Source organism: Grampus griseus (assembly GCF_964374135.1).
Source record: "Grampus griseus genome assembly, chromosome: 9".
Classification (NCBI taxonomy): Eukaryota; Metazoa; Chordata; class Mammalia; order Artiodactyla; family Delphinidae; genus Grampus; species Grampus griseus.
The window spans coordinates 48562363-48631330 of NC_139003.1; the positions used below are offsets into that span (position 1 = coordinate 48562363).

The window sequence follows — 68968 nt, forward strand, 5'->3', positions numbered from 1 at the left end:
GGTGATATCATATCCATTTTTGAGTTGAGGAAACAAGTTTAGAATTGTGAGCAGACTTACCCAAGGTCACAAATCAAGTAGGTGGCAGAGTGGGGACTTAAATCTAAATCTGTCTCACACAGGAACTAAAGCCAGAGTCACCCTCAAAATTAACAAATCTTGAAATTTCATACCCTTCCAGCATCACAAAACAAAATCCAAGGAAACATTCACATTAACCCCACGAAAGAGATGGAGAAATGGCCAGGGCTTTGTCAATTGTAAATCCGCACTGATATGTAAGGAGTTTTCACTCCATCATATTCTCCATACCTGATGCTGCCCTGTTCTGAGAACATTCAGATCCATCTACCACCCAGTGGTACTTGAGAAAACTGTTTAGTAGGAAGATTCTGCTGGCACAGGCAGAAACACTCTTGTCTAAAGATTTCTAAAGAAAACTCCAGTTGTTTAAAGTACAATAGTAAAACCTCTTTGAGGTTTCATGATGAGCCTCAGGCTGGCAACATTCACCTTCAAACGTGTCAGTATTATGAATGCATTAATAATATTTGTTTTATGAATAATAAACACAACAACAAGCCATGCTCCAAATCTGTCCTATTATTTCTGAGATACACCCCAGCCACCCTCATTCGTTGCAGAAGGAAGGGTCCTCAGAATGGAAGCCGAGCCCCTCATTCCACAGAAGAAGCCCTGAGATCACAGGAGGTGCCTAGGTCTTCTGGGGATGAGAAACCAAATCTTCCAGTCCCTTGGAAAGATCCAGGAGAAGCAGGTGCTCAGATAAATGCCACCCTGGCTCAACAGCACTTAACTTTGATAATGATAGCATTTTCTTGCCTGTGTGCAGTGCCCTTTCACATCATTTATTCGTCGAATGAAAATAACTATTTGTTGGTGTTAGAGGTCAGGATAGTGGCTCCCGTTGGGGAGTAGTAAGGTGCTATGTTCTGTTTCTTGATCTCTTGCTGGTTACACAGGTACTTTGGGATATTTTGTTGATCTTACGCACTTTTGGGTACATAGTATTTCAATAAAATTTATCCGAAAAGGCACAAATGAAAAATAGTTTGGAATGAAAAGAGCCGAGCGTAATGCCTGTCATATAGTAGGTGGACATCTCATATGTGTTCATGGAGTAAAGGACCGCATTTGATCCTATCACGTAGGATAAGCAGACGCGTAGAGTGCTGTTGATACTGTTGTCATTACTAACCTTTCTTCACAGGTTAGAAGACGTTCCAGGACTTTGCCCCACCACGCAGTTGGTTAAGCCGCAGAGCCGGGAGCCTCGGTTCCTGTCCCCCAGCCGGAAGAGGGTGGATCACTGCCCCATTTCGATTTCGCCGCCGCGCCGGCCCGTCCTGCTGCAGCCCCGGGCGAGGCGGCCGGAAGAAGCCGGGCGGCCGGAGGCGACTCTCCAGCCCGAAGCCCCGAGCGAGCTCCGAGGACGCGGCGGAGGCGGGCGTGAGGCGGCATCAGCGCGCTCGGTCAGGCCGGCGCGGTCTCCGCCCGCGGCCCGCGCTCCCCCGGGCTTCGCGTTCTCGCGGTCGCTCGCCGGGCCTGCCGTCCTCCCGGCCGCTCCGGTCCGTCCGTCCAACCCTTCGCGGCCTCCGTTCCCTGGTCCCCTTACCCGAGCGACGGGGCCGTTTGACCCGCCCCAGAAAAAAAAAAGACCCAATTTCTCAGCACTATTGGATATCAAACGTAGGATGTGACGGCGGCAGGAGGGAAATACAGAACTGTAAGAACAACACAGCTTTTTCCTATGCGAACCGCAAACGAAAACTTCCCACGTGGGCTCCCCTTGACCTGGACTTAGCTACACAAGGCCACCTATGGACCTGGCTCAGAGTGGCTGAGAGAGGGGGCTCCCCAGTCACACAGATCCTGGCCTTGGCCACCCAGCCCTGGGACCAGGCACGAGTCCCTGACCCTCTGCCTCAGTTTCCTCATCTGTAAAAGTGGAATAATAACCCTGCCCAACTCATAGGGGTGTGTTGAGAGCTAAATGAGATAATCCTGCAAAGCACATCATTTAGAACACAGTGGGCACCGGACAGTACTTCCTTTACCCTCCCTGACCCTTAGCCAAACTGCCGTCTGTGCTTGTTCCCAACAACCCCCCTCTCTGCCTGCCCCAGGTCAGAGACACCCTCTAGGCCCAGAACAAGCACCCTGGCCACCTGGCTGCCTGCCCCAACCGGACCCCAATCCCTCGCCCTTCTCAGGGCACTATTCATACTGCTCTGTCCCTGGGTCCTTATCTCAGCCTTCAGTGCAATCATTTATGTAGCTGGGTCACCCCATCTTTCTCTCAGAAACCCACACGTGCACACACTTATGGACTATTAAGGCTGCTTGAGGATGTCCCACCTTGCTAGTGCTAAATGCAAAGTGGTGCCCAGCACAGAGCCTTGCTGACTCAATAAATATCTGTTTGGGGGCTGTAGGTAGAGAAGGCCTGCTCCACCTCCAGCCTCCCCCTCCCAAACCTCACCCCACAGCCCCCTGCCCCCTTCCCTGCAGCTGGTGGTGCTAAAGACTAAGTCTCCACCCCCTCCCCCCAACTCAGAAGCCATATTCACCCTAGCCATGGTGACAGGTTGATGACTCCTATAACAGGCCCCTTTCCGCCTCTGGGGGGCTCCTGCCGGGCATGGAGCCTGGTGGAGGGGCCACCAGCAGGGCCAGAAACCTGGGGAGAATGTCTCTGGCTGCCACTGATTTCTGTTACTAGAATTGATGTTTTTCTACAATTACAACCTTCCCTCCTTCATTACATCTCCTGTGTTCCTGAGGTAGTAAATACCAGGGATATGCATTACATTTCCCATAACTTACTTTCAATGATCAGAAAAGCTTCAGTTACTAGACCTGCTGTTGACCAGGAATCTGGCTTTGAAGCTCAGAGTAAGGGTCCTAGAGCAGTGGCTACCTGCTTAGCACAGAGATGCCCACCTCCCCAACTTCTGTCCTCTGGGCCACTGTCTGTACACAGCACATTAACAAGAGGCAGCACATGAGTGCTTGAAAACATGGCCCCTGGACCCAGGGCCTGGGTTCAATCCTATTGCTTCTTACTAGCTGGATGACCTTGGGCAAGTTACTGAACCTGGCTGTGTCTCTGTCTCTCCATCTGTGAGATGAGGATGATGACAGTAATAGTTCCTAAAGTTCAACAGATTAAATGAGTTCATCTTTGTACATCGATTAGCACTCTGTAAGCACTCGGTCAGTGATTTTTGTCAAATACCTAAAGCTTAATGCACCTAGAGACCCTGACTACTAAAGGTGTCTAGCTAGCCCGAAATGGTTATAACCTGCTCTGGAGGAGAGACTGAGGATGCCTGTAGTAAAAATATACATAAGGACTACCCAGTCTAACCCTGGTCTTATTATTGATATTTAACCCTGAAAGAACTGTCCTTGGGAATAAATTAATTTCTCTCAATCTTTACATTCCTTCATTTGTGTTATACATGGACATATTCTGGAAGGAAAACGGGGGGAAGGAAGGAAGGAAGGGAAGAAGGAAATGAAGGAAGGAAGGAAGGGGAGGGAGAGGGGAAGAAGGGAGGAAGGATCAGATTGAGATGGCTGGATTGTGGTAAAATTCTTTTTTCTTTTTTTTTGCGGTACGCGGGCCTCTCACTGTTGTGGCCTCTCCTGTTGCGGAGCACAGGCTCCGGACGCGCAGCCTCAGCGGCCATGGCTCATGGGCCCAGCCGCTCCGCAGCATGTGGTATCTTCCCGGACCGGGGCACGAAACTGTATCCCTTGCATCGGCAGGCGGACTCTCAACCACTGCGCCACCAGGGAAGCCCAATTCTTATTTTTTAAATTACTTTCCATCAGCATTAGAATAATAATGCCCAATGTTCAATAAATTATGCCCAACATAATTTCCTGGACTTTACAGTTTCTAGAAAACCTAGGTCAGAAGACGTTGCTCAGAGTCAGGTCAGCTGGGTCTCAGAGCTGGAGGGAAGCAATGGCTGCAAAGCTATAGGGCCCCTTACTGCATAAGTATCTCCCCACCAGCATCACAGAGACCGACTCTCACCTCCACACTTGCAATAAGCCCTCCACTCCCTGATAGCATCAACAGCACAGGTTGCACAAAAGCTCAGCCATTTCCCACTTCAAGGCCAGGTGTGCCAAGGAAAGGAGCTTTCATTCACTCAAATCTGCCCGAAAAGGTGAGGCCTGGATCCCCTTCCTGCAGCATCTAAACACACACACACATTTATCCTAGATTCAGTATGTCTAAAGGTTTGGATCATATGCTCTAGAAGCTACATGGTTATTGAAAGGCTTCATGAAGGTGTTGCAATGGAGGTTCAAGGCAGCCTTGAGAAGGTGTTCATGACCCGGCTGGCCAAAAGGCCAAAAAAGAAGAGAGAGTCCCCCATCCTGCTCCCCCGGCTCTCTAGAACCTACAAAGATCATTTCAAGCAAAGTACTCCACTCTTTTTCCCAGAAATGCCTGCTTCACCGAGGCCTAAACTGGTAGTTCTCCACAGGGGGTGATTATGGCCCCAGGGGACATTTGGCAAAGTCTGGAGACATTTTTCTTTTTAACATCTTTACTGGAGTATAATTGCTCTACAATGGTGTGTTAGTTTCTGCTTTATAACAAAGTGAATCAGCTTTGTTATATTTTTTGATGGTCATAACTGGGGTAGGGGCTACTGGCATCTAGTGGATAGAGGCCAGAGATGCTGCCAAACATTCTACATTGCACAGGACACCTTCCACAGCAAAGAATATTCCAGCCCAAAATGTCAATAGTGCCTAGACTGAGAGATCCAGACCTAAACCAAACTCTCCCTGCCTTGGAGGAAGTAATCCCTCAGAACTCTTCCAGCAAGTTAAGCAGAGAGCAAACTGGAGCATGGGGCTGGGGGTGGGGGAGGGAGCCCAAGAGAACCCTTTCTCAGGCCCAACACTAAGAATGGGGAGGTCCCAGCAGACTCCATCCTCCTCCTGCTTCTGCGTCCAGAACACAGAATCCTGGCATCTGAAAAGATTAAATGAAACCCATGATTCCCAGCCCCTCAGGCTGCATAACCCTGCCCCTCATCTCCTATTTCCCTCTTGCACCCCTCACTCTTGGAGCACAGTTGGAAATTCAAATTGCAATTTTTACTGTCCAGCCCTCAAAGGCTCGGCCTGCTTCCTCTCCTAGAGACAAAGTCTCCTCAACGTCCTGCCTCCCTTTGAGACGATACCCCAAACCCTGCCTCTTTCACCAACTGTAAGTTTTTCTTCCCCACCTCCCTCTACCCCGCCTTCTCGCTCTAATTAAACCACATCCAGGGTGTTGGGAGGGAAGGGAAAAGGATTCTGAAGACTTCCGTGCTGCAGGTTCTGGGGGCCTACAGCCTCATGTTTTTTGTGAGGTGCCAGCCACGCTGTGATCATTAAACCCCACCGTGATGGGGGATTTTCTTATTGCGGTTACCCTGGGAGCTACATCTTGTTTATCAGACTCGTTTTAATTCAGCTTGGTCAGGTTCCAAGTGTTGAGGTGGAGATTAAAGGCACCTGAAGAATCCAATTAGCTGCCTAGTCTTCTTTAAGCCAGAAAATCAGGTCACAAACTAGATCAAAGTGAAATTATTTCTCGACAGCTCCGTTCATTAAGGGGAGGGCGGGAGCTCACACTGCTAAGCTGGGCTCATTACGGGGATTGGCATTTTAAATACAGTATCTCCCCCAAATTACATGTTTCAGAGGTCGCAGGGAGAAACCGAGATTATCTTATGTGTAGTCTCTCTTTGGCTAATAGGAAACAGAAAGCCGAAGAACGAGCATACAACTTCTAGGAAAAGACTTAAACAATGCCCCAATTTTCCTGGGCCGGAAAACCAAATCTGGAAAGTGGAATTTGCAACAATCAGTCCCAGCCAGAGAATTCCTCCTCCGGGCAATCTAGAGAGCTGAGAAATCTAAGTTTTCCAGGTGGCCTATATTCACCCATTTTCTTGAGAGCCCACCCTTTTCCCTGGCTGGGTGCAGCTGCAAGGGAGGCCCCCTGGCAGCCCAGCCCAGCCTTCCCCCAGCCCCAGGACCCAGGCAGCCTTTGAAGAGAAACCACTCACCATTTCTGGATTCTGGGTCCCAGGCAGAGTCACTTCCAAGAGCAAGAAACTCCCCCTTGGGACTTTCTGTGGGCTCTTTTGAGGGGCTGGAAAACAGAGGAGGAGGAGAGCAAGGAAGGCCCTGATCAGATTCACTTCCCAGAGGGAGGATCAAATATTGAATTGCTGTGAGGGCATTTAGAAACCCTCAACTCTATGAGAGAGACAGAAAAATTACATTTAAGAGAGCAGTAACGGGACACATGCCCTTCTTCTGTGAGCACTGATTTTGAACTAAGTTAGGAAATCAACAGAAACAGTGGCTTCCCACCCCCACCCCCGTTCCCATCTGCTTGCAAAATTCTGTTTAGCTGCTCAGGCAACCAGGAACTTCTGGGTTAGAAGACGGCATCTTTTAGGCCCTCCAGGCACAAGCCTGTGGGACACTGAAAGTGGTTAAGTTTGTGAGGTTTTTTTTGGGGGGTGGGGGAGTAGGAGGTAGCCACTTCTGGAGTCTCCGAAATCTGAACCACTAGTGAGACCCCTCCTCAAACTTCCCAGTCTCTCCATCCAATCCAAGTAGAGCCTGGGAACTAAGCCACTTGCACCTGGAGGCCTGACCCCCTGGAGTGGGGTAAAGATAGGAGAGAGAAAGGGAGACACAAGGGGAAGGAGGAAGAACAACGCGAGGGAGTCTGAAAGCTTCAGTCTGCACCTCCTGCCAGGTCTGGCTGTCCCCAGATTTCTAGCTGCTGCATCACTAACCTACTGCCTCCTCCAAGTCTGGGAACCTCCTCCAAGTCTGGCAAATTCATTTCATGGAGGCATCCAAGGCATGGTGTTTGCTTTGGGGTTGTAGCCACCCAGGACCCCATTAGGCTTTCCTTCTCCCTTTCATCCCCCTTAGCTGGAGCCTGCACCCGCAGGGGAGAGGCTGGGAGCTCACATCTCCGGGAGCCTCCGCAACACTGGTAGATCTAAGGACCCTGACCCCGGAGCCCAAGTCACTGTAGCCCAAAGGGATTCTCCATGGATCATGCATTTGAAGCAGAAACAAATCATCTCTGGTGGGTTTTGTTTTTCTGCTCTGTGCGAGTATTTCCCTTCCTGGGATTATGGGATTATGTCATCCTCCCGGATGACATCCTTCCACACCCGCCTATTCTCCATGCCCTGGGGCCAGGGGGTTGGCAGGGGCAACAGCGCTGCCAGGCCTCAGAAAATGCACCCTGGATCCTACACCGATTTTCTTACGTGTCCCACAACATGGAATGAACGCCCAATGTTTACGTTTTGTTTTGTTTGAAATCAGCGGCCAAAAATGAGTTTCAAAATCCAGTCGTTTCCTAAGGAGAAATGAGAGGACACAGGTCCGCGGCGGAAGGTTGCACTAATGGGACCCCGGACCCAGTGATTCCCGTAGGGAGTCTGCCGGCCTCCAGCAAAGAGGAGCCTCCCGCAGCTGCCCCAGACCCGCCTCCCAAGGCCCGCGCTCCAGGGGTTTCGCGTCCGGGGATCGCGGAGCCAGAGATGCGCCCCGCCTGGCACTCGGGCCAGAGCCGCCTCTGCTCCACACCGCGGCCTTGTTTTTGTCCTAAAAGCCTGAGCTGAAACAGAAATCTGGGGAGTCGGGAGCTGTTGTTGTCTTGCAAACGCACGCCTTGGTCCCTCAGGGGACTGGTCCCCGTCCTGGACTGCTGTTTTCCCTGCGCTGGTCACTCTCGCTCGGCTGGCGGAGCCGCTGCCTGAATATGGGGACCGAGATGTACGTGTCGCGCGGTGGGAGGTGCCAGCACAGGACCTTACAAATTTCCCGGAGAGCGCCTGGCGCCGCACGCCAAGCCTCCGCCGGGTGGAGTGGGTGCGCCGACAGGCCGGCCCGGTGGTGTGGAGGCGGGGTTCCCCCAACCCAGCTGTTCTCTCGGCCCCTCAGCACCCGGGACCCAAAAGAGCCAGTTCACCCCGGGTCAGCCCAATGCTAGCCGACCCCGCACCCCTCCCCAGTAAGGGCTCGCGGGCCCAGGGCCTCGGCCCAGCGTTCGCATTTGCAGCCGGAGCCGCCTCGCAGTGGGCTTGCGGGCGTGCCGATCGCGGCCTGATGAGGAGCTGAGGAGGGAAGAGACCCGAACGGCCGGGAAGAGCGGGAGTGCTCGCTCCTGCCCAAGCCGGGGGCTGCCTGGGGCCGTCAGGGCTCCGGGCCACCAGCCCAGCCGCCTCCCGCTGCCAGGCCCGCGCGCCAGGCCCGGCCTCCGAGGGCCGCGGGCTCCGCACGCCCGTGCCGGCCGCTCCGGGCTCTCCTCGGCCGGCGCCTTCTCTCTGGCGAGCCCCTGAACCTGGCACAGACGATGCCCAATAGACACTTCGAACAATACGGGAGAAAACGAAAGGAAGAAACCAGTTTGCCCGCGTAAACGCGACGAGTCACTCTCCAAGTTTTCCTGGCTTCTCGTAAAGGTGGCCGGGGCCGTTTACAGTAAGAGCAGAATACTGTTTGCGACTGTACGACATAATTATCTCCAGACTTGCCTCTCCCCCGCCCCCAGCTAGGGTTTTCACCAGCGAAAGCGGCTAATGCATTTGCACACATTAAACATCTTGAACGCATAATTACAGGCTGCAGACAGGCTGAACAATAAAATATCTCGGCTCGATCTTTTTGGAAGCCTTTTGCGACTGTGCCTGGAATAAACAACAACCGCTTTCTCTATCCTCGGCCATCTCGCTGCAGCCACCGTAATTTCAGAACACCCCACGCCACCCCCTCTAGTGCTTTTGAGAAAAGGTGCGGGGGGGGGGTGGGTACAGGCGGGAGGGTGCAGCCTTCTGGAGGCGTCTCCCGGGACGAGGGTTCTCCCAGGACGCAGGCTCTGCTGCAGGGTGCAGGGTGCCTGGGCAGGGGTGACTGGAATAAGGAGAAGAAAATAGGTTCCAAGCCCCAGAGGCCGCTTTTCCTCATTAGAGGGGCGCGAGTGGGGCCCTCTAGGCCTTACAGCCTCTGGGCACTGTCCTCCGCATCCTCTCCCTACTCAAAGCCTAAAAATTTTGAAGAGGGAGCTGGCTATCACATTCCTGCCTCACAACCACCCTGAGAAGGGCGTCTTTAGACTGGGCTGGTTCCTGTTACCTGAGAAATCTGCTGGGAAAGAAAGAGTTCCCTGTTGAAGCAGCCAGATTGGGAGGAGGAAGCTGGGAGTGGTTATTTTCTCCCACGGAGGCCAGGGACGCTCTAGCTTCCCTTGAGTCTTAGTTGCAGTGTCTGTAAAATGGAGATGATTATAATAACCTCAGGACCTACTTCGCAGGTTGTTATGAGGAAGCACTTAAAAATTTTTTTATTGCCATATAACTTACATATATAGCAAAGCATAAAAATCTTAAGCACCCAGCTCACTGAATTTTTATATGTGTATACACTTGTGTAACTACTACCCAGATCAAGATATAGAGCATTACCAACCCCCAAAAGGCTCCACAAAGAAGCACTTTTAAAACTAACTTTAGTCAGTGATAATATTATTGTCTCTAACTCAAGAAGTCAACACCCCAGTCAAGTATGTGGAGCTTCTTGACCCTTAGAGACAAAAATTGACAAATCAAATATACACAGAAAGGATATTTACTATCCACACCATGGTTAGGGGCTGTAAGCACTCTAGACTGAAGGAGCATACACGGGCTTTGTCTACAAACCCTCAGGCACTCGTGAGTTGGGGGAAAATTGAAGATAAGGCTTTAATTCGTTTTGCGACAGTGGGGTTCTCCTGTTGCTGTGAATAGCTGGGGTTCTATATCCTGGGGTGGCATGTTCACTTCCAGGTCAGGGCAAGCCCAGCAGAGAAAAGCCTGAGAACTTCTCCCAGGGGATGGGAATCTGAGTGGATGCCTGTAGGGCTGAGATCTAAGTTTGGAGGTGCCTTATTTCAATGTCTCCTCTGAATCCAAATCTGGTTTGACATGTGGAGGGAATTTCCTAGGATGTTTGGCCATGAGATAAACAGGGCACCCTATTTCCCGACAAGTGCTACCCCACTGGCTAGCACATGAAATCTGTGCAAATTACAAACAATACAAAAATAGTGAATTCTCCATCTGACCCTCTGACCCCCAGTTCACCCCAGAGGAAGCCACTGTTATTGGTGGCTTGACTATCCTTCCAGCCCTTATTACTCACCCCCTTTTTGTAAACCACACTGGTAGCCTTCAATGTACATTCTGCTCTAGCCTTGGATTTTTTTTTCCTAAATAACTGTCCAAGACAATTCTCCATGACACGAATATTGGTTCAGAAAGTTATATTCAGCCCCGGTGACTCAATCCAGCTGACCATTCAAGCTAACTTTGTGTAGCCTGGCATGGGGGAAGGGCCTGGGTTCTAGATCCAGAAGTACCTCTCAAGGGCTTGGCAACCTTAAAAACAATCAGTAACTTGGCTGCACGATCCATCGTTACCAGCAACACCCCTCTCTCCTTGAGCGACCAGAACCATGCTGGGGGAGACAATCAAGGCGCTGACCATGACTTTGGACCTACAGCTATTCTCTGGAGTCAGGGGAAACTGGAAGTGCCTCTTGGAATTTTTAACTCTTCTGTCTAGTAGCTATAAAAACTGTGCTCGGGTCATTAGGCCACCCTGGGTGTCTGCCTCCGATCCCATTTCTTCAGTACTCCTTGGGGCACAGTGGGATGGCTCTGGCCCTGGCCCCCCCACCCAGGCCTGGGTAGAGGCAGGAGGGCACAGTGAGGGCCTCAGCCCCAGACCTTGGACCCCACAGTGTCTGCCAGGAGACGTCGGAGGAAACGCGTTTACCACCTGGGCGACCTTGACTGCAGCCGATTAAAGTTTAATCCGAGGTGTGTACTCAGCCTTGCCATGTTATTTAAACACATCAAAGGTCATAAAAAGATTCCAATGCCTTGAGCGGGTCCGAAGCGGGCCCATAGGGAGCCGGAGCTTAATTCTGATAGATTTCCAGAGCCGGAATTTGGAGCACGGGGCGGGGCACGGGCCATAAGAAAGAAAGAAAAAGGTTTGCTTTCCCAGCGGAACTCCAGACTTCAAAAAGCAACGGGGGAAATCGAGTCTCGGGCACCGGGAACAGACAACGTCCTTCAATTCCGATTAACTGGGAAGACATCTAGTGGGAAGAGGTCGCAACTGCAGCGGCGCCTTGAGATCATCCTCGGCCTCTGCCGGCCGCGACCGTGACTGCCGCTAAACTGTGCGGGGGTGGGAGGGCCTAGAAGAGAAGACCCTTTCTCTCCGGCCGCCCCTTCGAAGCATGCGGCTGCCTCGATGTTCCCGGGCCAGGGCAGGGATCCCACTCAGGACCGAGGCACTATTTCCACCTCAGAGAGGAAAGGTCTAGCTCTCATTGGCTTTCCTCTCTCCAGGTTGGGGTCCTGGTCAGCCAACGGAGAGCATTTGGGCCCAGGATGCTCGGATATCCGTTCAACTCTTCCTGGAAATCCTGAACCCAGAGCCAGTAGAGTGCTGGAGCGACATATGTGGTTTCTCCTCCAGGGTACCGAGTGACTCTGGGAACCAAAAGATCGCTGCAGAATTCAGGTGAGGCAAATGCCCTGAAGGCCATCCCACCCAGTGGTCTGCTTTGAGCCCTCGCCACCTGCGGGCTGGTGTTGGCCAGGCACACTGCAGAGCTGTAGGAGCCCAGCTTCCCAGGGTGCACAGGTGTGTTTTCACTGCATCTCTGTTGCAGAGCCATTGGACCTCGCCCTGTCTTCTTTCTCTTGCCCAGACTGTCTCATTTCTATGGAGGACTGGGCGCCTTTCACAACCCTGGGAGAACGGGCCCCACCATGAAATGCCGTCTCTTACATTAGCTCTCCTAGCTGCGCCAGCACCTCTTCCTAACCTGGAGGTGGGCAGAAAGATAGGTGGATTCTGTTGCAGGCCTCCCCATCTGCCTCAGAGATGCCAGTTGCAACTTTTCTCTTGGCTGGCTTCACCTGTTTAAAGCAGGGTCTTCTCCTCGGGCCCTCATGGCTGACCACTTTGGCTGGATCTAACTTTTCCCTCTTGTTCCATTGATTGTTCCACTACATCATCTAAGAATTACCAGGGACGAGGAGCAGCCCCGGGATGCCTTCTTATGATACAGGAGGCCAAGGGATACGTATGTGCCACATTGCAATGTGTGAATCCCAGGACTTCATGGATCCATGACTGGGGCCCCCAAGAGTGGGCCTGCGGCCCCGCTGATAGACCCTCCAGGCCCTCTGGGGTGGGGCCTGCAGGGGACAGTGATAATTGCTGAGAGTTGCCCTCGATAGGAGGACTCCCACCTCATGCTCGGTCCAGGGCTGTCAGAAGTGGCCTCCTCCCTCCTCCTTTTGTCCATCAAGTTGCCTTCTCCACACCTACCCATACTCCAGGGCTTAAACATTCCCTGATTCTCAAAGGAGGGCTCAGGGAATCCTGTTCTTTTGTTTTGTGTTATCCTACTCCCCCCAAAATGAAAGGAACTGGAAACAGTGGATAAGACAATTGTAGGCAAACGATTTGAAGCCCTTCACCATGATGTTAGCCAGCCCTGTCAACACTGAAGTCATCCCCAAAGGAGTATAAGGTGTATGGTGCCTTGTGCCCTCTCCTCTTCATACCTCTTAGCTGGGTGAATCTCATTCCTCAGGTAGAGAGACTCCCTTCGGTTTTATTGAGTCCGATACAGACCATGAGAGCAGCAGTGAGTGGAGTGGGGTGAGGGGGAAAGGACTGCTCCTGGTTTAACCAGCTTTAACTTCAGGGAATGAAAAACTGAGACTTGGGTCCTATTGAAAATGAACTTGGGATGCAAGGGCCTGAAACAATCTGGGTCCCACACAAGCTCAACGGGCTGATATGTGTGCTTGGAACAGAGCTGACTCCTCACTCCCCTGCACCTACATGAACAACCCAGAAAGCCCCCTCCCAGCCCACCTGGCTAAGCCAGCACTGGACCCATGGCTGGATCCCCCAGCCCCAGCCAGCCCCGCTCTGCTCTGCTCCCAGCTCAGGCCCGTGGGGATGTCTATTCCTCTGGGTGACAAACGAGTCTGTTTGCTCTCAGTGACATCAAATTACTTTGCACCAGCCAAGGGTCCCATGACCCGACATAACCCCACATTAGGTCCTAGAAATGTAAAGAAATATGGCCTTTTTAAAAGTGGCTGAGAGCACATAATTGCTAGCAGGCTCGAGGGGTTGTCCCAAGTATGGCTCAAGACCTATGCCGGGGCAGCGGATACCAGCCAGAATTCCTTGCTCCCACTCTCTATGGGCAGAAGTTCATGCTCACATTTAACTCTGGACTCCAATCGGTTTTTCAAGCTTCAGATTATTTTTGTGCCGTTAAAGAAATCGCAGGGAGACCTACAGCCTAAGCGTCCCCTCCACCCCAGCGGGGTGGGGGTGGGGGGCCCAGCCAGGCTTCCTCGGAGAACAGGCTTCCACAGAGAATGGATTTCTGTGCAGCTTTAAAAACATGGGCCTGACTTGGGCTGCATGGCTTGACTTTTTGATGGGAGTTATGTTTTCCTTTTTATGTTGCACCCTCCCGTCTCCCCTTTCCTCTTTGTCTCCCAGCTTTGCTGCGGTATCTCTCCTCCCTTCTCCCTCTTCCTCCGAATCTTCCCACTTCTGCAGTCTCCACCGGTGACCCTGACCCAAACCGTAATACCCGTGGTGGTGAACTCCATCCTAGAATCAGGAGACCAGGGACCCTTGAAGGAGCTGCCCAGATCCCTGGTAGGGACTGATCTCGCTGATGTTCCATAGCCTGCAGGGGAGGGACTCGAGGCCAACGTCTCCAGGGGCTTCTGCTGGGTGTAGTTGGAGTTGTCAGAAAGTTATATAAAATCTGTGCACGTAATTTCTCCTTTTGCTTAATTTACACATCTCTTATGAGTTTAGCCAAATAGCTCTTTTCTACTGTGATGAGCAGTGATTTTAGCATACATCTTAGTATATATTATTAGCATAAAAGCATCCCAGGGTCAAAGTGTCCCAGATATTTCACAACTCCTCAAAAAAATTAATTAAGGAGACATAAACAATCCAAACGCAAAATAACCCAATACTCTGCCCCAGAAAGGATGGCCAATATCCACGCAGACAAGTGGGATTTGAATTTATTAAGTAGCTGGGTGGTGTAGAATTTGTCAGATTCAACGGTTTGCTATTTTCCATTTTTGCCTTTTTGCTTTCTAAAATTGCCAAGGCTTTAGTGAAATCACGCCTCAGAGGAGGGTCATACTCATTGTCAATTAGATCACTGAATTAAAACAAAGCAAGCCACAACACCTTTAGTAATTCTTTTTTAAAAATATTTTACTGCTGAGGAGTTTTTTTAATATATAGAATTGCATTTGTTCTTGAAAACTGTCATTACTGCAATGATATATCAACGCAGAACAAACTTTCCCTTCCTAGATTAATCATTAGAAGTCTCTCTGTGCTTTCTACAAGGGGAGGAGGTGTGTTGAAATGGGAAATGATTATTTGTCCAATAAGAGGGAAATAGATGTCAATTTAGGACATAGAAAGGACTGAGGCATGGTTTTCATCTCTCCTCCCAAATCCTGATGCAGCAGTAGAAATCTTCAATTAAAGGACGACATGTTCATGGTAAAGGGTAACATGTGTCTCACTCATACATATGTATTCTTGATGAAGAGACACATAAAATTTCAGGAGAGATGCCCAACACGCCACTCTCCTTTTTTGTCCAGATTTCTCTTGGGTGGACCCTCAAGTCCTTTCTAGATTGTAATCAGAAAAATTCAAGTTCAAACACACTGACCTCTTACCCTCAGACATAGGAAGGATTCATTTTATTGAGCAATTTTGCTTAACCTTGAATTTATCTTCAAAATCCTATGTTGGAAGTGGAATGATGTGATGCCTGGGATTTACTTTAAAATACTCCAGGGGAAAAAAGAGTGGAAGTGGACGATGAAACATGAAAGACTAAATGATAATAATGGTTGAAACGAAGAGTTGGGTATATAGGGGTCCGTTGTACTTTTGTGTGTGTTTGGAAAGTTCCATAATAAAAAGATTTTTTAAAAAATGTTGCGCTAGGCAAAGGTGGAAAAATTATCCCTGCCAGGGGGTCAAATAAAAACGTAGTCCGTCGGGTAGCACCTGGAGTTACCCTTTTAATCTTCGTTTTCCAAAAACGGTAAACGACCTTGCTCCCTTTTTCATTTCTCTGGAATCAGCCAGCCATCCCCATGCTTTCTTTCCGGCAAGCTCACTTTCCCAACCCATAAACTGAGCATCCGAACCCGAGGTTGGGGGCTGATTAATGGAGCTTCCGTACTCAGCTCCTCTGACCAGAGTGTAAATACCCATAAAAACTAATATCAAAAGTTTTTATTGAGCTGCTTCGTTTCCCTGAGCGTTGGGGCGAACGGGGCCAGAGCAGCGGGACAAAGGAGCGGCAGCTGCGCCACGAGTAACGTCGGTGCTTCTGATCGGCTCAGCGCGGGTCCCCAGAGCCAGCCAAAGTTTCTGGGGAGAACACCCGAACCAGGTAAATGCCAATCGGGGGCTTGCCTTCCACTGGGGACAGGTGTATTTGCAAAACCGCGGGGGAGGGAACGGTGAGTGGTTGGAAAAATCAGCAAGGGTAGGGAGACGCCAGCCACCCCGAAATATGTCACCAGACTGGTCCGACAGGGTGAACTATTCTTCCTCAAGACTTGGTATGATGCCTGTATTTCACCCACAGGACTTTGGATGTCCACGTTCACTGGGTGTGTGCGCTCATTTGATGCGTGAATCTGTGTGTGCACACACATCGTTACGATTAGGGCATATAACCTGCACGTAAAAGTCTGATCACACCTCTCGGTGCTCTGTTCCGAGTTCCCCTTTCTCGTGGCTGCGCTGGTGAGTTTTCTTCCCTTAGCTGCTCTATGCATTAAGAATCTGCCACCCGGGTCAGGGACGTGGGAGTCTTTGGGGAGAGACGGACTCACGCGGGCCCAGGCCCAGGCCGCGTGGCCGCCTGCACCGGTTTCTCGGCATGAAAGCTGGGGGCTCCCGCGGAGCCAGGCTTACGTCCAAGCCCCCTATTTCCTTCAAATGTTCGAATGTCTTCGGTGTATTTGTTGACATAATGAATCCACAGCCCCCAGAGCTGGTTTCCTGTTTTGTTGCGGGCCCGAACATCAAGCTAGGATGGGGGTGGAGGCCGGCAGTTGGGACTCCTCTTGGGTTGTGGCAGGGACAAACAGACAGCGTCGGGACGGAGATCTCTCGCCCTTTTCACACCGCAGCCTCCCAGAATTCCTCGGCCTTCCTGCGCTCTCCCGGCGCCCCGGCGGAGTGACGGGGAGCTCACCCCCTGGGTGGCATGGGCCCCGCAGTCCTGTGGACCGGTACCCTGGCCGGCGCACTGAGGACTTCGAGAAGGCGCTTCCTGCCTCTGAGGAGCACTTCTCTGAGTTCCCTCTGCTTCTAACGCAGGCTCCCGTCCTTTAAGTGGAGGCTGAGTTTCCAGGTCCTGTTAACAGCAGAGCAGCGGCAGCACCGTCGGGGCAGGCAGCACTCCCCTCACCATCACTGCCTCCGCCGCCACTGGGGGAATCACCCAGGCCTCCCTGAGCCGGAGGGCCGCTGGTCTCAGAGGTGGGAACGCACCCTTCACTCCAAGTTTGCGCCAAGCTTGCGGAGTCTGGGCACCGCTGGCTGGCACTGTGCAGAAGGGCTTGCTCCTCAAGGGAGCCTGGGACCTGGGCCTGGTTGTTCTAAAAGGGGAGACGCCCCTATTCCTGCTCAAGGACTTTCTGTGAGAAATACCACAGGGCAGGGCTGGAAGTGGGGTGCTTTCTGGGGCTCTGTGCACTGGTGGCCTTGAAGGCCTGGTACAAGAAGGAACACACCAGGCAGAGGGACAGCTGCTCCTCCAAAAATTCACTGTCCTCAAAATCCACAGGATGAGGGCATCTTTCAAGGCAAAGTGGGGGTCTTCGTGGATCTTCCTGCATCTTGCTCATCCTCCCATTTTCACCATGTTAGCGTTCGGTCACCACAGTGCCAAGTGACTTCCCACAGTACAAAACTGTCCCTACAGCCTTGGGCCTTGTGTTGCCTTCAAATGGCAAAAAAAAAAAAAAAAAAAAGAAAAAAGAAAAGAAAAGAAAAAAAATGAAAGAAAGAAAGAAAAGAAAAAAATCTAGAACAAAAGCTTCAGCAAGTGGTTCAGGATGTGCCATTTCTCTGCCTACTGGCCAGGGCTGGCCCAGATTTCTTCAGAACCTACCCTTTCTCCTTAAGAAAGAGTACAGTTTCTACCCTGGTGGGGAAACTCATAAAGCCCACCATGGACAAAGCTGTCCCTCAACTGCATCTGTCCCAAACAGTCTGGTTGACTACAGTTTTGGAAGTGCTATCCTGTTCTGGTGTTGCCCCCTTTCTCTCTTTCTTTCTCTCTTAGCTAGCCTCAGCTCCTCAGCCATTTCCCCGTCTGGATCTTTCTTCCTTTGCCATTATCTCTGATCCCCTACCCCTCCTGCAATGGGAGAGAGAGGGTTAAGATGTTCTGCAAATGCAGCTCGTAAAGCTGCTTGGATACATTAGAAACACATGAATATCCTGAAATACAAAGTGTCTTTAAAACCAACCAAGGAATGTTTATCCTAATGCTGGATGGATGCAGAGAAATAGTGCCAGAGAGCAGTGCTGACAGCCTCCTCCAAGTTAAAGTGAGAGCAGGTAAATTTCATTTGCTAGTGAAAATCAAACTCGATTAAAACCCGGTTTCCCTTTGTCCTTTTCTCTTCCAACCCTGGGAACCCAGGGCCTCATAGCTCAGGCTGGCAGCGAGTCCCCACCCCCCCCTCCCAAAAAAACCCAGCCACAGTATCTTTCTTCAGCTCCAGAGCAACCAAAGTCCCTCAGGGCACCCCAGCCTGCCCTAGGAGGTCGGAAGCTATGCCTGCCAAGGCACTGGCAAGAGAGAGGATCTGGCAGCTCCTGGAACAAAAGCTGCTGCCCTCCAATCTTGCCGTGCTGCCCACTCGGGGCTCCTCTAAAGGAAATCAGGGAGCGCCGGGCAAAGTCCACCTCCACTCCTGCCACCCTCTTGTTCAAGGGGCCACTGCCACCCGCAGATCCCAATGAGTGCCATGGCTTCCCAGCAAAGCCTACAAAGGGTCTGAGGATAAACTTGTCATTGCCGGGATTCAAGTTGAGGCATCTCCCTGCAATCCCATAGGACTTCCTGAGCCTGGTAGACAAAAAAGCAGAGGGACAGCTCAGAGGATGAGACCCAACCAGCTGCGCAGGCACGTGAGTCTTGACCTTGCCTTGGGAAAAGAGGAAGAACGCTGGGAGAGTCTGTGCTTGCTTCCCAGAGCACTCTCCAGTTCTTCACTGCCTTCCAACCTTTCTTTTTCCACAGCAAGCAGGTTTGGTGGCTGCCTGGAGGGCTAAGAGGCTAAGAAACAATATTGGGAACCTACAGTGGATCTCTTGGGTCTCTCAGCAATGGACAAGAAGGGGAGAGAAAGAGGTTTACTTCAAAGTAAGGAGAAATTCTAGAAACCCAAAAATTATTCATGGAGTTCATTCAAATTCTATAAACCATCCCCACTGGTGGCTACAACTCAGTATCTAAAGGGACCGGCAGACTTTTAAAAACAGTGAAGGCACACCAGGACACCACTAACTTGCCTGGTAGAAAAATCACTTTGTGTATATTGAGATCCAAGACAATAAGGGAACAGGCAGGGCTGCCTCCCTCTAAGTAATCACATCTCGCGAGTTTTTAAAATTTGATAGAGAGATATTCAGAACTAAGAAAATATCCCAATAACTTGATCACGAAAGATCCACCACAAAGCTCAATAAATAATTCAGGCCTGACGCCCTTCCTTTGCGGGGTTACCGAGTTTAGGAAGCAAAGCTTAATTCGAGATGCAATCCGAAGCCTTCCCCCCGGTGCCGTCCCTCCCAGACAAACCTTCTTGGGGCTCCTCAGCAGAAATCTTGTCTCACCATTTTTGGTGGGGAGGGACCTAGCTGGCTCTGGCAGTCTGTGGAGCTGGGGCCCTTCCTCTGCATGCAGGGCTCGGTCTCCGGTGAAGTGGGGAGAGTGAGGGAGGAATGTGGAGCTGGCCTTGGCCGCGGTGTGCACCGGGAGGCAGCTGCACCATGGCCAGAGGTGAGCTGGCACAGGCGCTGGCTGGTGGGGGCTCCCCGAGCTGTGTTTTCGTTTTTCCGGGTCTGGCTGGAAAACAGAAGAGGAACGAAGCCTGGGCCAAGAGCAGGGCGGAGGCAGAGAAGAAGAGTCTGTAAACACCGCCCCAAAAACTCCACAAAGGCAGCAAAAATTGCTGGGTAACCAAACAGAGCCAGAAACAGGAGGAATTCTAAAGGAAAAGGGAATCAAGAGTGAGGGTAGGTGGGCAGTGGGCCTTTAGGAGCTGCCTGGGTCTCCAGGCTTGCATGGCAGTTCTCAAGATGGCTAGACTGCAACTTTCAACTTGACCTTGGCCTCCAGCCGTGTCTGACCTGTATGTAAAACAGCCCTTAAGTCCTCAGGAACTGGGGCCTCAAACCCTACCCTGTCTCTTTGTCATCATGAGTTTTACAATGCCACTTGGAGGAAGGAAGGGGGGCGAACGGGCCGGAAAGTAACACAAAAATCAGGTCCCTACAGAGGCTGGTTCTTTAGTCTGCAAATGGTCAGTCAGGGAGGAGGTAAACTGGGGGCAAATCAATATTTACCCGGAGCTACTAAAAAGGCAGGAGGGAAAGGGCACACTGGGTATGTGTATGGCGGTGCGGGGGGGGGGCGGGTTATGGAAGGTTTTATTGGGCAACACTTACATTGGTCCGGGCAAACCTGGGATTAGGGTGGATAAAAGCCGGAGCCCAGCCTCGTTGGTCCGGACACTTTGGGAAGAACAGGAAACTTAGAGAGCAGACCAGGGCGGGGGTAAGGGGATATTGGTAAGGGTATGGGGATATTCGCAGCGCCCTGATCTGAGGGCTGAGTCTGCAAGCTGAGACAGGAGACAGGTCCAAGCCTGGCTGCTCACCAGTCTGCCCGGGATGGGAGTCCAGCACTCTTCCAAACTCTGATGCTCTGGTGGAATGCACTCATGTTCACTTTGAATGCATGTTCCCTTTCTGGGCATCTGACCAGCTCACAGCATCCACAATCGGAGGTGAGAGTATGTGACCGAAAGCGACAGGACCCCCAGAATCCCTCTCCAAAATATGACAGCTGCTTGCCTCTTCCAGCACCAACACCCCACTGTGCTCTCAGGAAAGGGTCGCATTTCCCAGGCACAGAGGAAAAAAAGCTTCTCGAGCTGGTTCATGTCCAGAGGAGGACCGGGCACCCGCTGCAGGCTGGAGACAGTGCTCTCCCCAGTCCTACTTGGGGGGGGGGCGGGAAGGTATGAAGTGGCCCCAGAGAGTCCCTTTCTCCTGTCCCCAAACGGAGTGCAATAGAGTGCCCAGGTGCCTGGAGAGTCAGCTCCGGCCCAGGCTCTGTGAAGCCTCATTAAAGCCCCAGAAGGGGGGCTCGAGTCCCAGCTCAGCACCCAGCTGGGGCCTGTTCCTCTTAACCTTCCAAGACAGGCCAGCCAGGCTGGAGATGTGGGAGCACTGAATAACGGTGCACAAAGATCGCTCTCTCCATCTCAAAGTCTCTGGAGGAGGAAGAGTTGTTACTGGGACAAAGTGAGTAACAGTCTGTATATAAAAGTGTGAGTGTGTGATCAGAGCACACTTGGGTTTGTGTGTGTGCGCGTGTGTCCGTGTGGGTGTGATGGGTCGTTCTGAGCATATGGGCCTAAATACGAGTATAGGAGATTGCCCACCAACACTGTGGACAAAGAAGGGGAGGAAGCTTCTATATGTAGTCCAAGTTTTCCAGTGGGATGTCCTGGGACCCATAAGCCAGGCGCATCCACAAACGCCCCGCCACGGTTCCCCCGGAAAGAGAGCCAAATCGCGACGCTGTCGAAGCCGAAAGCGCAAGTGTCCGTGCTGGTGTCTCGCTGCAGAAAGAGGCGCGGATACCTGGAAAGAAAACAGCGCCGGAGGCCCCAAGAAACACCCAGCCTGGTCTACGCCTCGCTACTTTACCGTCCCCAGCCGTCCGCAGATTTACCTGACCTGTTCCCATCGCCTCAGGTCGCAACCCAACATCTCGCCCCATACCCTCCCCGCCTTACGCTGCTCCGAGCCTCACTGGGAGATGGGAAGGGAAGGGGAGCTGCAAGGAGGTCGCTCTTCCCTCCAGGTCCCGCCCGCCCTGTCCTCCGCCCCTACCCTTCCGCACCCCCCGCCTCTCCCTTGGGTGAATGGTGCGCGGCCGCGCGGCGGGCGCTGGCGCTGGGGACCTCGCGGGCGGCGGCAGGGACGGCGGGTGTACAGAGCAGAGCCCGGGTTGGAGCCGCCCGCTTTGCATACGCCATGGGCGGAGCGGGAAGGGGGGCGCCCGGGCCAATGGGCAGCCGCCTGGCGCGACCCCGCGGGGCGCGATCCGCCCCCCTCGCTCTGGCCCCGGCCCCGCGCCGCGCGCTCTTCACTTCTTGGGGGCTTTTTAAAACAGCGCCACTGGGGTCTTCTCCATGCGGCTCGTGCTATGACAGCCTCCGTGCTCCTCCACCCCCGCTGGATCGAGCCCACCGTCATGTTTCTCTACGACAACGGCGGCGGCCTGGTGGCCGACGAGCTCAACAAGAACATGGAAGGGGCGGCGGCGGCGGCGGCGGCGGCAGCGGCGGCTGCGGCTGGGGCCGGGGGCGGGGGCTTCCCCCACCCGGCGGCTGCGGCCGCGGGGGGCAACTTCTCGGTGGCGGCGGCGGCTGCGGCGGCCGCGGCGGCCGCAGCCAACCAGTGCCGCAACCTGATGGCGCACCCGGCGCCCCTGGCGCCCGGCGCCGCGGCCGCCTACAGCAGCGCGCCCGGGGAGGCGCCCCCGTCGGCCGCCGCCGCCGCTGCCGCCGCCGCCGCAGCTGCAGCAGCGGCGGCGGCGGCGTCGTCCTCGGGAGGACCGGGCCCCGCGGGCCCAGCGGGCGCCGAGGCCGCCAAGCAGTGCAGTCCCTGCTCAGCGGCGGCGCAGAGCTCGTCGGGGCCCGCAGCGCTGCCCTACGGCTATTTCGGCAGCGGCTACTACCCTTGCGCCCGCATGGGCCCGCACCCCAACGCCATCAAGTCGTGCGCGCAGCCAGCCTCGGCCGCCGCCGCTGCCTTCGCGGACAAGTACATGGACACCGCTGGCCCCGCGGCCGAGGAGTTCAGCTCACGCGCTAAGGAGTTCGCCTTCTACCACCAGGGCTATGCGCCCGGGCCTTACCACCACCATCAGCCCGTGCCTGGCTACCTGGATATGCCGGTGGTGCCCGGTCTCGGGGGCCCTGGAGAGTCGCGCCACGAGCCCCTGGGTCTTCCCATGGAAAGCTACCAGCCCTGGGCGCTGCCCAACGGCTGGAACGGCCAAATGTACTGCCCCAAAGAGCAGGCACAGCCTTCCCACCTCTGGAAGTCCACTCTGCCCGGTAAATGGCGCCCCTTTCTCAGTCCCGGTCCTCCGGTTCTGCTCCAGCTTCTCCGCTCGCTCCTGGGTCACCCTCGTGCCCCTCTGCTCTCTCCCTGGCCTGTCCTAGTGGTGCTGCACCCCTGGGAGCCCGACCCCGGCTGGCCTGCCCTGCCCGCACTGCTCTTGAGTTGGGCTGGTCCTGGCTCTCCCTGGGTGAGGGATAGCTGAGAAGAAGCTTGTGGGGACCCTAGCTGGCTTCCTTCTCCCTCTGCGCCCCGCCCTCGCCAGCCCTTGACATCGACTTAAGTAAGGATGGGAAATTGACCTGGAAATGGTTCACCAAATTGCCCGTATTCGTTCTCTCAAAAATCCTTCAGTGTAGAAACATCAAGTGTTGGGGCTTTGGGGATACAGCGAGGAATCTGGGCGTAGAAGTGTTGTCCCCTGAGCCTGGTGCTAACGTTTGGGCCAGGAGATCAAGCAAAGCCCGCTGCTGTGTGGGCAGAGTGGCCTGGGCTGGGGTGGTCATTGGATCCCTGGGCGATTTCATTTCAGTGCAGAACTAACCACCCTCCCCACTGGCCCTCCAGATTTTGGCAGAAAGGCTGGATTGTACAGCCTGGCAAAGGGCAGCCGGGCACTGCAAGGCGGTGTCTCAGATAGAGCTGTTGCCTGTGTCCTGGCCTGGATCTGACCCTTCTGTAACTTGCCTTCCCTATTTTCCAGATGTGGTCTCTCATCCCTCAGACGCCAGCTCCTACAGGAGGGGGAGAAAGAAGCGCGTCCCTTACACCAAGGTGCAATTAAAAGAACTCGAACGGGAATACGCTACAAACAAATTCATTACCAAGGACAAACGTAGGCGGATATCAGCCACCACGAATCTCTCCGAGCGGCAGGTTACAATCTGGTTCCAGAACAGGAGGGTCAAAGAGAAAAAAGTTATCAACAAACTGAAGACCACTAGTTAATGGATTAAAAGTGGAGCTAGAGGGCAACTTGAAGAAATGCTTCAGAACTTGTTGCTTTGTCCAGATAATGATTATAATGCTAATAATAATTGAAGAATGGGAAAGAGAAAGAGAGATACTGGCATTTTGCTTTCCTAAGGGGAATCTTTTTCTCCTGTGGAATCTACAACTCTTTTAAAACTTTACTCTAAGAAATGGTAAAGACTGCCAGTTCTCCCGCCAACCCCACCAGACCATTAAATGAAAAACTCTAGAGTCAAACATCAACCCCGAAATACGCAATTTCAGATAAGTTACACATTTACTGAAATCTTGTAAGTATTTATGTGACCGTTATATTTTAGGACAGTATGTTATACGATAATAATCCGAAAGTTGGTTACAAATGCGAGAGGCTGTTGTAAACGTATGCTTGTCCTTGGGTCACCATCACAATCCCCTTTGCATGTTAAGTGACTGCTCAGGTAAATCTCAGTGAAAGTCCTACCATTGTTGTATATTCTGCAAAACGTGTCATGTATAGATTTAGAAAGGAAAGGAGAAGAAGGTACTGAAATAATGATCTTGGACTATTTACTATGAAGGGGCAAAGGGAGAGAAAGCTCTTCCGAGGATCATTTGTCTTGGTAGTAAATACAACCAGCTGAGCCTTTGAGGCTACAGAGGAACCCCAGGTTGGGAATGTCCTTCTGATAATAATTTTTACTTGCTTATGACAAGATCTTTTGTGGCATTTGGACAATATTTTCCGCCCCAATATAATCTACTTTTCAAAGGATTTGATAGCTTTAAAAAATATTTAAAGCATCAGATAATTCACGGAATTCACTTTGTGTCAGATCTCCTGAGAGGTCCTACCCTAACATGGTGGCCTTTGGTTTGAACACAATTTTTCATTTAAATTGATATTTCCCAATACTTAATAAACATATTGCTGGAGAAATAATTTTCCTTTTTTATTTTTTAGAAAAGTCAGAATGGAAATCCATTCCCCTGTGACAGTTAGATGTTTACTTTCTATATTTTGATCCATTAAGGAATTAGTATTTTTTCCTTGTTTATTGTGTTATGAGACTGCATTAGAAAGTTTAGGGATTCATCTTCACAGCACATCTTTAATCAAGCAGTTATTTCAACCAGCACATTCATCTTGTTCATATTCACTATAAAATGCTATCTTGTAAATAAAGACATTCAGCACACTGTGAAAATGTATTTGTGCACCTGCTTTTCAAATATTTCTACTAAAAATAATAGTAAAAAAGAAACAACTTAGACCTGTAGATAGTTGATATAGTGGTATTAATTATGTTAATAAAGTAGTCACTGCCATTAAAATCTGAAGGAAATACTCGTTATTTTCCTATGCTAAACATGCACTGCACAGAAAGAAAAGGAGCAGGTTTGTCCTATACAAACCAAGGACCATTCTTTTCTATATTATTCAGTTTTGTTTTGTTTTTTGGCTACAAATTTTTCAAGCAAAAGGAGAAATCCCTCACAACTAAAATCCTAAAAATTTAGATAAGTGCTTCAAGAAGGTTAAAGTGTCAGGTATTCTAAAAGGGAGAGAAAAGAAAGGAGGAAGAGATAATATAAATTCCCAGGCTCCCTGTGGAAAATGAAAACCAGTTGTTTAGTATCAGCGATGCCCAGGCTGTCGTATTTTAAAGTCTGCTGTTGGGTCTGCATGTGTCTGAGAGGGCAGGTTTTGATATTTGTTGAAATGACAGGACTAGGAAAGGCCTTAAACCTTGACCTTGATGAAAAAAGACAATTTGTGACCTTGACTTTTGACAGCTCGTGAATTGGCCTCGGCTGGATTAGTAGATCAAGGGCGCCACCTCGCGTTGACAAGCTTCCTTGTAATTCTTCAGCTTCAAGGGAATCAAAAGTCTTACTTCCTTGACTCCTTGTTTTAGAGATTTAGTACTCATTTCTTTGGCTCCAGATGGAGCAAATTTGAATATATGTAAGTTATACATGTGCCTGTATATATGTGAATATATATCATATGTGTATACGTGTATGCATTTGCATATCAGTGCTTGTGTGTGCTTGTATATGTATTTGTAGAATCTGTACAGATATAGTATCATTAATTACTGATGACCCAGAATGATATAATTTAAGGTGATTTCAAGAGTTCAGGTACAAAATGTACCTGATGAAGTTTTGCTCCTTTTCTTTAATGGCCAAGTTTGATTTGTATTCACAGTGGCTTGCTCTGCATCGGATTTCTGCAGATCTGCTTTTAAGCTGTACATTTTTGTTACAGTCTAAGAGGTGTTGTTAAATAACCATTCTTTCTTGGCCCTCACCCTCCAAGGTGGTCTACCATCCTAATTAGAGCTATAGGGGAATCTATACGGTAAATAAAAAGTTTCAGATGCCTTTCTAACTCTAGAGCTCTAGAGTTACATTTCAGAAATTCAAAGAAACTCACCTCTTAAGAGGTCAGTATGGAGAGCTTAAAGATCTCATATCTACAAAATGACCATAATACGGATGCAGAAGGAGAGTTATCCTGGATAGCTCAGGGTTGAGTGCTGCGCCTGGGTGGTGTGCAGTCTTATACTGATGTTTTCTAAGCTGCCATTTGATTTATGGAAGAAATATATACATTTAATATTAACAACCACCATCAAAACTATACTGGTAATAATCATCTCTACTACTTATTGACCCCAAACAATACATCAGATGTGTTTAGAGTCGTAACTAACACATATGTATGTTTATATGTTTAATATAAACATAAGGTGATGTGTTTTGTCAGAAACATGCTACGCAAATATGTATTGAAACGTTGGTGGAACCAGGATCCTTAGGGTGCAGAATTTCAAGATGAGGTTAATTTTATCTTTATGTTAGAGGAAAGTATTTGTGAACTGAGTAAACGTATTCATCATTTTATGGAAGATAATATTGGTTGGTTACAAACCTGGCTGACGGAAACCTCTCCAACCTGAAGACTTAAACCTCCTTTATTGGTGGAGAATTACAGAAAGAATCTCTAAAGCTTGGTCTTGAAATATACGCATGGAGTGGTCTTGTGAAGTGCAATCAAATTTTGCTGCCCCGAGGATTTTCACTCCACTTGTGGGAGCAAATGAAAATGATGCTTCAGATCAGCGTCCCCACAGCTTGTTCCACAGCACTCCGTTTCTAAGTGAGCTGCCATCAAGCCCAAATAACAGCTTTCTCCCAAAGTGTTTAAAGTGGTGGAAAATCCCCTCAAAGCTGGATCAAACTGTGTGTTTACGAACAGCTCCGAAGGGGACTCTTCTGTTGACTGGGGGATATTTTTCTTTAGATGTAAGAAATATTCTGAGCTTCAGGCCTAGGAAGGAGGCCAACAGCAGCTCTACAGCCGGAATACCACCCCTTTCACAAGCCATCGCCACTGCAGGAACTCTGGGTAAAGTAGTAGTTTTCTTTTTTTTTTTCCTCCCTTCAGCTTTTGAAACTAATGACAGAAGATATTTCAGAGCTTTCTTCTGCCTGTTCTGAAACAGATGTTGATAATGTGGATCTTACCTCTTACTTAAAATTCCCCTGGATCTACCAGATAACCTGAAGTAAGCATGGATTATGATGACTCCCCAATACCCAAATAGCAATTAATCTGAACCTTTAGAAAAAAGACATCCAGGAGGATGCCAGCCACTATGTAGGAATAATAACACCAAATACTGGGATAGTGTTGGTGAATAGCTGATTCAAGTATTTTTTTTCCTCAAAGGGACACACTTTCAGAATAAGAAATTGTAATATGGAAACAACTAGACACCGTCTCCGTCTATTAAATTAGCAATGATTTTTAATCCTGTAATGGCCTGTCATGTGACCATTTTTAAAAAATTGTAAATATGGTACTTTAAAAAATCTACTTTTTCCATCTGCTCTTAATACTGTCAAATTTATTGAGGTATTTTAAGTGGATGATTGTAAAACGCCACTTTGCATTTCACAACTATTTATGCCTGATACAGAGTTTAAGCCATCCATTTAAGTTGTTGTTGTTTTTTTCTTTTGAAAACAGAAAACAACTTTTTAAAGAAAGAGGGAGAAAATTATTCTTTTTAAAAATTCAACCTAATTGAGATATTTTCTTAAAATTCACGAGGCAGCGAAATTCAGCTGAGGATGATACATGTGTGTGCGGGTAGCTAATGACACATTTCACCGAATGATAATACGTGTGCGGATTACACTCTGCTGAGTGTGTTTGGAGGGTTTGGTGAAGATGCGGCTACTCGTTTCCTCTCTGCGAATTCCCGAGTTTCTTTCGGAGGGGAGACGGAGCCTGCCCGGGACTGCTAAGCTCCAGACCCAGGGGGTTCAGAGGCGCCCTTCCGGATTTGCGAACCTCTATGGAGGAGACGCTAGGGGCTTGCTGATTTATGCTCATTCCTTTAAAGTTGACCGAATGCGTGTCAGCAGCCCAAGACCTGGAGAATCAGAGAAATGTGCAGCGAGTTGCTCACATCCCATTTTTCATAAGCAAAGATGTAACGTTATCCAAGAGGCCTGGGGAGATTTATGCCTCAGTTTTAGGACACGCACACAATAATTAAGTTTTCACCCGCCAGGCCGCCGGGTCAATAACAGCCGGCTTCATTCTTTATGAAAATACCCACTTTCTGATCGGCTGCTTCAATCCTAGCGCATCTGCCTAGCGCCGACGAATGCCTGAAAGGTGTTTGCTATTTTTAATTTGATTTTCAAGGGAAGGAAAAAGACGCTGGCACAGAAAAGTCCTCCGTGGAAGCAGCCAAGGCCTCGCCACAGTTGATTTCATTTCTGCCTGGCTCCGTCGCGCCGCCGAAGAGCTGGATCCACCCGGCAGCAATCTTCACAACGGGGCCTCGGAGATGTGCGAACCTTTGCGGGCGGTCGCGCAGCGGCGCGGGGCCTCCCCCAGGTGCAGGGACGGGGACGCGCGGGAGAAGCACCGCCGCGGACCTGGGGAGCCACCCGATGCCGCGCCCCTCGGGGGCCGAGGAGGCTCGAAATCCTCCGCGCGTCGGTATGAACTCTCTCCTCAAAATGGAGGCTCAAAGCCTTAGAGAGCCGGCCTCGCTCGGACGGCTTGTGGGCCGGAGAGGGCGTGCAGCAGGACATCAGGCAGAGGTCAAGGCCCCGACGCCCTAGGCCCGCGCCGGGCGGACTCCGGAGGGCCGGCCACCGCGCCGCGTCTCGCCCCGCCGCTGCAGGCTGACGTCACCGCCGCCCGCGCGGGCCTTCGCGGGTCTCTCTAGGCGTTATTTGATGAGGACAAGCCGAGTCAAACGAATGTTTTGTGCGGGTGCCCCTTCTCCGACCCGCCCCTCCCTCCCCATGAGAATAATCGGGTATTTAATCTCTCCCGGTCTTAATTCTTGGCAGCGTGGAAGGTGGTTTGCAACGGGAAATAAAACTTGACAGGAGCATTTTCTCTAAAAGGGGTTCTGAAACGGGCTGAAAAGAAACCGTGTTTTTCTCTACCAAATACTTCCGCTTTCTGAGCCCCGGCCTGACGGGTGGGGTGAGATCCGAGGGAGCGGAGAGCGAACGGGGCACGCACGGCCACGTTGCGGACCCGTGCGGCCGCATCCGGGCGCCCCGCGCAGTCCCGGGTCTCCGCCCGGGCCGGAAAGCAGATTCGGCCTCGCTTCATCCCGCGCCTCGGCCACGCTAGGCTCGGCTGTAGGCCCGGCGCCGCCCGCAGCCCGAGGCCAGGACCCGGCGCACGGGAAGTTGGCACAGACGGGGGCCCGGCACCCAGAGTAGTACCCTGGCCCTGGCTGAGGGTTAAGTAAAAAAAGAGGGCGCGGTGGGGGGCGGGGGGAACTTAGATCGCTGGGCTTAAGCTCTGAGGCTTTTGGCCCAGGGGAGTTAGGGACAAGAGCTCGCAAAGGCGACGGTGACACCACTGCTGGGAGCTTTGTTCCGGCTGCGGGTCTGTGGACACTGCACAAAATGGAGGGGGGAATGGGGGTGAGCGGCATGCGTTGTCCCGGCTGCTATTGGGTGGGAGAGGTTGGAAAGAGCAGAACCCCCCTCCCGGCATCTCAGAGAGCGCCCTCCTCTCGTGCCGTAAAGGTCAAGTCCTCCGCGCCATGGCTGTCTCCATGGCCAGGACCGGTCGCCGCGGGAAGGCGCAGGACACACAACTGGCCAGCTGCAAGCTGGTTCTGATACCCTGGGATCGTGGACTGGAGGCAGTTCTTTCTTGGTTACCAACTCCTTCGCCCCCAGCCGTATTGAAGAGGAGCTCCCGCAGCCAGGGGTGGCCCAGGCTATGTCCTCGTCGAGTCCTGGAAGAGCTGAGCCCACGGAAGCTTAGCCGGCGTGAGAGGCAACGCCTTCAAGCTCAGGAGAGCGGACGCGCGGCTGGATCCGAGTCGTGAGCTCCGGTAGAAACAAGGGACCTGGCGGGGGCAGCCGGGCCAGCTGGACATGGAATAGAATAGGGAAGCAAGGAACCTGCTGGGACCTTCTGTTGAGGCCCCTGAGTCCAGGTCCGCTCCCTCAGTGCATGGCAGGCCTTTGGTGAGAACTTTGATGCTCTTCTCCTGCCTAAAATATGGGCCAAGAAGTGAGGTGCATTCTGCCAAAGGTAAAAATCCCTGACTCCCAGACCCCAAGAACCCCCTCACTGTGCTGTGGAGGGGTCGGGGCCCCTTACCTCTGCCCATAGCCTGCTTGCAGCAGGTCACCGCATCCGGCCTAGTGGTCAATCGCTTAAACCTGGTCTGCCGCCGAGCTTATTGCTCCAGGTGAATCAAAGAGACCCTGCAAATGAGTTCATCTTTTTTTTTTTTTAACAGAATGCAGGAAAGCTGAGCTTTATCCCTAGGGCTGCATGGGTGGAGTCTTGAGGGGACAGTAGGTAGAAAGATTGTCGGTGGACAGGTACCATCACAGAACTGCCTATCAGGGCACATAGGGGAGACTCCTAAGGGCAGGGTTTGACTAGGCAGGGGCTCGCTCTTCTCCAGCCTGGAGTGTGAGCCATGGATCGAGGCCGAGTAGAACTCGGAGGAGCCTGGGGAACTGCCCTAGGTGGCAGCTGAAGCTTGGGGTATGGGAGCTTCCTGTTAGCCACAGCCGTGCGGACCAAGACCCCGAGGACCAGAAATGGCCTTCTGGTTGGGCTGCCGTCTTTTGTCCTGTTTCTTACGGATACACTTGGCTGGGGCAAGCCAAGCCCCGTTTGGGCCGAAGTTGCGGGGAGGATGGAAGGCAGACACTGGGAACCAGGGCTTTGCCCTTCAACCCCCACCCCCATCTGTTCCCACTCAGTAGGGGAAAAAAATCTTTAATGAGTCCACAACAATAAAAATAAAAATAGTTCTTCTCAAAGGAAGTAACCCTCTTTCTCCCATCACTTTGGGACACACGAAACTAAATAATAACCAGATTGCTTGGGTGTCTGAGACCCTCTGCTAAACCCTATGCCCCAGCCCTCAGTGGCCAGTGGAAGGATGTGGACTTCTTCAGATCTTTAGGGACCTTGGAGATTGAACCTGTGAGTCTGATGAGAACCAACCATAAGGTCAAGTTCAAGGCATTACCTGTTCCCCTGCTTTAGGGAAGGGAGGAGGAGCTTGTGGGTGGGACAGGTGCCACCTGTCCAAGCCAAGGAGATAAATTAACCCCTGCCTCCACCTAGTAGTGATAGAAGGGGGTCTCCTGATATTTCACTGAAGCCTCAGTGCCTCCTCTAGACGGTGCCTGGAAATGGGATTAGTTGGCCATGATCTGCCAATAGACCATTTCCTAAGAACAAATTCTAGGAGATCTCCTGAGCTTCCCAGACAACCCATCTCCCAGGCTTACCATGGAGGACAGATGTACCTCCAGGATATCTCCCACTTGGAAAGAGAAAGCCCCCAGATGGTGGCCTGGCCTCCAGCCCCGTGAAGGGCTTGATAGCCATTTCCACCCTGGGTCCTCCAGCTGGCTCTTGCACCTGTGTGCAGTATGATCACAGGGGTTAAAATGGTCTTTTGTATAGCTTTCTAGAAACAGGTGTGGCATTTAGGGACAGAGGAAGGTAGGGGCTCAGACCAGCAAGAAAAAGCAAAAAATTCGGTGCCTTATGTGATCCACAGATAAACAACTGTTGACCTTTGGGAGTGAATTTTGGTTTGTCAGGTGGGCCTTACCCCTCCCAGGCCGGCTGCCATCCAAGGTTGCCAGGCCCACAAAAGCAGGAGCTGAGTCCTAAGAAGAGAAGGAGGGAGTGTTGATCAGAGAGGGAGGGAGAGAAACAGAACCTGGAATGGAGTATTCAGAAGAAGGAAGTGAGAGGTCCAGTTCAGACCCCTGGTGGAGGCCTGAATTGGGGGAGAGTCAGGAACTTAACCAGCCTCCTTTCTCTGTGCTTTCCGAACTGAGTGCCCTCCAGTGGCACCTCAGCTCTTGCTCAGCTTAGGGGAGGTATCGGAAGAGGCGGGAGGCCGCAGAAGGGGAGACTCAGCTGGAAAGAGGCAGGAGACCGGCAAGCAGGAACCGCAGGGAGATGGAGACTGATGGCTAAGGAGGAAACAGAGTGAGCGGACAGCGTGATGTTGGCATTCACACTAAGGGTTATGCACTGAGCAGTCACAGGGCTGCAAGTGGCACGGGGACTTCAGGTTCTCAGATTACGGGACAATGAGCCGCTGCCAGAGGCCAAGCCGGCCCCAAAGAGAGAAGAGGGCAGCCTAGCAGCATGGCCAGTTGGGGTTGGAAACCCCGGAGCGTGGAGGCACTCCCTGCCCCCCAGCTCTATCCTCCCTCAGAGTGAGCGGGTGTTAGGCTGCCTATCAAGTGATGGTCCTTTCTGCTCACATCCCTTGAATGAGACTGCTGGAAACGCCCCCAGCACGACAACACCGGTGCACACTAACCGTGCCAAGGCTACCCAGCCTGGGCACTGCCAGCAGGCACCCTCCGGCTGCTGCCCAGACCCCTCGGCTGCAAGAAGAAGGGGAGGCGGCAGTGCTGGGCAGAGGCATCTGGACAGACTTTATTCCCATATCCCGCCTGGGAAGGCGCGTGGAGTGCAGGGCTCCCGAATCCCCGCCACGGAGCACTCAGCCCGCCCGCCAAGGAGGGTCCGGGAGGTGTTTCCGAATCCCCCAACCCCCCACTTTTAGGGCCAAATCAAATGAAGTTTGGAAAGGCTTGGTCTGCTTTGCTGAGCAAATCGCCTCGTTAGCCGTTTCCGCCTGACAAGGCTGGCTCCGGCGCCAGCCTTCTCCTCTCCGGGTGGCCATCTCCAAATGCTGCGCGGGGAGCAACGGGTCGGCCCTGCGAGGGCTGCCTGGACCCTGAAGTTTGGAAAAACAAGAAGAGATTGAAATGGCTCCCTCCCTTCTCCGCAGACACACACGCACCGTCAAGCCGCCGCCACTTCCTGCCTTTGTTTTTCTTCCTCCAAAACATTTTTGGCCTCTTGCATTAGCTGCCATGGGGCTCCGGGTTGACGATAAAAGGAAATACACGCTGAAGACGTTTCTGGAGATGGCCTCACACCGTGGAGCTCCTGAGAAAGAACAACTCATGGAAAACCAGTCTCCAGGGCCAATGTCACAGCCATGCCCATCTTGGACTCTTCAAAAAATGCAACTCGCACTTGGCCTTCCAGGGCAGCCTTAGCCCCCCCCCCGTCGGGTGTTCTCTTGAGCCGGGTGGGCTCAGCTTGGCTGTTGGGCCTCCTGCAAAGCGGAAGAGTCAATTAGGCTCAGAGCAAAGTCAAAACCAAGGACCCGAAGCTCTGCCTCCCTAAGATTTGGTCTGATCCTCAGAGCTGCACCTACCTCCGAATAGCCCCCCCAAAAAACATTCACACCGCCAGTATATTCCAGGCAAGGGGGGCAGAAGCAGGCAAAGCTGGGAAGAGTGCGCAGCACTGGGGATCAGAGCATCCCCCTCCTGTCCCTGCCGGGGAACTAAAAGCATTCGCCGCTCCAGGCGGTTTCCCTTCTGGCATCAAGAGCCTTTATCCTCATCCATCTTCACAGCAACGCCCCCACTCACCCCCTTCCAGGCTGCAAGACCCTCCCGGCACCCCGCTTTGGTTCAGCCGAATTGCCCTTCCAGCCGCTCCTAGAGCGCCTTGCCCTGCCCCAGCCTTTCCTCGGGAATTCGCCTTTGTCTCCTGCAGACACCCATGGGATCCAGACTGACCAGCACCCTCTTGGCTTGGCTCTCAAGAACACGGGAGGCACTAGTTCTACGGAACGGCACATATCCCTATACCAACCTTTCTGTGGTGACCCCCCCTCTCCCTGGCACCAAGGGGAAAACCGATCTAATGGGGAGAGGGGCTGCGTGCAGCTAGGGTAGGTAGCCTGGCGTCCCCCGCTGGAGGGCCACTGCAGCCGGTCTGCTCAGGCACAAGCTGAAGTTGACTGCCAACACTGCTATAAAACCCCAGGTCTGTCTAGAACAGTTTTTGGTTCTCCTAGACGCCCCCGGGTTCAATTATAGTCTTAAAAGCCCTAATACAAGTGCAAGAATTTGTTTGCCTTCACCCAGGGGCAGGGCAAGCCCCGCAATGGTGGCGCCTTTGTTATGGCAAAGTCACTGAAACCCCTCAAGCATTCCTTTTGTCCGAGGGTCGGGGTGGCGGGGACTGGGTGGGCTGCTGGGAGAGAGTTTGAGAGAGCCAAAATCAGCCAGGGAATGACTTAAATACTGCTGTTCGCAAACCTCTCCTCCCTTTTATATTCAGTCTTCAAGAAAGATGCTGTGGAGAAATAAATATTTTGCCTTGTTGGTCGCCGCTGGAAATAGAAGTTTTTTCGCTGCAGGGCAATCCTGTAACTGTGATTCCCAGCTTTAGGAGGTCTCAAGCTGCCCTTCCCAATGACCTTCCTTCCCACCAGACCTTTTCACTCACACCGATACTGCCCTCTGCACAAGCCACAGTGCCCCAATATGTCAAGCTGGAGATGCACAAATAATTTCAAGTTCAGCTCTCAGGGATTCAAGGGGCATGGAAGTTCTCGCAGCAAATCCTGAATAAAGCGTTCATTAAACCAATGTGTCGGAGTAGTTTGATTTGTGATACGCAACCCTGTAAAGGGGGGGGGGTTGGAGCCACATAAACATAAATGCTAATAAATTAGTGTACTCCACTACAGAGTAATTACTCGATATTATTGATATTTACAGCGAGTATTCAAATGCAATGGTGAGCCATCATTTAGAGAAAATACATAATGAGAATATTTCTTTTGCAGTGCAATACACGATTAGATTTTGTTATTGTGTCAGTTACAGTTAGCTCAGCAATAAATAAATAAATCGATGTTGACACTTAAATACCAAAGATCTTAGAGGTTATACTCTAAATCTCCCCGAGATATATAAATACCTTCGGCTATTTCCTGGATGGGGAAAGGGAAAAGGTTATTCTTTTTCATTTTTCAACTTTCCTTCAGCGACATCCAGTTCCTTCCAAGAAGATAGGTGTGGGGAGGCCTCAGAGCTGGACCCCTCCCAGTGCCTGGCCCTGCCTGGCTGCTCTATGCCCTTCTCTTCTGCTTCTCCCAAACATTGTTCATTCAGTCCTGCAGGATGGCAAGCATTTTTCACCATCTCATTTTTTTTTTCTTTCCTCTTCCCAAGAAAGCTAGACTCATACTAGCTGCTATGGCCTCTGTCTCTCTCTTTAGCTCAAACCTAACCTTTTCAAAGCGTTCTTTTCACCCAAGGTGCTGGGAGGTTCAGAAAGACGTCTCTTTTCTTTGGCATTGTGTCCCTTCTGTGGGATGAGTAGCCGGAAAGGCGCCGAGCCTTCTGAGTTTCTGCCCTGCACATCCCTGGCTCTCAAGCTTTGCAGAGGAAAGGTGGCGTGTTACCCCTTTCTCAGCCACGGCTCCCTGGCCCTCGCCCCCTGCTCACTGCCCCCACTCTCCCTACAGCTCTGGAGCTCAGCTGTGGGCTCCCGGAAGGTGCAGCATACCCAGGAGAAGTCTCCTTGGATGTCAGCGCCTCTAAAGCAGCCCAAGGCTCGCCTCAATTCCATGGTTCCCCGAGTCCTCAGCTCCAGAAGACCAGGCAGGGGGGCGGGCGGACCAGTGCGCAGCGGCGCAGCTCCCACGCCTCTGGCTCTGCGGTGTCACTCCGAACCCCGGCAGACAGCGAGGAGGAGCGGGTTTCTCCAAGGGCAGGGCGTGGGGTGAGGAGGCCGGCAGGGAGAATGAAAGGGAGGTGGATCCCGGGTGAGACGAAGGGCTTTCCGGGACCTGCGGATCCCTGACAAACCGCGGGGGAAGCCGCCCAGGTTGTTGGCGGTTTAGGGACGGAAGGCACTAAAGCGCTTCGGAAGTGACCATGAATGCGAGCGTGTAATCAAGTCACCGTGCAAATCGGGCGAGCCACGAGGCAGGCACATCCACGGCTGCAAACCCTGTCCCGAAGGGGGTCCGGCCAAAGTCGGAGGCAGAGGTGGTTCCCAAAGCAAGCCTGTGGTAGGGGGACAGCGAAGAAGGAGGTGCGAACGCGAGCCTCCAGGCGAATAGATTCCAAGACCACGCACGGGCCACGCAGCGACGAGCTCCCACCCGGCCACCCCCAGCCTGTGGCTTCCCTCACCCGGGGAGTGGTGGGTGGCAGGAGTTGAGCTCTCTCACCGCCCTCGGCGCACTCGAGGGCCAGGACCGTGCAGCTGAGCACAAGCAATTGGCACGGGGTAGCACCCAGCCTCGCCGCGCGCCGGGAGGCCCCCCCAGCCAACATGAGTTACACCGGCGATTACGTGCTTTCGGTGAGAACACCGAGTGACGATCTGTTGCTTCCCCTGAGGTGGCTACAAAGAAAGGAAGCTGGGGGCGGGGGGGGGGTGTGGAAGAAAGGAAAGGAAAGGGGGGGGGGAAGGTCCGGACTAGCTAGCAGCTTGTCAATTTCAACATCGGGTCACATGACCAGCACCTCCCTGCTAAGGATGGGGATAGATTTCCACGTCAGCTTACGTCTCCAAATTTCTACTTCACGGATCCGCTTCAAAGAGGCAGCTGCAGTGGAGAATCATGTTAAGCTCGGCTACTGCGGAAAGCCCAAGGTAGCCCAATGATGGATTTTGATGAGCGTGGTCCCTGCTCCTCTAACATGTATTTGCCAAGTTGTACTTACTACGTCTCGGGTCCAGATTTCTCCAGCCTCCCTTCTTTTCTGCCCCAGACCCCGTCTTCGCGCCCAATGACATACTCCTACTCTTCCAACCTGCCCCAGGTCCAACCCGTGCGCGAAGTGACCTTCAGAGAATACGCCATTGAGCCCGCCACTAAATGGCACCCCCGCGGCAATCTGGCCCACTGCTACTCCGCGGAGGAGCTCGTGCACAGAGACTGCCTGCAGGCGCCCAGCGCGGCCGGCGTGCCTGGCGACGTGCTGGCCAAGAGCTCGGCCAACGTCTACCACCACCCCACCCCCGCCGTCTCGTCCAATTTCTATAGCACCGTGGGCCGAAACGGCGTCCTGCCACAGGCTTTCGACCAGTTTTTCGAGACGGCCTACGGCACCCCGGAAAACCTCGCCTCCTCCGACTACCCTGGGGACAAGAGCGCCGAGAAGGGGCCCCCGGCAGCCGCGGCGACCTCCGCGGCGGCGGCGGCGGCGGCGGCGGCGGCGGCGGCGGCAGCGGCCACGGGCACGCCGGCAACTTCAAGTTCGGACAGCGGCGCCGGCGGCTGCCGGGAGGCGGCGGCGGCGGCGGCGGAGGAAAAGGAGCGGCGGCGGCTCCCCGAGAGCAGCAGCAGCCCCGAGTCGTCTTCCGGCCACACTGAGGACAAGGCCGGCGGCTCCAGTACGTATAAAGGCAGCGCCCTGCGCTTTATGAAAGGGGAGTTGGAAATCTAGCGCAGCACCGCTGTTAAATTTTTATATGCTGTTTTATAAGCATATAAGGTTTATGAAGGGCCTTTAGGTTTCCCCCAACAAAACTTTGTTATAAAAGGCGGGATCACGTGGCGAGTGCTGAAATTGGCCGTGAAATACCCACCGGCCGAGGCATGCCTGCAAAAAAAACAAAACAAAACAAAACAAAACAAACAAAAAACCCCACACAACTGCCTTTTTCCCTTTTTTTCCCTTCTCGGCTCCCAAGCCCAGCAGCTCGACCCCTCTCGGGACCAGGTCGGGGCTGGGGAGCCGGAGGTGGGCGCCTGTAAATTCCCCTTGCAAGGGCTCCGGAGCCTTTGATAGCGAGGTAATCCGGAGATTTTTATAAAAGCCATGTGTTGCGCCGGGATTCCAGTCCCGGCCGGGATTCAAAGACATCGCTGTTTAACGATGGCACTAGGAACGTGTTTAACAGATAAAATAGCCCGCTTAGCTCGAGTAATACATTAAAAGAAACAAACTAACCCAAAGTTGGCCTTTTTGTCCAAAGGAAGCCATTTTCCTGTGGCGCGGTGGCAATTACGTGCCGCCTTCTGTCCGACTGCATGTTATAGTTGTTATTCAATCTGTCAAAAGCGGGTTTTTTTCTTTACTTCTGGTGGAGTTTTATTGAAAGGGGAGCAAGTCGAGCCTGCCCGCAGCTCTGGGAAACCCCTCGTTCCTCCACCCTATTGGAATAGCACCCCTGCTCTGCCGGGGGGACCAGGATGGCTGTGTGGCCTTGGTGTTCAGGAAAGGCCCAGGGTAGGGGGCTTCCGCTGCCACCTCCCCACCTCGCAGAAGCCAGGAGGCTGGCCGGGGAGGCAGGAGCTGATGGCCAGGACTCAGGCTGACGAAGACCCGGCAGCTGCCCCATATGTTAACGAGGGCCGAGTCCCGCCGCAGCCGGGAAAGACTGGGGCTGGGGCCGCCTTTACTGCCTCGGGAACTGGCCGCCCAGGTGCTGGAAGGTGAAATGTCCGCGGGCGGGCGGCTGTTTGTTTAGTCTGGCCAGGCTGTAGACAGCCGGCGAACCCCGCTCGCTGCTTTGAAAGCGGTTTCAGCGGCGCAAACTCGCCTGTTGCAGTGAGGAGCCCTCCTTTCTGCTCTGGGGCAGAGTAAGCAGCTTCCCTGGGGGCCTATCTAGGGAGCTGACTTTTATCTGGAGCTGAGCCTCCGCCGGCAGCCTCTCCCCAGCCGGCAGTAGGAACCTGAGGCAGGGACCTGGGGGGACCTTGATGGGGCTTGGGCAGGGCCTCCAGTCCCTGCGGCCAGCCCTTTTCCTCCACTTGGGGCTCTGGGATGGACTGCAGCCGTCACACCTGGCTCTCTCCCTGCCTCTTTCTCCCTTCACAGGTGGCCAACGAACCCGAAAAAAGCGCTGCCCCTACACCAAGTACCAGATCCGGGAGCTGGAGCGGGAGTTCTTCTTCAGTGTGTACATCAACAAAGAGAAGCGCCTGCAGCTGTCTCGAATGCTCAACCTCACTGACCGTCAAGTCAAAATCTGGTTTCAGAACAGAAGAATGAAGGAAAAAAAAATTAACAGAGACCGTTTACAGTACTACTCGGCCAACCCGCTCCTCTAAGGCTCCAGCCAACTGGAACTGGGTGGGGGGCTTCATACACATGAGATTATATGCAGATTTTGACCTTGACAAGGTCACGGCACGCGGTGACTTTTGAAGAAATGCGATGTGCAAGAGAGGGGAGGCTACACGGAGACAGCCTGGAAGGAGGCCGCTCGGGGACGCTCCTGGGCATCGGTGGTTAAGATTTCTAACAATAATTGGATTCGGAGAGTTGTGCATCAGCGAGAATGAATGGTTCGGGGCCCCTGGTGGTTCACTCTTGGAGACTGCAGAGCTTCGGGTTGGGTGTGGTCTCCATCAGGGACTGGGCCCCCTCCAGACCCCCTGGAGAATGACCCCGACCAGGGACCCTCCACATGGAGCCTGTCCACTTCCAGGACCCCTGCGTCAAGATCTCCAAACCCAATTCAGTTTGGGAACAGGAGCAGAAGGAAGGGGGAGGATTCCTAGACGTCCGGATTGGGGCTCCTTTCCAAAGCCAATGTGAAAGATGACTGGACTAAGAGGACGCTGTGAGGTGGGAGAGGGCTGCTGATCCTTGAGGGAAAAATAATCTACTATTCCAGGTGGCATTAGGGGCTCTCCACCCCCTCCTAGCCACTCACCACACTGTCCCAGGCCTGAGCTTCCAGCAGTCGACTTCTGCAGCTCACCTAGTTTCTCCTATGATTAGGGTGTTCGTCCTGGCCTGCCACTCTGGCCTAAAGCCTAGTGACAGAGCAGACCATTCCCTGAGGTGGAAGACATCAAAAAGCCGAGAGGCTGCACCCAGGCCGCTGGCCCCCAGATCCCTGCAGGAAGTGCCTGTGGAGTGCGGCAGCTTGGCAAAGTCTACAGCACGCTTAAATCAAGCTTGGATTTGCTCAGCGGAGCGGCGGAGCAGCAGAGCAGCAGGCCTGGCCAGCGGTCCCCAGCTATGAGGGGCTTGAGCCCCCCCAAGCACCCAGTTCCCACGCCGCGCTCTGCCCTTCGTCACCCCAGAACTGAGCTTGGAAGCTTCCAGCGACCTTCCAAGAGCTCGAGAGTGATTTGGAATTATTTTAAAAGATAAATATTATATTATATATATATATTTCCCTGGAAGAACCAAAGCAAATTTTAAAAGATGCAATGTAGAGGGGGAGAAAAGATGAAGAAAATATTTAAAGGCTCTATCTGTTTACAGTGTTCCATGGTTAAACTCACTCACTGCTAAAAATATTTGAATGTACGCTTCATACAGGGATGGTGTTCAAAAGACTTGTAAATAAAGGAACTATAACCTATTTTGTTTGAGAATATATATATATTTTTTGCCATTAGTTGATTGCCTTTGGGGTATTGGAGGGGATGGAAAGTGTGTCGGGAATGGTCTTTTTAATTTCTTGCATATTTGAAAAGTGTTAGGGAGATGCTCTGAGGTTGTTCGGCCCTCCAGGGTCTGGGGACCTCAGCTGAGAAAGGCAGGCACCCTTCCATTAAATCTCCTCTGCCCCCCTGTGTTAAGAAGCGTCTGGTGGCTCTGTTTGTAACAGGAGTATTGGCCTGTCCTCCATTCTCACCCACTGCGTATGTCGCAGCATGTATACAGGTGACAGGGCACAAGGAAAATAAAGACTGTGGAAACTTGAGTATTGGGTCCTGGTGTGACATTTCTCTCCCCGCTTGCCTTTTACTGCCAAATGTCTGCCCCCCCCCAACACCAACACCACTCCCCCTTAGGAAAGGGGCAAGTTACTAGGCCCCTGAGCGGGTGGGGAGGTGACTTAGGATTTAATTCCATTAGAAGCCAAAGTTAGGAAGCCAAGGTGAATGGCCAGGTCCTTGGCTTCCCTCACATGGGGAAGTGGGGTCCCAGGAATGGGGTATCTCAGGGCCTGGAATACGGGGCTTCATCCTCTCAAACTGACCCCAGCCCTGGGAGAAAGCCCTGGGGCTTGAGGTGGCCAGTGGGTCTGATCCCAGGCTGGACTCACTTACCTCAAGACTAGGAGGCCTGAAGTGGAAACACTCTAGGGTGCCCTGGGGAGCCCTGCAGCAAGAGGGAGACTGGTCTGGGTACAAAGACAGAGCAGAGTCTTAGGAGTCTCTAAGAGCACTTTCTTTTCTCCCCAGCTCCCGGTTGAGGCTGCCTTTTCCCTTTGGGGAAAGAAAGATACTGGTTTCCTCTTTGTTTCCTGCCTTTGAACTTCTGCCTTAAATTTGGACATCACCCATAACCTTGAGGAGCAGGGCGAAAGGCCAGAGCCTTTTGTTTCCCACCGCCCCCCCATCCCCACTCTCTCCCTAGCCACTCAGGCAGGATCAGAGCAGCAGAGAGGATGGAATTTGGAGAGAGGCCCCAGACCCCATAGCCCCGCTCTGTTTATTTGTTTGTGTGTTTGTCTAACTTACGCGACTGGGGAAATCAAACTCAAAGAGGAATGGGACGGACCCCGGAGATGAATGCCTAGGTTGATAGACACACAGAGGTGAACAAGGACTCTCCTGGGGGCAGGGAAGGAGTGGGCAGGGAAGCCTAGGATTTAAGGAGACTTCCTTTGGGACGGTTAAAGATTAACCAAGTCTCGCAAGTTGCTACAGAGAGTCTAGCCAGGAGGACTGTTCGAGGGCGGGCGGCAAGCGGGCGCGGGTTTGATTTCTGAGCCCTATAAAAGCCTATCCTCCGATGGCTGTGACAATGTGGTCGTAAACCCGTCCGGGGCCGGCCAATTTGCATATTTGGAATGCGCCGCTATAAACCCGGCTAGGATTTTGCAGCAATTTCTTAGATGTAAAAATGAGATCTCTTTAGCAGCGGGCTGGGCACACTCTCGCTCTGTCTCTGCCTTGAGTCTGCTCTCCTTTCCCGGCTCCGGGCTGGAGTTCGGGCCCGGCCTAGGCGCTCAGCCGCCACGAGATGGCGCACTTCCGATCAATGTCAAAGCCGCCGGGGAGCCGGGAACCCCAGCGCATTTCTTGGCCTTTGTTCGCTTCTGATACTAAGAGCGGCACGTTACGTTATTTCACTTGTCCCGCTCTCCTTCGTGTCAAAAAAAGGGGGCCTCACCGTCAAGTAGCGGTTGGTGCTGTAATTTAAAGCAACGCGTCTTCTCTAGGCCTCGCAGGCGTCGCGGCGCGGAGAAGCCAGCTTTCCCTTGGCAGTGATTTCGGAAATGTGTCAAGGTAAGAGGCCACAAGTTTAGCAATTTCAATCTGGCTGGGGCGGGAGTGGGGCCGGTGTCTGAGCAGGGCTGGGAAAGTGGCTGGGTTTGTGAGCTGGGGGGTGACGCTATAGGCGCTCAGCCCACTCGACCCCCCTTCTCTCGTCACCCCCTAAGGTTGGAAAGCAGGGGGGGAGGCCTCAGTGGAAAAGCTGACGATTTTAACTCTATGCGCCAGCATTTCACCTAAGGCGATCTTTAGATTTTGTAGAAATATTCAGAATGGGATGAGCCTGGGGTGGGAAGCATCCAAGCAAAAGGGTCCCGGCTGTGCTGGGATACGGGACTGTGGTGGTAAAAAAAAAAAAAAAAAGGGTGGGGGGAGATGGCGGGACTGGGGAAAACTGAAAGTTTCTACTCGAAACAATGATGTGGTCAGCGACCGTAGCCACTGGGGCAGGCTTATTCCCTGGGGCAGAAGTCTGGGAGGTAGCTGGTTTCCTACTATGTGTGATCTCTAGGTTTGCCCAGCAGATTGGGGGTAACATTTGTTCCGAAAAAGGCCAATTCAGAAAAGTAGCATTATATTTTTGAGGCTGCCAGGGAATTCTATGTTGCTTATTTGGAATGTGCCGCTATAAACCTGGCTGGAGTTTCGCAGCAATTTCTTAGATGCAAAAATGAGATCCTTTGCACACTTTGCAAATGCGCAAAAAAATGTCTTGGTAAATACCTATACATTTTCAAAGGCTGGCACTGAGGATAAACTCTGATCAAACAATTTCTCCATCAGAGTTGTCATAAAAGAAGTTTAAGATAATCATATCACTTACATTTCAGAGGCCAGCTTCAAATTTCCTTTTTTCCTAGTTTTAAATTTTTTATTCCAGTATGTTTTCATTCGTTTCTCGAAATGGTTATTTTCTTTTCACAAATATACTCAGCATGGGTGAGTGGCGGGGGGGGGGGGAGTCTCAGAGAAAGTAGGTGCCGCCTGTGTGTGCATGTATAATTTTGCCGATCACAGTCACTAGTCTTTGTTGAGCGTGGTCTGAGTGGGCGCCCACATGGTGCTCTCTGCCGCCTGAGCCTTCCCTAAAATCCCAAAGCTGCCTCTAGTTTCAAGGCCAGAGGCAGTTTATGATGGATGAAACTAAGGATATTGCAATTGAGGGGTGTATGTGAGGGGTGAATGAAAAGGCCCCAACACTCCCCCCATCAGGAGAGAAGGGCCAGTTCAGTGGTTGGATATAGAAAAAAAATTTAGGGACACATTGCACCTGATTGATTCTAAGCAGACACATCAAATACTGTATCCCTGAAAAGGCTGACATTCTTAAAGATGAACAGGAGAAGAAGTTTACTGCTCACCCCCCAAATTTTAAATATGCGGTAAATGCGTGAATCAAAAAAGTCCAGAATTTTTGTTAAAGCTGGATTTGTGGAAGTAGCATTTATTTTTCCCCTCTGGGGCTGCACCTCAACTCCACAGCTGATCAGATAATTCTGAGCCCAGAAAGCATCGAGAGTGACCTCCAGATACAGATTGTTTACTGGCTATCTCAATCTCAGTACCTGGTATTTTTTATAAGAATATTTTTTGGTAATAACAGTTTATTGTTTCTCGTGGTTTGCAAGGGCCTACTCAGGAGAAGCAATCCGCTATCTGGTGAACTGCATGGTAATCCTTGCCAAAGGGCTTATTTCACCAGCCTGGCATTTACTTCGGCTCCATAGCTGAAGGGACATGTAATTAACCAGGTAGAAATGAGCAATATTTACTCCTAAATAAAACGTGGGCCCTGGCAGCTGCACAGGCCTGGTTGAAGCAAGTAGACACCAGAGAGTTTTAGGTCAAAGGCATCCTGACCAACAAGAGAGAAATTCGGCAGCTGGGAAAGAGGGTGAAAGAGAAAAAAAGAAGGTAAATGGTCAAGAGGGAGAGAGAGTGTCCAGAAGCCAACCCATGCTGCAACTGAATTGTTTTTCTTAATCTCTTGGGGGTGGGGAACCCCCGGAAAGCTGAGATGATCGATAAATGGAATATTTTATTGAGGAAGCTAACACCTCGGTGTTACAGTCTGGGGAATGTGGAGGCTTGGGGGCGGTTGGGGATGCTGGGAGCTCTGAGACAGACTGAGAAGGCAGCAGGCGTTTTACTTGAGCTTCTGCTGTGTGGATATCTTCTTGTTCGAACCAGCCAGCCGGGCAGGCCAGTCTGCTTCCCAGGCGCATCTGCGGGCTCTCCACACACTCTCCGCTCAGCGGTGGAGGTGGAGTGGCAGTCTGGGCCAGAGAGGGGATCCCACACAGGCTTACATATTCTTTTTTTTTTTTCCAAGCAAGAAATAGCACAAACTCAACGTCACGTTTGGTTTATTAGAAGGGGGGAAAAGACACTGGAGAGAAACATCCAGCTTTCCCCAAAGGTCCATGAAGACCCAAGTGCCAATGCCATGGTGTGTGAGCCCTCAGCGGGCCTTCCACCTCCTCTACTCCACAGCTGAGGCGGCCTTCTCATAGCGGATGCGCTACCAGACTATTTGTAACCTTGGTTGGAGCGTGCATGCTCTGGGATCCCGTTCAGCCTAGAAGCCCATTTGGCCACCCTACAGAGCTCTAACTAGACTGGGCCTGAGCTGCCTACAGCCGGGTACCCAGCTTGTCTTACTAGTCAAACTGGCAGGGCTGCTGATTTCCCGGAGAGTCCTGGAACATTCTGGAGACCCCAAGGAAAAGGCTTTGAGGGGTCTGTGAACTCCCTGAAAATAACGGGTCAAATTGTGGGAATGCACAGATGTGCATTTTTCACAGGATAAGAGTCAGAACGTGGCCTTAGATTTACCAAAGGGGGCTTTAACTTCCAAAAAGGTTAAGAAAGACAGGTTTAGATCCTTTAGAGCGTTGTCTTTCACTTAATTTTTTAGCCTTCACCATCTCAAGCGTTCTCTGCTGCGGCCACTGGTCTTTCCTAACCTGTGGGCTGGGAAGTCGCTTTCTGCATTTTGTCTGAAAAGGCACCAACTCCTGGCTCACTGGCCTGCTGGAGCTCATTCTCCTCAAGGGACCCTCTCTTGTACTTGGAACCTACTTCCCACTGGGCAGAGATTTCCTGAGAGGTATGGACAGTGCTGAGGGGCAAAACCCCCTTCTCAGGCAGTTCTCAGCTTTGTGGCATTTCCCAGTAGCACTGCTGAGCACCAGAGTTCCAGTCAGTTTCACTCTCCTTGCAAGGTGGGTACGGGCCAAGCCCATCTGGGGAAGGATCCTGGGCTGCTTGGTCTGAAGCTTTTGGTACTCAAGTTCGTTGACCTCGTGGGCCTAGCCCGATTAAAAGTTGCCTTGGCCTTGGGCGTTTGAGCGATATGGAGAGTGAAGGACAGATCCTGATCTCTCGCCACAGACCCCTCACTGGATTCGGCTGCGTCGTTACTACAGCCTCAAGACCCTGTCGGATTGGAGAGAGCCGACTCTCTCATGCTCTCTCTCCCCTTTTCTCCCTCTCTTTTCTCTCCCTCTGTCCTTCTTTCCTTCTGTTCCTGTCTTTCTCTCTCTATCCCTCTCTTCTCCACCCCAGACGTCCAGTCCGCAGAGCTGGTCACCACAGGTCGCAGAGGTGTAAGTGGCTGGAGCGCAGCGCAAGCGGTGGCACGGCCTCCGGGTGCTGCGCGCCGAGCAGCCGCTGCCGGCAGAGACCGCAACTGCTTACTTGCATCTCAGAAGCCAGCACCAGGGCTCTGCCGCCAGCTCTCGCATACGCGCTCTCTGTGTCCTCTCAGGCTCGGCTTCCTCCTCCGACTGAGTTCATATTGGGAGGAACAAGGCCAAGTGCCTGGCAAGTCACCCGGAAGGCAAGGGTCTTTCCCCGCCGCCGCCCGCAGCGGGATCCCGGAGTTCAGCAGCTCCAGCCAAGCCCTCTGCAGGGACCGGAGCTGGCGGAGTGGGCAGGCCTGGGGCATCCTGGAGAGCTCTAGCCCGTAGGCCAGGGGCAAGGCAGCGGCCTCCTGGGCTCCCTGGATCCGGCCGGAAAAGGTCGCATTTCCTGAGACATGTATGAGGCCCACACTTGGGGGCTAGCGCCCTGGGCCTGCCGTTTCCAGTTGACTGAGAGCGCGGTCCCTACGGCCAGGGAAGAAGGAGGCCCCGGTGTCTGTTGAGCAAAGGGCCTGGCCTCCGAACGCGCCTATAACTGGGCCACGAGCCCAGCCAGGCCTCACAGAGAACGGATTTCCTCACCGCGGGCCTCGTTAAAATGCGCACACTGCGGGAGTGAGGGATGCCCCAGCCGTGGGTTTGGAGGGGAGGGAGGAAGAGGGGAGGGGACCGAGAGGCAGGAGTGTGGTGACATTCGTTCTTGTCGTAGCCTCCGGCAGCGTGCGAATGCCAAGGCTAAAGGGAGAGTTCCAGGAGAATTGTGTGGCAAAGGTGTCCGTTTGCCACCCCCCTCCAAGTTTCCCCCTCCAGGTCTTCGCCTCCTGGTAAGCCAAAAACCCTGAAGATCAATGTTTTCTTTCACTTCCCCCAAAGGCGTATGAGCTTGGAGGCTGCCAGGGCCATGTGGCTGCGGGGTGGCTGGACCTCGCTCTGGCCTTGGAGTAAAAGGGTGGGGAAGTCTCTCAATCAAAGTGGTCAGTCGCCTCGACCCCCCACTCGTGGCAGCCCGCGAAGGTTCACCGACAGGAGCTGCAGAGACGGCAAGCCAGGTGAGCACGCCATAGGTAAACTTCCTAACTGGATCAACCCACGGGCGGAGGAGGAGCGGAGCGCGTACCGGGTTGAGAGGCCAGGGCGTTGCATTTTGGGGAGAGTTCTGTGAGGGATGCAAGAAAGAAGCAGCAACTGCCGGCTTCCAGTCTGCTCTGGATTTCGGACACTCTGAGGATCCTGGTGACCTTAGGAATAGGTCCACCACCTTGGGGAGACAGCTCCAGGTCCAGGGCTGAATGGGAAGAGCTTGAGGCCCTGACGGCCCCCCTTAGTGTCTAGAGTGCACCGAGGTCTGGTGGCTGATTCCGAAATTAAAATGGGGAGCACCCAAGGCGGGCCGGGGTGCGCACCGTAAACACCCCACTTGTTAACTGCGCGGGGCCCAGGGGCCCTTCAAACAGGCCCCAAAGGAGGGCGCGCGTCTGGGCATGGGCGGAGCGAGCCCAGGGGCCAGGGCCCCCACCAGCCACGTTGGGGTTGCCCCCGCACCTCCTGGCCTTTGGGCTGAGGTATTGGGTGTGCGTCTCGCGGCCCATCAATACAGATTACATATTTATATCAATCGCGGGCTCGGAGGGCGCCCTCGGAGAGCGGCCCCGCGCCTACGAAACCAAACTGGGAGTGGTCGCGCGGAAACTCTGGCTCAGGATTGGCTGCGGGCGCTCGCCGCGGTGCGGGGGGATTGCTAATCGTATTCAGCATGTTTTGCACAAGAAATGTCAGCCAGAAAGGGCTATCTGCTTCCTTCGCCAAATTATCCCACAACAATGTCATGCTCGGAGAGCCCCGCCGCGAACTCTTTTTTGGTCGACTCGCTCATCAGCTCCGGCAGAAGCGAGGCTGGCGGTGGTGGCAGCGGCGCGGGGGGCGGCGGCGGCGGCTACTATGCCCACGGCGGGGTCTACCTGCCGTCGGCCGCCGACCTGCCCTACGGGCTGCAGAGCTGCGGGCTCTTCCCGGCTCTGGGAGGCAAGCGCAATGAGGCGGCGTCGCCGGGCGGCGGTGGTGGCAGCGGGGGCCTGGGTCCCGGGGCTCACGGCTACGCGCCCGCGCCTATAGATCTGTGGCTGGAAGCGCCCCGGTCATGCCGGATGGAGCCACCCGAAGGGCCGCCGCCGCCGCAGCCCCAGCAGCAGCCGCCGCCCCCGCCACAACCACCCCAGCCCCCGCCGCAGGCCACCTCGTGCTCTTTCGCGCAGAACATCAAAGAGGAGAGCTCCTACTGCCTCTACGACTCGGCTGACAAATGCCCCAAAGGCTCGTCCGCCGCTGCCGAGATGGGCCCCTTCCCGCGGGGCCCGCCGCCTGACGGCTGCGCCCTGGGCACCTCCAGCGGGGTACCAGTGCCTGGCTACTTCCGCCTCTCTCAGGCCTATGGCACCGCCAAGGGCTACGGCAGCGGCGGCGGCGCGCAGCAGCTCGGCGCCGGCCCGTTCCCTGCTCAGCCTCCGGGGCGCGGCTTCGACCCGCCACCCGCGCTCGCCTCCGGTTCTGCGGATGCAGCCCGGAAGGAGCGAGCCCTCGATTCGCCGCCGCCCCCCACGCTGGCCTGCGGTGGCGGCGGCGGGGGCTCGCAGGGCGACGAGGAGGCGCACGCGTCGTCTTCGGCTGCGGAGGAGCTCTCCCCCGCCCCTTCCGAGAGCAGCAAAGCTTCGCCCGAGAAGGACTCCCTGGGTAAGCAGGGCGCGCTGAAGGGCCTCAGTCAGGCGGGCAAGCAGACAGGCAGACCCAGAGAAGGGAAGGAGCAGAGAGCCAGGAGTCCGCACGGCAGCCGGTCGGCCTTGGCCCGAACTGCAGGCAGGCTGACCTTGTGAACTTGCTTTTTAATATTTGGGCGTGGGAACGCAGTAAAAATTCATGTCAGGCTTAGCGCCCCACACCAAGACGTCCTCCGGCTGGGGGCGAGGACACCGGCAAGCAACTCCCCTCTTGTGCGTGCCCTTCTCCGAGCCGAGCCCCGGAGCACCCTAAGCGGTGGTCTGGGCCCAGCCTGCCAGGCGCTGCCCACGCGGGGGGGAGGAGGAGGGAGGGAATGTGTCTCGCCCGTAGATAGCGCGGATGTTTGTAAGGCGTCCAAAATAAGCAGCCGCCAGCACCAATAAATAAGCCCATTAACCGGCGAAGTTCGAGTTTACGATCCCCCTTGCTTTTCTCAAAGTTGCCGGAGGGATGGGAATCCTCGTTGCGGGGAGAAGAAAAGGCATATGCAGCCCGGATGCCTGGGCCCTGCTCTGAAAGTCAGAAAGGGGCCATTTCGCTTCCCCTGGAACTCGAAATCGCCCAGATTGCACGTCCCTGGCTCCTGGAGAGACGTGAGGCAGGGCCCTTGACCCCCAATCAGTTTTTCGTGCCTTCCCCATGTCCCATCTATGTCCTTCTTCCTCTCATCAGGCCTTGGGCAACCAGGGAACTGGAGTGAGACACAGCCACGTGGCCCGCCCCCCCCCTTCCAAGAAACCAGTCTGCGCCCGCAGCCTGGGGGCTGCAGGAAATGCTAGTCTGCCTCGGGGCGAGAAGCACAGAAAGGCGTTAAGTTCAAGATATACAGCCTGCCCTCCCAGGCCGTTCCTTCTGCAGGCACCTGGCAGTTTTGTGTTAAAACAGGTGTTTGGAAAAAAAGCGGAGGCAAATGTAAATTGGGAGAGTAGGTGTAGATTGGAGGCCCACTCGATTTTGCACATGACTTTTGGAGGAGCTGCTCTCCCTGGGCAAGCTAAAGGGGGGCATAACTCTCTCCGTGTGACTCAGGGCATCCCTCTTACGGTAGGCACGATCCGAATTCACCCCTGTGTGCAGCCCGCGTGGCCTCGATTTAACCTTCCCCTCTTTATTCTCTTAAATGCCAGGCAATTCCAAAGGCGAAAACGCAGCCAACTGGCTCACTGCAAAGAGCGGCCGGAAGAAACGCTGCCCCTACACCAAGCACCAGACGCTGGAGCTGGAAAAGGAGTTTCTGTTCAACATGTACCTTACTCGAGAGCGGCGCCTAGAGATCAGCCGCAGCGTCCACCTCACGGACAGACAAGTTAAAATCTGGTTTCAGAACCGCAGGATGAAACTGAAGAAAATGAACCGAGAAAACCGGATCCGGGAGCTCACAGCCAACTTTAATTTTTCCTGATGAAGCTCCAGGCAATGCGGTTCTTTTCGCTTCCAGAGGGCCGTTCTGCCCCCTCTGTCTTCGGCTCTGCCCAGGAACTCGCACCTGTGCCGGAGCCCCATTCCTCCCTCCCACACTCACCATCTCGCTGGCTGTTCCATCTGTGAAGGGCTGGTTTGTTCTGACTTTTTGTTTCTTTTTCTGTTTGCTTGGTGCTGGTTTATTTGTTGTTTTCTGGGGGAAAAAGCCATATAGCGCTAAAATTCTATATGTAAAGCGGTGACAGGGATGGTTTGCTGTCTTGGGGTTCCACTGCTTGAAATGGCCTCTGTCCTCCTGGTCGAGCTGGTTTCCTGCAGGGCCGGCAAACCTAGCCAGAAGGCGGAGGTCGCATTGTAGGCAGCTGAGGTGTCTGGCCTGAGGTCAATGGTGCAAGGAGCTGCCACCGGGCTTGCCTGCCTGGAGTGCTGGGCTGTGTTTAATCAGGGGATACAGGCCCCTGGGTCTCTTTTTTCTTTCTTCCTTTCTTCCTTGGCAAAGAGAAGGGCTTGCAGGCATGGACACACAGGTTGGCAAAAGGGCTTGACGTGGGCTGATTGGCAAAACTGAGAAAGTCAGAAAGATTAATTTTTCCTTCCTCTGTAAGATATCCCAGCTTTAAAGGAAGAAAAGAATGACCAGGAGAAGGAAACTTCTCTTCCAGTTTGTGTAAGGTCTCGCATTGTGGGACTAAATTACTTCAGTCTGAATTTCCATGCCCTTCTGGCTGTAGATAAATAATCATATGTTGTTTTGTTTATACCTGCAGATTTAGTGGATTTTTTGTCATTAAATAATTGTTACCACTGGTAACACAACAAGCACACCATAATTCTCTCTATCTTGTGGAGGTTTTTTTCCTCGTTTTTCCCTTTTTTCTTTTCTTTTCTTTTTTTTTCTTTCTAAAATTCACGGAAGCCAAGGAGGGCTGGGGCAAGCGGAATAGACTAGAGAAGGGAGACACTGTTGGGTTTCCTTTATACTGTGAAGTTACATGCATAAAAGGGTCAAACCTGTAGGTGCAGAAAAAGAAAAAACTATAAAATACAAATCTGTATAAATGTCTATTATTATGAAAAATTGCCAATCTTGTTTTATGCAAATGCATTCTATCGTTATTATAAATGTTAGTTCTAGCTCTATTTACTTCTAATCTTAAATCAGAATAAATTAATATTGTAATGCTGCTGTGCGTGGAAAAAGACGATGTTTATGTTCTTATAGAATAAAAGCTGTGGAATGAAGCTTTTTAATTTTACCTCTTTTTTTTTTTTTTGACTTCTTATCTTCACCTTCCACTTTATCCCGTCCACCACTTTTACAACAGGAGGACTAGCCCGCGCCCCCTGCAATTACTTTAGGCATCTATTTAAATATTACCTAGACGGTCGTAATTTGTCTGGGCCCTATAGCCCTGGTGCCGTAAGGTTTGTCGGCTTTTGTTCAGTTTTATGACTTGCTAGTATATCTGGATTGTGGCTGTCTTGGACCAGTGGTTTCAGTTGAGAGGGGAGCTGCATAGACAGAGGAAGCCAAACAGGATTTCTTTCGGGAGACCCCCGGGAGGTTCGCAGAGGCTGCTTATTTCGTGGGTCTCCGGGTGCTAAATGACCCCCAGCCTAGGACTCCGGGGAGCAGGCTGGGCCCACAGCGCGTCACTAGCGTCCGCAGCAGCGGTTAGGTAGACCGCGGCGGGGCTGCATGGGTCCTCCCTCCCCCAGCAGGCCTCCCCGACCTGGTCGCCCTCGGCGGGGCCACGCGTTTCCTGCTCGCGGGAGGTGGGGGGGGGGCGACAGCAGGGGGGAGGGGGCGCAGGAGCGCGCACCCCGGCTGGCTGGCTGGCTGGCGGGGAGGGAGAGAGGGGGAGAACGAGTGGCAGGGAGCGAGCACGGGAGGCCGAGGCCAGACAGGGAGCCGGACTCCTTGCTGTCCCTTGCGCTTTCGAATCGCCCAGGGCTGCCGCCGCTCGGCGCCGCGCCGGGTCGCTGAGCTGCAAGATTTGGGAAACCAGCCCGCACACTGCTCGTTCCCTCCTCTCTTCTCGCTTTCTCCCCTCCTTCCATTTTCCTCTCTCTCCTTTACCTCCCTTCCCTTCTTCTCCCAGGTTTACCTTACCGGGGCCGGTGGCTTCTCCCTCCGTGATGCCTTAGCGGCAGCCCGGAACACACAGTGACAGCGGCGGGCGCAGGTTGGCGAGGGGCCGGGCGCGATCACAGGGTTCTCCTCTGGCGGTGGCGGCGGCAGTGGCGGCGGCGGCGGCAATAACGGCGGCGGCGGGCGAGGCAGCTCCGCGCGGGCAGCACCAGAACTGGTCGGTGATTTAGGTAGTTTCCTGTTGTTGGGATCCACCTTTCTCTCGACAGCACGACACTGCCTTCATTACTTCAGTTGAAATCGTCTCAGGTACCTGTGCGCGCGGGGGCCGGGCCGGGCGGGGCATCCGGGCCCTGGTCGTGCCAGGCCTGCGGTGGCAACCTCGGCTTATCCCGCGCAGGAGCCTCGACGCTGCCTCCTCAGCGCTCTGCCAGGCTGCTGGCCTCAACCCCCCCGCCCCCACCTGGCCCGGAGCAGGTACGGTCAGGTTAGCTGCTCCTTCGCGGACGCCAGGGGCGTGGTAGGAATTCTGGGCTTCGGGCCATTCAAGGTCAGGGGCGCACGCTTCAATCCTGAGCCTCCCCCGCTCCAGGCCTGCGCCTGGCTAGGGACTCTGCCATTCTCCTGCAAGGCTGGGACACCTCCAGCCCCAATCCAGGGTACGAGATCAGGAAAGATCCCTTTGCCAGTGCAGACTCAGTCTAAATTATGAGGGACAGGGCTAACAGGAGCTGGGATTCTGGAATTGTCACTTACCCTTCTCTCTGTAAACCGCCCTCTACTCCCATGAGCTGCCTTTGACTCTTCCTTCTTTCCTTCCCTCCTTCCTTCCTCTTTTTTCTTTCTTCTTTACGCCTTCCCTTTTTTCTTTCCTTTTCTTTGTTTTTCTTTCACCTTCGGTCTATGTCCAGTTTTCTATCTCCACCTCCTCTCCTCCCCAACTATTCCTTTGGGAGGCAACCGGGAGAGATCCAGGGCTTGCTTGGGGAGAGCGGTGGAGGCGGGGGGTAGCTTATTTTTGTATGCGCGTTCAAGTAGAGGTCAGAATCTGCAGAGGAAGGGCTCGAGGGGCACGGCTGTCGAGGGCTGTGGATCTGGGCCTGGTATGCCACGGAGCAGACAAGGCCTCGGTTACGATCACGACCGGATGGCGGCGGCCTGGCGTTTCTACTCCGCGGCGGCCTGGGAGATCTGATTAGGGGCATTCGCGGCGTTTCTGTGTGCCCACTCCGAGGGCAAGGAGGCCTGTCGCCAACTTCACTGGGGAGCTGAGGCTGAGACCTGGGCTGAGGCCTAGCCAGGCTCGGTGGAGCGTCACGCAGGGAACTCTGCCGGGAAGCTTCCTCGGCTTTCCCGGCCTGCGAGTCCAGGCTCCGGCTTTAACCGCGATAAGGGAGCCCCGCTAGGGCAAAGATTGGCTGCTTGCTTGCCAGCAACTTCTGTCAGGTTCAGAGTATGTTAGATATGGCATCCTTGTGGGGACAGATGCTAGAGAAGGGAACCCTTCCAGTGCCAGTCTGTTTCAAATAATAGGGGAAAGGAATCCTAAATTCCAGAACCGTTGGAATACAAACTTGAGTCCGTGTTCCAAGTTGTAGGCCATGGTTTGAAGCCAGAGGGACCATTCTCGCTACAGGGAACTGAAAACAACTTCTACCCCTCCATATCCCCCAACACACGTGTGGGCCTTCAGGCTAAAGCCCACGGAGCAGCGCTTCCCTTCCCAGCTCCCGCAGCCCAGGAACTATTTTCGCTGCTCAGCCTGCCCTCCTGTTATCTGAAAGGCCGGCATAGGGCATTCGCCTCAATTCCTCCCTGCCATTTTCAGGACCTGAGTATTGGATTTGTTTTGGAGGCCAAGGTTTTTGAACTCTCAGGCTAGAAGAGGCAGTTTGTAATCACACCCATTTCTTGTTTCTGTATGCACATACAATCCTTTTCACTTCCAAAATAAAAGCAGACACAAAAGCCTGAATATTCTCTCCCCAAACCTGTGGGCTAAATAGGGATAACATTTAGTTTTGTGATTTCCCTCCTTTCTAGGCATCAGTAAAGACTGCTTAATTCTCAACGCCTGCTAATTATTTAGCAAGCGTCCTATTTGGGGGCGCTAAGGCTATTTAAAGAAACCCAGCCTTTTAATTTTAAAAAATACTAATAATCACTGGTGCCTTCTCTGGCTACCAAAAAAAAAAAAGGAAACAGCAAGCAGGCGTATCCAGCCCGTTGGCAGGCAATTACAATTAGGAGTGAAGGTTTCCTCCAGGGTTAATTTTTCTTAATGAAAATCTAAGAGGTCGATATTTGGGACACCCTGGGCTACGGTGAGGGTGCGGATAAGGCGGAGGAATTTACAGAGAAAGGAAAATATTAGGGAGGAGGGGGCCGAGGCGGCCAGGACCGGCCACGTCGGAGTTCATTGTGTCGGCCACTTCCCTCTTCCGGCGCGGGCCGAGGAAGGGGCACCCTGTTGGTCTCTGCGCGGCTTCGCAGCCTTATTCTCGGGGAGAGCCTGGCATTTGAGGGTCCCCACCTGGGATAGGGGTGTATCAGGGTTTGGGGGATTACTGGAACAGTTGGGGAGGATGAAGGCAAAAAAGAAGATGGAAGCGACCGATGCCGCCCGCCCGCCCTCGCCGCCAGGGAAGCGGGCTAATGAGAAACACACTCTTGCAAACACAGTGTTCACACGTGAATTTAATTACCCCGTTTTTAGGAGTCGCCTCTTTCTGTTCGGGTTTGGAGTAGCTTTTTGTTTTTGTTTTTCAATTAACATCCAGGCCGAGGCCTTTTAATTTACCTCTGAAAGACTCTAAGGGGTGAGAAATACCTTCCTCAATTTGGCCAAACTAAGGAATGGGATTAAAAGTCAATGCCCTGTGCCCCTCCCCGTTTTAATTTCTAGCCCTGGACTTGAGCTGCGGCCCCTCGCTTCGGGCCTTGAAACTCTGCCGAGCCTCGGTGCGGGTGGGTAACCGAGGCGGGCCCGGGATAGGAGCCGGGAAGGAAGGAGCCCTGCAGGACTCATACGGGGGCCCGGAGGCCAACCGCTCCGGTGCGGGCCTCCCAGCTACTGGAGCCGCGGGATCTCTTAGGCGGGTCTGCCTTTTTGCCATCGGGCTAGCCTTTCATTGATACTGCCTCGTGTTTTTTCGCAGCTCAGATTCAGGGAATGCGACGAGGCCTGCAGAGCTCAGCGTTAGGGCCTTCGAGGTTGGAGCAGGGCGCTGGGCCGCCTGCTGCGTCCGCCAGGGGCGGGGGGCGGTGGGGCGGTGGGGCGGTGGGGGATAGTGATTCCGGGCTGACCACGAGCAGGGCGCGAGGGGCTCGCGTGTGCGCGGGGTTGGGGCCGAGTGCGCGTCACAACCAGGTCCTCAAGCCCATCGCCTCAGGGACGGCTGGCCATTCCCTTTCTGGCCGCTCCTCGGTCGGGCCCTCGCTGGAGGCTCAGCGGCGAATTTGGTTGCTGTCCGGGCGTCCTGCGCTCCAGTCGGGCAGATTCCGGGGTCCCACAATAGGTGCTGCCCTCTCGGCGGCCCGTGCCTGACCAGCGCCCTCCGACAGGGGAGGTGGTGGCTCAGTTTGGGACGGATACTGCGTTGAATTTGACTTTTCTCGACCGGCCCCGGGTAAACTCGCATCTCCTGGGACCACAAGGATTATTTACAGGGAGCTCGCCAACCAAACACAACAGTTTAATTTAACCTTTCCAAGTCCTCGTAAATTTTTACAGCTGGGAGCCACGACGAGTCAAACGGATCTGTTGGTCGTTCCCAACTTCCCACCAGCCTGTGTGGCTTCTGAAACAATAACTCCTTATGAAATATCATAAATATAGATTTAAATACAGTAGAGCGAGAATGCGATTTGGCTGCCTTTTTATGGCTTCAATTATTGTCTAATTTTATGTGAGGGGCTCCGCCGGCCGCACTCGCACGCGGGACCCGCGCCTTGCTGATGGCGTGATTAATTGTGATATAAAATAGTCCGCTTAAGAAGTGTGTGTCTGGTGGTGGCGGTGGGAGGGGAAGGGAGTACAGCGGCAAGGCCAGATTTGATCTTTTAATCTTCGTTGGCCACAATTAAAATAAACCCGATCGTGGAGCGCTGCGATCCCTTTGCATAAAAACATATGGCTTTTGCTATAAAAATTATGACTGCAAAACACTGGGCCATTAATAGCGTGCGGAGTGATTTACGCGTTATTGTTCTGCCGGGCGGGCACGTGACGCGCGCGGCCAATGGGGGCGCGGGCGCCGGCAACTTATTAGGTGACTGTACTTCCCCCTGGTGCTACAAAGTTGTTACATGAAATCTGCAGTTTCATAATTTCCGCGGGTCGGGCCAGGCCGGCCGGGCGCGGGGCACGGCGATGGCCACCACCGGGGCCCTAGGCAACTACTACGTGGACTCATTCCTGCTGGGCACCGATGCCGCGGATGAGCTGGGCGCGGGCCGCTACGCGCCGGGAGCCCTGGGCCAGCCCCCGCGGCAGGCCGCGGCGCTGGCGGAGCACCCCGATTTCAGCCCGTGCAGCTTCCAGTCCAAGGCGGCGGTGTTTGGCGCCTCGTGGAACCCGGTGCACGCGGCGGGCGCCAATGCGGTGCCCGCGGCAGTGTATCACCACCATCACCACCACCCCTACGTGCACCCCCAGGCGCCCGTGGCGGCGGCGGCGCCGGACGGCAGGTACATGCGCTCCTGGCTGGAGCCCACGCCCGGCGCGCTCTCCTTCGCGGGCTTGCCCTCCAGCCGGCCTTATGGCATTAAACCTGAACCGCTGTCGGCCAGAAGGGGTGACTGTCCCACGCTTGACACTCACACTTTGTCCCTGACTGACTATGCTTGTGGTTCTCCTCCAGTTGATAGAGAAAAACAGCCCAGCGAAGGCGCCTTCTCTGAAAACAATCCTGAGAATGAGAGCGGCGGAGACAAGCCCCCCATCGATCCCAGTAAGTGTCTCCTCCCTCCAGACCAGCCACCGCCTCCACGCCGGCAAGCCGGATCTGCCGGCCCACCAGCTTTCTCCGGAACCAGCCTTCGCCCGCGCTGGGAGCCTCATGAGCAAAGGCCGGGAGCCAGAAGTTGCTGTTTGGGAGGCCTCGGATGGGGCCCCAAGTCCTGAAAGCAGTGACAAGCGGGCGCGCCGGGCTCCGGGGGAGGGGAGGCGGCTGCTGCCGAGAGAGGGGGCGGGGCAGGCGCTGCGGGTACGAGCCAAGACCCACCGCCCCTTTCCTTGGCTGCCCGGGACCAAGACAGAGACACTTTGGGAGATTCTTCGAAAGCAGCGCGGCAGAGAAAGTCTTTTGTGCGGCTAGATTGTCCGGGAGCGGCGGCAGCAACTGCAGCCAGCCGGGGCAGCCTGACCCGGGACGCTGGGGAAGACTGCCGATTCTCTCCACTTCTTGCTCCAGCCAGGGGCGGTGTAAATCCTGCCCAAGATGTGGCTGCAGGCGACCGGGACACGAGGGTCCCCATGCTAGATTATTCAAATAAACCCGAGAAGTGATCAACGGTCTTGGGGTGCCTAGGGGCGCCGTGCCGGCCTGCCCAGCTCCCACGGCCTTCCAGGGAGGTCAAAATAAGGAGTGGGGAGAGTAGTAGAAGGAAAGCTGGGAAGGGAAGATAGTCAGTGAGAGGGAGAATAGAATATTAATCTCACTAAGGAATACAGGGCAGAGTGGTTTCCCCCTGTGTGGCAAGAAAGAGATCTGTTTTCAAATTTCACTTCTTACACAATGTGCGGAGAGCGGGAGGAAGGAGAGGAGGGGACCGGAGGACAGAGGAAGAGAAAGGAGGGCCTCAGAGGGGAGGAGGGAGCCGAGGTTTTACGGCATGCAATTGTAAGTGACCGTCCCTGCGTCTCTGGGCCAGGGTTCCATTGTGTTGGAGGCTCGCCTGCCTTCCCTAACCAATTCAGCAGCGTCCTGAACTTTGGCTGAAGACCACAGGAGTTTTCCTAACCCCCAGCGGAGAGGGGTGGGTGTGCTTCTTCTCCTCCTAAATCCCTCCTATCTCTCGCTCCCACGCAGGTAACCCGGCTGCCAACTGGCTCCATGCTCGCTCCACGCGGAAGAAGCGCTGCCCCTATACAAAACACCAAACGCTGGAACTGGAGAAAGAATTTCTGTTCAACATGTACCTCACCAGGGACCGCAGGTACGAGGTGGCCCGACTGCTCAACCTCACCGAGAGGCAGGTCAAGATCTGGTTCCAGAACCGCAGGATGAAAATGAAGAAAATCAACAAGGACCGAGCAAAAGACGAGTGATGTGACTCAAGTTAATTTGAAAAGAGAGCGAGCTAGAGAGAGAGAACTGCCCGTCCCCTTCTCCTACCCCCACCCCACCCTGGCCTCCACCACCCCGCAGAAAGCGGCTCTAAATTCCAGGCCTCATCTCCCCCTGGCAAACCCTGCTCAGGCTGGTTCCTTGGCCTGCCGCTTTGATGGAGGAGGTATTGTAAGCTTTCCATTTTCTATAAGACAGAAAAAAAAGGGGGGGGGTATTAGCGCTGATGGCTGTATGTGCTAGCTTGTGTATATTTTTTAAAAATCTACCTGTTCCTGGCTTAAAACAAACAAACAAACAAAAAAACTACCTTTTTATAATGCACAAGTGTTGACGGCGGGCTGTATAGTGTTTAGTCTGTGTAGTTAATTTAATTTGCTCTTTGTGCGGCAGAACGATCTGCCCAGATACTTGAACACTGTGTTTTATTGTGGTAATTATGTTTTGTGACTCAAACTTCTGTGATGGGTGATGCACCCGTTGTGATTGTGAAAGCTAGAATTCGATTTGAACTCAGGTTGTTTATGAGGGGAGAAAACAGTTGCATAGGGGTATAGCTCTGTAGTGGAATATGTCTTCTGTATAACTAGGCTGTTAACCTTTGATTGTAAACTAGCTGTAAGGATTTCCCAGTGAAATAAAATTTTTTAAAAAGAAAAGAAAGGGTTCTCCTGGACGCATAGATTCACGGTTTTCTCCATTTTTGAAATGCGGACATTTTAGTCTTCACATGCTCTATAGACCTGTCTTGTCCATTGTATATATATAATCCACATATTAAAGAAAAAGTAATCAAACAAGTTTGAATATTGCTTTTGCACCAAACAGTGAGGAAACTTGGAGCTATACGTATGTGCAGAAGGTTACTACCTATGGTTTACGTTTAATTTTAATTGGGGGAAAATGAATGCTTATTGTAATGGAGTTAATTTTATTGATAATAAATTATACACTATGAAACCGCCATGGGGCTACCGTAGATTTGTATCCTTGATGAATCTGGGGTTTCCATCAGGCTGAACGTACACTGTATATTTTGCAATAGTTACCTCAAGGCCTACTGACCAAATTGTGTTGAAATATTTAACTTTTTGCCAAATAAAATATTGATTCTTTTCTAATTTTTGCGGGTCAGCTCTTTGCACCTTCTTCTCCGGGACAGGGGAGCCTGGGTAGAGTCTGAGGTGGGGGGCGGGCTGAAACGGAGGAGGACAGAACCTCAGTTTAGTCTCTAGCGGGCCTTCGGGAGCCCAAACCTGCAGCAGCCAGGCTCGGAGGGGCCTCAGCTCTGCCTACCAGGCCGGCTGTCTGGCGATGAAGGCAGCGGATGAACGCTGGATAACAAGGGTCGGCGAAGCCCTGCTCTCGGCTTTGTGTCCATTTGCGAGACTGCGGGGAGGCCTCAGAGAAGTCGGGCTGGGGTGTCGCGTACGGGTGGCCAGTGGCTGGGAACGGCCACTCTTTCATCTTGGAGCCCCAAGAGTTTCCCAAACCGGATCCAGAGCGATTCCGGGGGGCCTTCTTCCCTGGCAGGGGGAGGGGGTGGGAGCTGGAGTGGGGGTGGCGGCGGCAGGACCGAGAGCTGAGTATCTGGCTCCTAAGGAATCTGCCAGGAGGGAAACTGGAGCCCGACCGCCCCAACGTGGCCGCGGGCACGGACAGTCGGGGGCTCTCAGGGGACTGAAGGCCTCCGCCCCCGCGCCCTGCCAGGCCTGCCGGGGGCCCCTTCTGGGCCCCGCCCCGCGCACCCCTCCCAAGCACAAGTCCTGACAGAGGCAGAGCCCAAGCAACCGACCAGCCCCAAGCGCCATAAAAGAAAATGAGGGCTGTTACCGTTTATGGGGTGTAAAGGGCTGCGGGGGGAGCGGCCACAACTTCGGAGGCCTGAGCACCTTCTAGATGTGGAGGAGGGTTCAGCCTCATCTCCCCCTTTTTCTTTTCTCGCCTTACCCCCCCCCCGAACCCCCGCGATTTCTGCGAAGTTATCTGTGTTTGGGCTCGGAAAAGGGGAGCCTGGGCGCCGGGGGATGGGGCGTCCCCTCTCTTCCAAACCCACCCTGCCGCCAGGTTGGGACGCCCTCTGTTTGTTGCAGACAGAAGGAACTTCAAAGAATGGGTAGTAAGGGTGTGCCATAAAGGCCGGGTCTGCGAACTGTCTGGAATTCGGCCCTTAATGAGTTTACAACTGTCCAGCCCCAATTAAGATTTTCCACCAAAGCCCTTTCATTTGTTTGCTCTGTCTGCCGCCGATAAAGCGGCTGCGGAAACAGCTCACTTTTATGGGCACTGCCCTCTCGGCAGCGTAGATTCCGGGCTCCGTGCAGACCCCCCGGGGATAGGCCCTTGCCCAGCTTTGGGAGTGGGACGCCCGACCCGCGGCGGCTGCTGGCGAAGTTCAGGCCGGGCGGCTTGGCTGCAGTGTCAAGGTGCGGCCAGCAGATGGCAGTATGGCTCCACGCAAAAGGCGCCCGCGCCGCCATCTCCCGCCGCCTTGACTCTAGGAAGTTCCTAAGATGTCGACTTGATGCAAGCTTTTCCGGAATGGGAGACCCAGATTTGAGCGAACGGTGGTCGTATATTTTCGGAGCTGCTCACGCCTGGACAGAAGCCTCGCTGGGAAACAAAAAGGCAAGCGGCGGGGCCTCGCCTGACCTGCACCGCTCCCGCCCTCTTCTTCCCCATCCCGGGGGCCTAGCGCTGCGGGGCTGCAGCTGTCCGGCTGCTATGGGGCAGTAGCTCCAGGCGCGGGGACCGATCTAGGGTCACCGTTCCCAGCCCAGGACAGGCCTCGGGGCATCACGACGACGGTCGGAGAACGCGACTGACCGGCGGACAGACACAAGGACTAAGGCCTACAGCCCGTGGACCTGGTGACCCCCCCCCCAGAGGGTGTGCAGAGGGCATACACGGTGGCCAAGGGTCCTACGGCGGCCCGAGAGAGAGACCCGAAGTCTGCGCCCCGGTACAGGGTCGGGAGAGCCAGCACCCGCAGGCGAGCCAGGATCCCAGGACTAGGCCGCCTTAAAAACGTGACAATAAAATTAGGCGGCTGAAAATTGGGCATAAAGGCATTCTTGGTAATTGTCTGGTGTGGGTATGGCAGGATGGGAAATCCCGGGAGAAAGACCAGGAACTGCTTTAGTTATTCTAAAATAAATGTGATCTTTAAAATAATTATATTAACATCCCAGCTCAAGGATAGGAGCTCACGTGGTGAAAGCCTCCCTTGCTTTCTCTCGCCCCCGAATTTCCTGAGCAGTGGAGGCACTGAGGTTACTCTGGCGTCCCCTGCTCAGGAAGCGAGGAGGAGGAGGGAGTGAACCCCAATCCAGGCCCAGCCTATTCTCGACCCTGGGCGGGGTAACACGCCTCAGAGCCTTCCAGGAGGCGGTACGGAGCGCGGGTGCGAGGATCAGCCCCGGGTGCAGAATGGTTTCAGAGGGAAAACGCAAAAGCAAACAGGGAACACTTCGAAGCACTCCCGAGCCCTGTGAACACACCACGCGGTGCATTTATTTGGGTTGTAATAATCTCCATCAAGCCCACCAAATATTTACAACCTGCATCTCCGCGCTGTACACGCTGTAAAACCGGGGACTGGGTTTTTGGCTGCCATCTCTCCTGTCTCTCTCTCTCTCTGCCCTTTTCTGTTTATATACACACGTTGGGTATTACAGACACACGCCTTCATTATATTTCCTTATATAATACATAAAATTTCACAGCCTCTGATGAAAGGGTTTTTTTTTTTTTGAAAGGGGTTTTTATAGCTTCCCCAAGAGCCGCCCGTGGCCGTGTATCCAAGCCGCAGATACAAAGCTCGAGTTATGTAACTACAAATAAATGGCGGAGGAGCAGATCGGTGGCGACCGCTTCTCACCACCGATCACGGAGGCTCCAGGTAGGTGCAGGCCGGTCGGGAACTCTGCTTCGTGGACTGCCAGGCGGGGCCTCTCTTGCCCTTGGCCTGCCGGTGGTTGGGAGGCGGCTCTCCCCTCTCGGCTGCCAGGGAACCGGTTCCCTCTGAGCCGCGCAGACAGGACCCCGAGCCAGGCGGAGCTCCTTTGCACTTGTCACGGATGAATCCGCCCCCGCGCCGCGACGGAAGACTGCGCACTAGGTGGAGAAGAGACGCGCAGCCCGTGAAACGGGTGCGGGTGGAAAAGTTTACAGAAGTAAATCGCCAGCAGCCCGACTCCCGGCAGGCTCCATTCGCTGACCCAAAGCTGGGTTTACCTTCTTAGCTGGATTTAAATATTGAGGACTGTTTCGGAACGAGAAGCAGGGGAAACACTCTCTGCTTGGTAGGTAGGACCCCAGCTCCAGGAGAGCGCTGAGAAAATGTCTTTCAATAAAGACAGCTCGGCTGCTTAGAAACTCGGCTTCTCGCGCCTGCCCCAAGTCGAGCGTCAACGAGTATTTCTGTGAATATTATCACATATAACCCAGTGCAGGTGTCTCTCTTCAGCCAAATAAATAGAAAACCAGAGGCTCCAGAACACGCGATTCAAGAGGCCATATTGAAAGCCTGCTTTTGTCTGGCCTTTTCGTTTTAAAACCCCGCTGCAGAAGGCAAGAGGGGAGAGAGAAGCTCAGAAACGAAAGGGAGGTTTCAGCACCCGCGGGACTCGTCCCAGTTGGCTGACTTGGGCCCAGAAAGGCCGAGGCCTTGCCGGCAGTATCTGGATCCTCTTTGGCCCAGGAGGCCGTTCAGCGCGTCCTGCCAGGACGGCTTGGACCTGCGCCGGACAAAACCCGGGCAGGGGTGAGCCTATGGTACAGGCTCCCAGCCCTCTTGGCTGGGAACGCGTGCTTTCCTGCTCTCCCAGAAATCGCTCCCCCACCCCCGGGCTGTCGGGTCGCCCCACGAAGGCAGGTTCTACTTTAACCGCCATCGCTGTCGGCTGCTGCAGCCACCGGAGTCTAGACAGACGGCGGCGGCGGGGCCCGTTCTTTCTCTTTGCGTCTTGCTCCGTGTCACCCGAGGAACAATTTATTGGTCTAAAGCTGTCTAATTCCGCCTCTTTGATCTCCTAGCCTTCTTCTTGTTTGTTTGGTCTTCCTTTAACTTTCTTAGGCTTTTATTTCCTGCCAGAAAGTAATGCTATTTGGAATATTTGGTATTTTCTTCTCTTCCAGTCTTACCCCACCATTCCCCAGCGGAGACACACCATCGTCCTGGTCCTCCATAAAGGCCATCCCTGGATATTGCCGCACTATGGCCCCTGTGCCCCCAGGGGAAACCACCAGGCACCCACCTGTCCAGACAGCCCCCGCCTCCCCACCCACGCCTCAGGCAGTCCACTAGGCCAGAGCTCGGGCTCCGTTGCATCCAAGCATGAACGCTTCTGCCACCTTTTGTGCTTCTGGGACCCCCTGAGAGCGTGCGGTGAACAGGGGCGGCCTGGACCCTCTGAAAGTGATGGGAAGCGTTTTGTATACAAGGAATCAAACTCTATAATTCAGAGAATTTCCGGGTCAATTCCATTGTGAGGTCGGGTTTATGGTGTGCAATAGAGCTGAGCAGTAAAATGCGTACTGACCTGACTGCTGGGCTTCCATCGAAGCCTGGGCAGTTTATGAGGCGTTTAGGGGAAGGGTTCACCCCACCACCCTCTAGGGAGTGGTGGGCAGCAGGGCATTCTGCTGCTCCGACCCTGCGCAGAGGTTGGAGGCTTGGGAAGGTAAGCGCCGAGAGTTGAGGCCCTGGGTGGGAGTGAGTGAGACTATTTTGAGCTCCAGTCTTGGAAAGGTAAAGCCAGTCCTTGGAAAGGTGAAGCCGCCAGAGCTAGGTGGCCTTTTGGGAAAGGTCCCCCTATTTGTTTTGGGGGTCTCCAAAAGAAATGGAGATCTATAGTGGGCTGCAGTCCCCAGGCGCCCGGGCCCGCTCTCTTCTCCAAATTGGCTCTAAAGCATGTATTGCTCGCAGGCATCCAGGCCCATGAGGAGCCAGTTGAGGCCCAGGGGTGGCCCCAGTGAAAGCTACCAGAAACCTTACAGCACCGCTGGCACCTGGAAAGTGTTGGCCTGAGGTTCCAACAAGCTGGGGGAAAGAGACTTGGTTTCCCTTGAGCGAGGGGGAACCAAGGGTTGCAGGGAGGACAAAAGAGTGTCCGGCCATTTCTTAGGCTGCCAGAGGCCAGCCAGGTGCCCAGGAGAGAACGCACAGAGCCTGCCGGGCCAGAGGTGTCCAGGAGGAGGGGGGGGGAACCTCATGTTAATAAATCTGCTGGCAAATGAGGCTCATTAATAGATAAATATTTCACTGTTTCCTTTAGGGCAGATAAACAGTGCGCTGCCGATTAAGGAAAGGAAGCTGAAAGACCTTGACTTTATTCCAACCACATGGTTCCAGTTTGCGGTGGCTTTCTCGCTGTAGCTGAAAGCGACGCTGCGCCTGCCCCATCTGGATCAGAGTCTAAGTCGGCCTCCGGCCCACTGGACCTGGGAGGGGGGAGACACAGGCAAAGAGTCGATTTTCCCAGAGCCGAGATTTGCCCACCCGGCCACCGTGGGGCGGGCGGATACTCGGAGTGCAGAGACCCTCCCTGGGCTGCATCAATGGGCAGAAAGAGGGGCAGGGAGGACCCGCAGGCTTGGTCCAGCGTTCGGTAATAAGCAAGAGGGGACTGCGCCCGGCCGGCTCCGCGCGACCTCTGCAGGCCAGGGGTCCAGGTTGGCGGCGGGCTGAGCGCCCGCGCGGAGCCTCAAGAGTCCTTTTCCAGCAGGACGCGCCAGGCCGGCCGGGCGCGGACAGATTCGTTGGCCACATATTTGAGCCTCTTCCCCTTCCATTCTAGGCTGCCGCGGGCCCCGCGAAGCGAGACCACCTGTGAGGGCTGCTGAGATTGGCGGAGGCGATCATGTGGGCGGTCACGTGCTGCAGCGACCTCCGTCCAAAAGAAAATGGGGTTTGGTGTAAATCTGGGGGTGTAATGTTATCATATATCACGCTACCTCGTAAAACCGACACTGAAAGCTGCCGGACAACAAATCACAGGTCAAAATTATGAGTTCTTCGTATTATGTGAACGCGCTTTTTAGCAAATATACTGCGGGGGCTTCTCTATTCCAAAATGCCGAGCCGACTTCTTGCTCCTTTGCGCCCAGCTCGCAGAGAAGCGGCTACGGGGCGGGCGCTGGCGCCTTCCCTTCGACCGTACCGGGCTTGTACAATGTCAACAGCCCCCTCTATCAGAGCCCCTTCGCGTCCGGCTACGGCCTGGGTGCTGACGCCTACGGCAACCTGCCCTGCGCCTCCTACGACCAAAACATCCCGGGGCTCTGCAGTGACCTTGCCAAAGGCGCCTGCGACAAGGCAGACGAAGGCGCGCTGCACGGCTCGGCCGAGGCCAATTTCCGTATCTATCCTTGGATGCGGTCTTCAGGTAGGCGAAGCCGCTAGGCGGGCCGGGTGGGCGCGCGGGCTGGGAGCTGGCAGCACAGGGCTGGGAGCGCGGGGCTGGGAGCGCGAAGCACGGGGCTAGGAGCGCGGAGCGCGGAGCAAGGCGGCTGCAAGCCGGCTGCCCCGTGACTCTTGGCGGCTCTGCCTTTCTGGTTTTAATTAGAGCCAAGGCGCCATAGCGTGGAGAGCTCATAGCATTGTATGTAAATGAGGCTCATAAAACTTTTTATTGCCCAATTAATGGGTTCGATCCTCGTAAATTTATTTAACTCCATTTGCCTTGGAATTTCAACACTAAGTTTGTTCGCTATTCTCTTCTCTCTCTCTTTCTCCCTCCCTTTCTTCTCTCTCCCTCCCTCCTCCTTTTCCTTTCAGCCAGGCTTTTTTTTTTTCTCAAAAGCAGGGAGAGCCAAACCCTTAGGGCCCCTCACACGCCCCAGTGCCAGGGGCCATTTAAAGGCGGGGATGGGTGTGTGGGAGTGGAGACAGAGAGCCGGAGTTCCCTGGGAAGGTCCGGGGTTGGGGGCGCGGGCTGCTGGGGAGGGCAGGCGCCCCTGGAGTGCTGGCCGCCGGAGAAGGTCTCCCTTTTGCCTAGCTAGGCGGGGAAGCGGCCCGGCTCTCCTTTGAATGGCAAAAGCGCAGCATCTCCCACTTGCCCACACTCTATATTTACAATTTCCCTTTGTCAGGGGGAAGCAGGACATTGTGGAAGCCTAGCCGGCTGGAAAGGGCGGTTGTAAAGTTGGGATTCTGCGCCTTCCCTCCTCACAGAGCTGCCTGCGCGTCTGGCACCGCAGTCGGGGTCTTCAGCTAACACTCCCGCTCCTCCCCCAGCTCAGTTTGGGGACGCGGGGCGGAGGGGGGACTCCCGCCTAGGTCAGGGCCGGGAGGAAGGTGCGCGCTCTGGGATGGCGGCCTGGCTAATGCACTGTCCTGTGTCCCTGTCGCTTGTCTGTCCGTGTGTGTGTGTGTGTCTGCTCTCAGGGCCGGACCGAAAGCGGGGCCGCCAGACCTACACGCGCTACCAGACGCTGGAGCTGGAGAAGGAGTTCCACTTCAACCGCTACCTGACGCGGCGCCGCCGCATCGAGATCGCCCACGCGCTCTGCCTCACCGAGCGCCAGATCAAGATCTGGTTCCAGAACCGCCGCATGAAGTGGAAGAAGGAGCATAAGGATGAGGCTCCGGCCGCTTCCGCCGCCCCCGAGGGTGCCGTGCCCGCCGCCGCTGCAGCCGCCACCGCCGACAAGGCCGACGAGGAGGACGACGAAGAGGATGACGACGAGGAGGAGGAGGAGGAGGAGGAATGAGGGCTGGAGCCAGGGCCCTGGCTGCACCAGACAGTCGGGAAAGTGTCTTTAGAGACTGATTTTATTTACAAAAGTGGAAAAAAATAAAAAGAAAATGTTAAAAAGAAAAACACCCCAGTCCCCAACTTGCACCCAATCTACCCCATTACCCGCTCCGGCTCCCAGCTTATTTGGACTGAGCAGCCACCTAGACTGGGGCCCCTTGGGGATCCCCTCTGCCTTCGAGGACCACCCCCGAACAGACACCCCCAATCCCAGTCCCACCAGCTTTGCTCTGGCACGGTTAAAATACTACCTAGCACAGGCCTCGGGGAGAGGCACCCCCAAACTACCTATGGGCCCAGCCCCAGAGGGCCTCCACTCCCAGGAAGCCCAGACACGTCCCAACACTGTCAGACACCCAACACCTCCCCCATACCCGCAAGGACCTGACTCTCAGTACTACCTACTTGCCCCAAACTACCTATTTTGTGCTGGCTGGCTCGCCTGCTACCTAGTGCCGAACCCTCCCCCCTCCACAGCCAGGCCGCTGCTGCTTCCTGGCTAGCAGTCTTTGGGGTCTCTGAGGCTGTGCTGAGAAGGCACTGGTGTCCGGGGACCAGGGCATTGGCTTCTATTTAAATGGAAAAATAATATATTTATTCCAAAGCATTCTAAGTGTTGCAATCTAGAATCCCTCCTTCTTTGACCTGGGCACCCCATGTTCAGGCCCATCACCCCCTATTTCTGGAAGGGAGCATTCTCAAGCTAGCTGAAGGCCTCTGGGTTCGCAGAGATGCTCCCAGCCTCCCTGCCCCTCCCCTGGCCCCTGTGTCCTGCTGTCCAGCCATGTTGAATATGTACACCCTGACTTTTCCTACAATGGCAAATATTGTATATTTGAACAAGATTTTTTTTGTCATTTATATAGTCTTGGAGCTCATTTGTAAGGCAATGTCCTGACTTGGGAAGGATGTGTTAATGGGGTGACTTTGTAGCATGGTGTGTTGTCTTGACCCAACTCTATAGCGTGTGGGGAGGGCAGCCCTCCCCAGCGCCCTCTATCTCCTGTGTTGTCCTGTGTCCCCCTCATCCCTCTTGGCTCTAGCCTGGGCTTCCAGGAACAGGAAGGTACACTTCCTGTCTTGCCCAGTGAACAGTGTTTTATGTAACAGAAAAATAAAGATGCTCGATGACAAAGAAATGTGGACCGCTTTATCTAGGGGGGAGGGGGCCTGGGGACGAGAGGGTGAGCATGAGTGGAGAGCAAGCCCTGGCTGTGTCTATGTGGCCAAAGGGGCTTTGAGACAGCAAAAATGGAAGAAAGAATAGGGTCTATGTGCTGGGTGTCACGTATTGGTGTATACACCTCGAATCCCTTTTCACGTGGACTTTTTATGTGTAGATTCATATAGGTGTGTGTACCTCTTTTTGCATGTGTATTTCTGTGTATTTTTGAGTCCATAATTGTATGTATTTCTTTGTCCATAGTTGAGTGCAGGTGTTTTTGTGTGTAAACAATTGCAGGTATTTCTTCGTCCATAATTGGGCGCATGCGTTTCTGTGTGTCCATAATTGTATATGTGCATTTCTCTGTGTGGAGATTTTTGTCCGGTTTGCATGTGTGTGCAAACATCTTCCAGATCCCTTGAAAATGGAATCTTCGATTGATACATTATATTCTATGAACCTCCCCCAAAACCTCCAGAAATTCCATGAGAGAATCCCAAATCCACCCTTTCCTATAAGGCTATAGGGCGGGCTTGGAAAGGGGTATTACCCTACAATTGATTCCGAATTTTCCACGAGCCCTGAACCCGACCCCAGGGTAGGACGCGGGATTCAGGGCCTCTGATATAGACCCCAAGCCCACATTCAGGCAAAGCGAGGGCGCCCCAGGGC

The 68968-nt window shown here is 53.7% G+C and overlaps 5 protein-coding genes across 10 annotated transcripts; all 5 read left to right on the plus strand.

Annotated features, from left to right (window-relative positions):
• Positions 1-21697: 21697 nt before the first annotated feature.
• HOXA13 (homeobox A13) lies at positions 21698-23565 on the plus strand (the record flags this gene model as incomplete). The annotated part of the gene is made up of 2 exons (XM_082662371.1): positions 21698-22613; positions 23321-23565. The coding sequence occupies 2 exons, from the start codon at positions 21698-21700 to the stop codon at positions 23563-23565; spliced, it is 1161 nt and encodes a 386-aa protein (XP_082518497.1).
• A 13053-nt stretch (positions 23566-36618) lies between these two features.
• On the plus strand, positions 36619-39017 carry HOXA11 (homeobox A11; the record flags this gene model as incomplete). Its single annotated transcript, XM_082662127.1, has 2 exons — positions 36619-37354; positions 38785-39017. 2 exons carry the CDS (start codon positions 36619-36621, stop codon positions 39015-39017), a joined length of 969 nt encoding a protein of 322 aa, XP_082518253.1.
• Positions 39018-47565: 8548 nt separating this feature from the next.
• Positions 47566-49970, plus strand: HOXA10 (homeobox A10; the record flags this gene model as incomplete). Its single annotated transcript, XM_082661591.1, has 2 exons — positions 47566-48523; positions 49696-49970. 2 exons carry the CDS (start codon positions 47566-47568, stop codon positions 49968-49970), a joined length of 1233 nt encoding a protein of 410 aa, XP_082517717.1.
• Positions 49971-56454: 6484 nt separating this feature from the next.
• HOXA9 (homeobox A9) lies at positions 56455-59291 on the plus strand (the record flags this gene model as incomplete). Of its 5 annotated transcripts, none has more annotated exons than XM_082661867.1 (3): positions 56455-56803; positions 56945-57034; positions 58115-59291. In XM_082661867.1, 3 exons carry the CDS (start codon positions 56455-56457, stop codon positions 58351-58353), a joined length of 678 nt encoding a protein of 225 aa, XP_082517993.1. In that variant the 3' UTR covers positions 58354-59291. The 5 variants fall into 5 exon arrangements, with proteins under 5 accessions (XP_082517993.1, XP_082517995.1, XP_082517994.1 ...); XM_082661869.1 differs by having other exon boundaries at positions 56455-56771; positions 56952-57034; XM_082661868.1 differs by having other exon boundaries at positions 56455-56767.
• Positions 59292-65318: 6027 nt separating this feature from the next.
• On the plus strand, positions 65319-68218 carry HOXA7 (homeobox A7). 2 transcript variants are annotated; one of them, XM_082661995.1, is made up of 2 exons: positions 65319-65760; positions 66762-68218. In XM_082661995.1, the coding sequence occupies exons 1-2, from the start codon at positions 65382-65384 to the stop codon at positions 67085-67087; spliced, it is 705 nt and encodes a 234-aa protein (XP_082518121.1). In that variant the 5' UTR covers positions 65319-65381; the 3' UTR covers positions 67088-68218. The 2 variants fall into 2 exon arrangements, with proteins under 2 accessions (XP_082518121.1, XP_082518122.1); XM_082661996.1 differs by lacking the exon at positions 66762-68218 and adding an exon at positions 66153-66632.
• The last annotated feature ends 750 nt before the right edge of the window (positions 68219-68968 follow it).

Bases quoted from the DNA above. Each gene is read 5' to 3' on its own strand.
- HOXA7 (XM_082661995.1), top strand. From the start codon at position 65,382: ATGAGTTCTTCGTATTATGTGAACGCGCTTTTTAGCAAATATACTGCG. The intron at 65,761-66,761 runs GTAGGCGAAGCC...GTCTGCTCTCAG, and splicing joins TCCTTGGATGCGGTCTTCAG to GGCCGGACCGAAAGCGGGGC.